Consider the following 72,089-nt stretch of genomic DNA (forward strand, 5'->3'; position numbering starts at 1 on the left):
CAGATCGGATTTAGAGTTAGTGCTAGAGTTAGGATTATGGTTAAGGCTAGGTTTAGGACAGGTTAGCATTTGGGTAAGTAAATAATAATATTTTTTTTGTTTTGTTTAGGGTTAGGGTTAGGACAAGGTTAAATTAATTTACAGCTAGGGAAGAAATAAGTAGTGAGCATATATCTTCCAGTAAACCTTTGCTCTTTACAGTAAAATGGTTTAGGATTAGGGTTAGAGTTAGGGTTAGATTTAGGGCTAGGGTTAGGGTTAGAGTAAATCAATCAATCAATCATTTTTATTTATATAGCACTTTTAACAACACAAGTTGCATCAAAGCACCAAAGTAAGTAACCCTAACTTAAAAAATAGGGTTTTGGTTATGGTTAGAGTAAGTAACCCTAACTTAAAAAAAAATAGGGTTTGGGTTAGGGTTTAGATTAGGTTAGGGTCAGGTTACTGTAAGAGTAAGAGTTAGGATTAGGGTTAGGGTTAGGTTAGGATTAGGGTTAGGGTTAGGTTTAGGGCTAGATCTAGGGTTAGGGTTAGAATTAGGGCAGGGTTAAGGCAATGCTTAGCGTTAGGGAAAGTAACTCTAAGTTAATAAAAGTTAATAAAAATGTTTGTGTTAAGGTTAAGGTTAAGGTTAAGGTTAGGGTAAGGGGCAGGGTTAGGGTTGGGACTACGGGTTGGTTTAACTTAACTTAATAAAAACATTAGGGTTAGGTTTTGGCAAGGCTAGGGTTAAGGTTAGTTCTAAGGTTAGGGATAAGGTTAGGCTTACAATTAGTGCAGGTTAGCATTTGGGTAAATAACCCTAACTTAATAAAAAAAATTGGGTTTTGGTTAGGTTTAGGACTAGGGTTAGGGCAAGGTTAGGGTTATTAATCCTAACTTAACAAAAACATAAGAGTTAGGGTTAGGGTGAAGGTTGGGGCTAGTGCTAAGGCAGGGTTTAGGTTTAGGGTTAGCGTTAAGGGTAGTGTTAGGGATACTAACCTAAAAGTGATAAAGGTTAGAAAAGGAATAGTTAGCATTAGGGCTTGGGTTAGGGCTAGGTTTAGGGTTAGGTACCCTAACTAAAAAAAAAAAAAAACATTTTACAATAATACATCTGATTGCAAGGTCAGTTCTTCCCCTTTGTCCTTTCACAGTCACTTCAATAAATACAAAAAAAAACCCAAAAAGGAACCCTCTTACTATTAGTTTTTGTGGGGAAGTTAGCCATTGCGTAAGTAACTCTAACTTAATAAAAATATTAGGGTTTGGTTTAGGGTTAGTGTTAGGTTAGGTTTAGGTTTAGGGTTAGATCTAGGGTTAGGGATAGTCACCCTAACTTAATGAAAACGTTATACAGTAATGAATTTGATTTCAGAGACAGTTCTATAGTGGGTGGATATCCGGTGCTTAGCCCAGAGACATTAATGCATGTATCAAAATATATGGGAAACACTTCAAATGATACACTGAGTTTTTTTTCTAAGAGACTATTATAATTAAGTATTGTTTGCACTTACAAACTGCATAAATCATATTATTAAATCAGAAATCAATTAATCCTGTAATTAAACACTGCTGTGTGAAGAGATGCCCAACATGGCTTTGTTTGGAACAGATTTAGTGAAATGTGGCAATTAGAAAAAAAATCTTTAGCAATTTTTATCACTTATTATTATTTTAATATTATAACACCAAACTAGCAGAGGGAGCTCTTGTTTGCCTGATCGTACTGTTATTCTGTTTATCGACCAATTGCCTGCCTCCCTGCCTTTGCCTTTTTTTGCATTCTCCCATGTACTTGTTAACGGATCAGACTGCCTTTGTGTTGCTGACTCTCTGCCTACCTGCTGATATCTGTCTTTTGTTGTACCTAATAAATGTAACATCCAGCCAGCAGAGGGAGCCCTCTCCCGATTACTGACTCGAGCCGCTCCCTCTATCACCACTTCCTGTTTGGTGCTATTTAACCGTAGAGCACCATGTGCTCTACGCGAAGTATTGCCAGCCTGTCTGCCTTACCAAGCGTTTACCCATTGTGCTATTGACTATCATTGTGAATGACCATTGCTTGCTTTATCGACTCACGGCTTCACGGATCTTCCTTATTTGTTACGGTAACCGATCTCTATTGAACTTTGTTATTGACCTTTGCCTTCCTTCGACTTTGCCCACGGATATCCCTTTGTGTATGTTTGCCTTCGGACTGATATTATTGTTGTGCCAACCCTTGCTTGTCTTTGACCATTCTCATCTTTGTTTGTGTTTCTAATAAACATCTGCAAATGGAATCGCAGTCGGCTTCCGCTCCTCCTTACAGAATACTTCGCCGGACCAGACTCCAGCGGATGTAACACACATGCAACGATTGATGGCATACCAGCAGGAGCTATTGAAAGGTTTCCAGTCCCAATTGAATCAACTGCAGTCGGTGAACGAACACCTCACCCAGTACATTCGAATCTACCACCTACTACGTCTTCTACGGTAAACCTTGCCTTACCAGAAAAGTTTGACGGTTCTGCTGAACGATGCAAAGGTTTCATTTGCCAGGTCAGGCTGTATTTGGAGTTTCAGCATGATAGATTCAACAATGAAGAAACCAAATGTGCATTTATCATGACGCTACTGACAGGAAGAGCGATTGACTGGGCGACTGCAGTTTGGGATACAGATCCCCACATCAAGACATCTGTTAATTATTTTTTACAGATGCTACGAGAGGTGTTTGAATATCCTGCAGGGGGCAAGGATATCTCAACACAGCTGATGGATCTGTCCCAGGGTAAACGCACCGCTGCTGATCATGATCATGCTCAAAGCGGCTGGAATGATATCGCACTCAAGGCGACTTTCAAGCGAGTCTCACGGCAGAATTACAGACAGAATTGGCGTGTAAAGGTGAGGACTTATCCTTTTCTGATCTCGCAACTTAACTATCCGTATTGACAATCTTAAGCGCCAGGCACCACAACGTAAAGCACCGTCTAAGATCACGAGCCAGGAAAAGGATCAAGTACGACACGAGTTAATGGGGAGACCGGAACCCATGCAAGTAGACTCCCAACGTGTCTCTACTGAAGAACGCGCCGGCGTCGTCTTCAACTATGCTTTTACTGTGGAGAAGGAAAACATTATCAGGCTGACTGTCCTCACAGACCCACCACCACCAACCGGGTAAATATGGATCATTTTTACATGCTCAGCAACAAGGCTCTCATGTTACCTATCATGCTTAGAATAAACAATGTAAATGTTATGTTGACAGCAATGGTTGACTCGGGCGTGGCCTTGAACATCATCAGTCGTGAGGTAGTCGAAAAGTATCACATTCCTTCTCAACCCTGTGAATCTGTTTTAAGGATTAAGACCATTAATGACGATGACATCGGAAGGGGCGTTTCTCATAGAACCAGGACTTTTACTCTCCAGGTTGGCATGTTCCACAAGGAAGCCATTACGTTCTATATTGTTGATTCATCCAAGTATGAAGTAATCCTCGGATTCCCCTGGCTCTCTGTACACGACCCAACTATATCCTGGGGTAGAGGTGAGTTAACGCAATGATCTCACACTTGTATTAACAGATGCTTCACTGTATCACCAAAGAACTGCCTCACCACCAGTATAGAGAGTCCAGATGATCAAAGGAGAGTCAAGATACCAGTATGCTACCTAACACCATGCCACCCAAAAGCAAGGTATACCCGTTGTCACTCACTGAAAGCCAGGCTATGGAGGAATATATTAATGAGGCTCTTAGCTTTGGGTTCATTAGACCTTCCACATCCCCTGCAACAGCTGGATTCTTCTTTGTTGGTAAGAAGGATGGAGGCCTGCGCCCATGCATCGATTATCGAGGCCTAAATAACGTCACAGTCAATTTCCGATATCCCCTACCTTTAGTTCTATCAGCTCTAGAACAACTACGTGAGGCAAAGGTGTATACTAAGTTAGACCTCCGTAGTGCCTATAACCTGATAAGGATCAAGGAGGGAGACGAGTGGAAGACTGCTTTTATGACGACTAGAGGGCACTATGAGTATCTCGTTATGCCGTATGGGCTAGCTAATGCTCCAGCTGTATTCCAGTCTTTTATCAACGAGATCTTCAAAGACATCCTGAACACATACGTGGTGGCTTATATTGATGACATCCTCATCTACTCAAAGAATGAAGCCGATCACATTGGACATGTCAAAGAGGTTCTTTCCAGGTTACTAAAACACCACTTGTTTGACAAGGAGGAGAAATGTGAGTTTCATGTGTCTCAAACTTCGTTTCTAGGTTACCAAATCAGTCACCAGGGAGTGAGGATGGACGAGGACAAGGTTAAGGCAGTTACAGAGTGGCCTCAACCCACTACTGTCAAGGATCTACAACGGTTTCTAGGGTTTGCAAATTTCTACAGACGCTTTATCCGAAACTATAGTACCGTTGCTGCACCACTAACCTCTCTCTTAAAGGGAGAGCCGTCCAAACTGAGATGGAATGAGGGAGCAATTAAGGCGTTTTCCAACCTCAAGGAACGTTTCACCACAGCCCCTAGTTCTCAAACATCCTGATCCTGAACTACCGTTTATCGTAGAAGTGGATGCATCGGACTGCGGAGTTGGAGCTGTTCTCTCACAGCGTCACGGTCAACCAGGGAAACTTTACCCTTGTGCTTTCTTTTCTAGAAAACTAACAGCAGCAGAGAGAAATTATGACGTGGGAAACAAAGAGCTGTTATCCATGAAAGCGGCCATTGAGGAGTGGAGACACTGGCTAGAAGGAGCAGTGCACCCGTTCCAAGTCATCACGGATCACAAAAACCTTGAATACATCAAGGGAGCTAAAAGGCTGAACCCCAGACAGGCAAGATGGGCACTGTTCTTTATGCGCTTTCAATTCACTGTCACCTATCGTCCAGGTTCCAAGAACAGTAAGGCTGTTCCGAAGATATGACGCACCACTGAAGGAGGGAGTCCCGGAAAATATTCTGCCACCCACGGTAATCCTGGCACCAGTGTCCTGGGATATCATGGAGGAGCTGCAGAGGGAATTGCAGCATGAACCAGCACCCCCTCAATGTCCCACCGGTAAACATTACGTACCATCTACAATGGGTGCATACTTCACTGAGTTCAGGTCATCCAGGCATCAACAGAACATTACAGTTGGCGCAGAACGCTTTTTGGTGGCCTTCAATATCCCGGGATGTGACAAACTATGTCAAGGCCTGCCAGGTATGTGCACAATGCAAGACCCCCAGAGAATTACCTGCCAGTTTACTAAAGCCTTTGCCCATTCCTCAACGACCATGGTCTAACCTATCTATTGATTTTTGTCACAGATTTACCATTGTCTAACGGTTTCACAGTCATCTTAGTCATTATCGATAGATATTCTAAGTCATGCCGATTAATTCCCATGAAGAACCTCCCCACCGCCATGGAAACTGCCCTCGCCCTGTTTGAGCACGTTTTCAGGATCTATGGATTACTTCTCAAGTATGGAGGGCTTTCTGTAAACACCTCGACATTAATGTGAGCCTTACCTCAGGTTACCACCCACAGGCTAATGGACAGGTCGAGACTTAATCAGGAGATCGGGAGGTACCTTCGAACCTATTGCCACAGAGAACAACACAGGTAGTCAGAGTTTTTACCATGGGCTGAGTATGCTCAGAATTCACTAGTCAAGCTAGCTACAGGTATGACCCCATTCCAGTGTGTCCTCGGGTATCAGCCGCCCATATTCCCGTGGTCAGGAGAACCATCCAATGTCCCAGCCCTTGATGATTGGATTCGTAGGAGTGAGAGGGTGTGGGATAGTGCTCATGTGCGACTTCAAAGAGCGATCAGGTATCAGGAGATTCAAGCTAACCGCCACAGATGCCCACATCCCCCATATCAACCTGGACAAAGGGTCTGGCTCTCGATGAGGGACATCAAGATGCGGCTGCCCAGTAAGAAGCTAAGCCCAAGGTATGTTGGACCATTCAAGATAACAAGTGAATGATGTCACATACCAACTTGAACTGCCTACTAATTATCGTATATCTCCATCCTTTCATGTATCCCTCCTCAAACCGGTCCACCCGGGAACTGACCCTGGCCATGAAGCCCCAGAACCACCGCCGCCACTTGAGATTGACGGGAACCCCGCATATCAAGTGAGCGGACTACTGGACTCGCGGAGATGGGGTCGGCTCCAGTACTTAGTGGACTGGGAGGGTTATGGACCAGAGGAGAGATCCTGGGTAGCCGCTCAGGACATTTTGGACCCATCCCTTATAGAGGAGTTCCACAGAGCCAGACCCGATCGTCCAGCACCTCGCCTAGGGGAAGACCACATAACCCACAACGAGATCCATCCCAGGACCAACCACGACCATGGGGACGCCACGAAATCAATCACGAGATTCTGCCCAGGACCAACCACAACCACGGGACGCCCACGAGGACGCCCACGAAAAAGCTCCAGGAGTCGCTCCTAGAGGGGGTTCTGTAACATCCAGCCAGCAGAGGAGCCCTCTCCCGATTACTGACTCGAGCCGCTCCTCTATCACCACTTCCTGTTTGGTGCTATTTAACCGTAGAGCACCATGTGCTCTACGCGAAGTATTGCCAGCCTGTCTGCCTTACCAAGCGTTTACCCATTGTGCTATTGACTATCATTGTGAATGACCATTGCTTGCTTTATCGACTCACGGCTTCACGGATCTTCCTTATTTGTTACGGTAACCGATCTCTATTGAACTTTGTTATTGACCTTTGCCTTCCTTCGACTTTGCCCACGGATATCCCTTTGTGTATGTTTGCCTTCCGGACTGATATTATTGTTGCCAACCCTTGCTTGTCTTTGACCATTCTCATCTTTGTTTGTGTTTCTAATAAACATCTGCAAATGGAATCGCAGTCGGCTTCCGCCTCCTCCTTACAGAATACTTCGCCGGACCAGACTCCAGCGGATGTAACACACATGCAACGATTGATGGCATACCAGCAGGAGCTATTGAAAGGTTTCCAGTCCCAATTGAATCAACTGCAGTCGGTGAACGAACACCTCACCCAGTACATTCGGAATCTACCACCTACTACGTCTTCTACGGTAAACCTTGCCTTACCAGAAAAGTTTGACGGTTCTGCTGAACGATGCAAAGGTTTCATTTGCCAGGTCAGGCTGTATTTGGAGTTTCAGCATGATAGATTCAACAATGAAGAAACCAAATGTGCATTTATCATGACGCTACTGACAGGAAGAGCGATTGACTGGGCGACTGCAGTTTGGGATACAGATCCCCACATCAAGACATCTGTTAATTATTTTTTACAGATGCTACGAGAGGTGTTTGAATATCCTGCAGGGGGCAAGGATATCTCAACACAGCTGATGGATCTGTCCCAGGGTAAACGCACCGCTGCTGATCATGATCATGCTCAAAGCGGCTGGAATGATATCGCACTCAAGGCAACTTTCAAGCCGAGTCTCACGGCAGAATTACAGACAGAATTGGCGTGTAAAGGTGAGGACTTATCCTTTTCTGATCTCGTCAACTTAACTATCCGTATTGACAATCTTAAGCGCCAGGCACCACAACGTAAAGCACCGTCTAAGATCACGAGCCAGGAAAAGGATCAAGTACGACACGAGTTAATGGGGAGACCGGAACCCATGCAAGTAGACTCCAACGTGTCTCTACTGAAGAACGCGCCGGCGTCGTCTTCAACTACTATGCTTTTACTGTGGAGAAGGAAAACATTATCAGGCTGACTGTCCTCACAGACCCACCACCACCAACCGGGTAAATATGGATCATTTTTACATGCTCAGCAACAAGGCTCTCATGTTACCTATCATGCTTAGAATAAACAATGTAAATGTTATGTTGACAGCAATGGTTGACTCGGGCGTGGCCTTGAACATCATCAGTCGTGAGGTAGTCGAAAAGTATCACATTCCTTCTCAACCCTGTGAATCTGTTTTAAGGATTAAGACCATTAATGACGATGACATCGGAAGGGCGTTTCTCATAGAACCAGGACTTTTACTCTCCAGGTTGGCATGTTCCACAAGGAAGCCATTACGTTCTCTATATTGTTGATTCATCCAAGTATGAAGTAATCCTCGGATTCCCCTGGCTCTCTGTACACGACCCAACTATATCCTGGGGTAGAGGTGAGTTAACGCAATGATCTCACACTTGTATTAACAGATGCTTCACTGTATCACCAAAGAACTGCCTCACCACCAGTATAGAGAGTCCAGATGATCAAAGGAGAGTCAAGATACCAGTATGCTACCTAACACCATGCCACCCAAAAGCAAGGTATACCCGTTGTCACTCACTGAAAGCCAGGCTATGGAGGAATATATTAATGAGGCTCTTAGCTTTGGGTTCATTAGACCTTCCACATCCCCTGCAACAGCTGGATTCTTCTTTGTTGGTAAGAAGGATGGAGGCCTGCGCCCATGCATCGATTATCGAGGCCTAAATAACGTCACAGTCAATTTCCGATATCCCCTACCTTTAGTTCTATCAGCTCTAGAACAACTACGTGAGGCAAAGGTGTATACTAAGTTAGACCTCCGTGGTGTGCCTATAACCTGATAAGGATCAAGGAGGAGACGAGTGGAAGACTGCTTTTATGACGACTAGAGGGCACTATGAGTATCTCGTTATGCCGTATGGGCTAGCTAATGCTCCAGCTGTATTCCAGTCTTTTATCAACGAGATCTTCAAAGACATCCTGAACACATACGTGGTGGCTTATATTGATGACATCCTCATCTACTCAAAGAATGAAGCCGATCACATTGGACATGTCAAAGAGGTTCTTTCCAGGTTACTAAAACACCACTTGTTTGACAAGGAGGAGAAATGTGAGTTTCATGTGTCTCAAACTTCGTTTCTAGGTTACCAAATCAGTCACCAGGGTGAGGATGGACGAGGACAAGGTTAAGGCAGTTACAGAGTGGCCTCAACCCACTACTGTCAAGGATCTACAACGGTTTCTAGGGTTTGCAAATTTCTACAGACGCTTTATCCGAAACTATAGTACCGTTGCTGCACCACTAACCTCTCTCTTAAAGGGAGAGCCGTCCAAACTGAGATGGAATGAGGGAGCAATTAAGGCGTTTTCCAACCTCAAGGAACGCTTTCACCACAGCCCCTAGTTCTCAAACATCCTGATCCTGAACTACCGCTTTATCGTAGAAGTGGTCGCATCGGACTGGAGTTGGAGCTGTTCTCTCACAGCGTCCACGGTCAACCAGGGAAACTTTACCCTTGTGCTTTCTTTTCTAGAAAACTAACAGCAGCAGAGAGAAATTATGACGTGGGAAACAAAGAGCTGTTATCCATGAAAGCGGCCATTGAGGAGTGGAGACACTGGCTAGAAGGAGCAGTGCACCCGTTCCAAGTCATCACGGATCACAAAAACCTTGAATACATCAAGGGAGCTAAAAGGCTGAACCCCAGACAGGCAAGATGGGCACTGTTCTTTATGCGCTTTCAATTCACTGTCACCTATCGTCCAGGTTCCAAGAACAGTAAGGCTGTTCCGAAGATATGACGCACCACTGAAGGAGGGAGTCCCGGAAAATATTCTGCCACCCACGGTAATCCTGGCACCAGTGTCCTGGGATATCATGGAGGAGCTGCAGAGGGAATTGCAGCATGAACCAGCACCCCCTCAATGTCCCACCGGTAAACATTACGTACCATCTACAATGGGTGCATACTTCACTGAGTTCAGGTCATCCAGGCATCAACAGAACATTACAGTTGGCGCAGAACGCTTTTTGGTGGCCTTCAATATCCCGGGATGTGACAAACTATGTCAAGGCCTGCCAGGTATGTGCACAATGCAAGACCCCCAGAGAATTACCTGCCAGTTTACTAAAAAGCCTTTGCCCATTCCTCAACGACCATGGTCTAACCTATCTATTGATTTTTGTCACAGATTTACCATTGTCTAACGGTTTCACAGTCATCTTAGTCATTATCGATAGATATTCTAAGTCATGCCGATTAATTCCCATGAAGAACCTCCCCACCGCCATGGAAACTGCCCTCGCCCTGTTTGAGCACGTTTTCCAGGATCTACGGATTACTTCTCAAGTATGGAGGGCTTTCTGTAAACACCTCGACATTAATGTGAGCCTTACCTCAGGTTACCACCCACAGGCTAATGGACAGGTCGAGACTTAATCAGGAGATCGGGAGGTACCTTCGAACCTATTGCCACAGAGAACAACACAGGTAGTCAGAGTTTTTACCATGGGCTGAGTATGCTCAGAATTCACTAGTCAAGCTAGCTACAGGTATGACCCCATTCCAGTGTGTCCTCGGGTATCAGCCGCCCATATTCCCGTGGTCAGGAGAACCATCCAATGTCCCAGCCCTTGATGATTGGATTCGTAGGAGTGAGAGGGTGTGGGATAGTGCTCATGTGCGACTTCAAAGAGCGATCAGGTATCAGGAGATTCAAGCTAACCGCCACAGATGCCCACATCCCCCATATCAACCTGGACAAAGGGTCTGGCTCTCGATGAGGGACATCAAGATGCGGCTGCCCAGTAAGAAGCTAAGCCCAAGGTATGTTGGACCATTCAAGATAACAAGTAAATGATGTCAGATACCAACTTGAACTGCCTACGAATTATCGTATATCTCCATCCTTTCATGTATCCCTCCTCAAACCGGTCCACCCGGGAACTGACCCTGGCCATGAAGCCCCAGAACCACCGCCGCCACTTGAGATTGACGGGAACCCCGCATATCAAGTGAGCGGACTACTGGACTCGCGGAGATGGGGGGGTCGGCTCCAGTACTTAGTGGACTGGGAGGGTTATGGACCAGAGGAGAGATCCTGGGTAGCCGCTCAGGACATTTTGGACCCATCCCTTATAGAGGAGTTCCACAGAGCCAGACCCGATCGTCCAGCACCTCGCCCTAGGGGAAGACCACATAACCCACAACGAGATCCATCCCAGGACCAACCACGACCATGGGGACGCCCACGAAATCAATCACGAGATTCTGCCCAGGACCAACCACAACCACGGGGACGCCCACGAGGACGTCCACGAAAAGCTCCAGGAGTCGCTCCTAGAGGGGGGGGGTTCTGTAACATCCAGCCAGCAGAGGGAGCCCTCTCCCGATTACTGACTCGAGCCGCTCCCTCTATCACCACTTCCTGTTTGGTGCTATTTAACCGTAGGGCACCATGTGCTCTACGCGAAGTATTGCCAGCCTGTCTGCCTTACCGAGCGTTTACCCATTGTGCCATTGACTATCATTGTGAATGACCATTGCTTGCTTTATCGACTCACGGCTTCATGGATCTTCCTTATTTGTTACGGTAACCGATCTCTATTGAACTTTGTTATTGACCTTTGCCTTCCTTCGACTTTGCCCACGGATATCCCTTTGTGTATGTTTGCCTTCCGGACTGATATTACTGTTGCCAACCCTTGCTTGTCTTTGACCATTCTCATCTGTGTGTGTGTTTCTAATAAACATCTGCAAATGGAATAATTACCTTGACTATTAAACCCCAAAAGCAAGAACTACCAGATGGATCTATATACCATGTCCTTGCCAGTCCTAGCCAAACCAAGTCAAGGAGCCTATGCAACTCAACATTTTAAGACTTTCTGAGGAAGAAAGGGAGAGTCGCTGACAGCATCGCTTGTGCTTTTACTGTGGTACAGTAGGTTACCACAGTCCATTCAACCCATTCAGTCTTCACATTACTGCCCCAGATCTAAGGACGAATCATCTATACCTAATGAATATGTTCAAAACGCCAGGATCTACCCATGTGGGTCTAACTGGACCCCAGAAAATGATTTTTGGTGAACCATACTGCACCCGCTAAGGTCCCAGTCTGTTAATCGCATTTTGTCGTAGGCTTGATTTGTAAAAAATTTACATTGTGAGGGGTAAACCACTCCCCAGACCCTGTAAGGGGTAGGTTTATGGCTAGATTCTGGTGCTATTATATCGATAATCCCTCCTTGGGCAGATTCAGGGCTTGAAGAGCGTTCTGGTAGCTTGGGCACTTGAGGGCACAACGGAAGCGTGGTTGGCCTTGACTGGCTGTGGATGATTGTGAAGTATTGGAGGGCTCAAGAATTAGGAAAAAGAAGGGAATTGCGCACATTAGAATAACATGCTACTGTTACATGACTGAGTACTTTGAAATAAAACAAACGAAAAACAAGCATGACACACTGGTACACATTGGATAAGGCACGGAAATATCTGCATATTTCTGGTATTTGCATCGAGAGGCAATGTCCCAGTAAACTAAATTCTGACAGATACTGCAGCAAGCGCAACATTAATTCAGCTGCTATTCTGTGTAAATAATATTTATTTAGTTTATAAAGATCATTTGCAGTTGAGAAGTTAAATCAGCTTATGCTAAACTTTTTTATAATGATGGCACTTGATTCTGACTGCTAGAATAGGTCTGAAAAAAACAAAGAAAAGTGCAGGTGTGTCAGGCGCCCCAAAAATGGTCTAGGTCTTTAGAAGGAAGATTCCACAGTATTACAGAAGTATTGCTGCTCACTAAATAAAATGTTAAGAAATATTAGGCTACTATAATATAACTTCTGATTTAAATCTACTATTATGTACTACTATCATGTATTATTTATTATTGATTTATTTAAAGTTTCATATGTAGGCAGGTTTTGAAGCCAACACAGTTTAAAAAGACAAAATGCATCTCCAAGTCTTACACACAGGCTTTGATGATATTGATTTTGTGTTTTTAAGACTGCTGTTGTTTTTGTTACAACATGATGCTCAGTTGCATGTCACCCAAAGAAAAGTAAGCCTTTTAGGAATCTTGTTTTTGCCAAAAAAAAAAAAATGTAAAACAAAAGAAAAAAATTAATTATGTAACAAGTCAATAAAAACACATAAATACTTACTGACAGAGTGAAAAAAATCCAGACTGTCATTCTATCATTCTAACTTTATTACAGGCCTGCTTAACATGGATTATTTCCCATCCTGTGAGGTCACAGGCACAATCTCTCAATCATTCATCCATATCAGTCGTGTCTATAAGAATACAAATGCTGTATTAGATCATTTGCATTTAGCATTCACTGTGGAGCTCAATCATTGGGATGCTTCTCTTTCTATACACACTCCGGCTTTTCCATCAGCTTTATGCAAATGTGGAAAACACTCCTTGTCAAACAATGGGAGATCCTAAGTACCCACTGTTTTCTAAGGATGGAGATGTAACTATTGGAGGAATTTTTCCTGTCCATAGAAAGGAAACATTACCTTCTTTTGAATTTACACGGAAACCTCAACTTCTGTTATGCTCAAGGTTTGTATATATTTATATATAATATATAAATTATTATTTTACAAATATAGCCTTCTAATTTATTGTTATTTTCACAGTGTGAATCTGAGAAATTTTCTTCTGGCTCAAGTTATGATATTCACTGTTGAGGAGATTAACAGAAATGAAATGTTACTTCCAAATGTTTCTGTTGGATATCAAATTTATGATACTTGTGGATCAAGACTGTCTACCATGAGTGCAACTATGGGACTAATGAATGGACTAGATTTTGCATCTGGTGACAGATGCAATGGACAACCTCCTTTACCTGCTATTATAGGAGAAACAGAGTCTTCTGCCACAATGATTCTGTCCAGAACTACAGGGCCTTTTAAAATTCCAGTGGTAAGGATATACAAAAATGTAATTATTTGACAGTTACCATACTGATAAATGATGACTGTGCTTTCCCCACCTCAGATAAGTCCTCAGCCACATGTGAATGTCTCAGCAACAGGAAAGATTACCCTCTTTCTTCTTCAGGACTATTGCTAGTGATTACCACCAAAGTAGCGCACTTGTAAATATAGTCAAGCACTTTGGCTGGTCTTGGGTTGGAGCTGTGAACAGTGACACAGACTATGGAAACAATGGAATGGCTGTTTTTCTGAAAATAGCACGGGAAGAGGGGATTTGTATTGAGTACTCTGTGAAATTCTACAGAACAGAGACAGAAAAACTGAAAAAAGTAGTGGACACAATTAAAACAGGCACAGCGAAAGTGATTGTTGCATTCGTTTCATTTGTTGAAATGGGTTTACTTATTGAACAGTTAAGTATACAGAAAATTTCAGGCTTTCAAATGATTGGTGTGGAGGGATGGATAACTACAACAAATTACATCACTCCAAATAGTTTTCTTTCCATGGAGGATCTCTGGGATTTGCAGTAAGAAAAATTAATATTGAAGGCTTTGCAGATTATCTTCAACAAGAATTCTGGGATACAGCTATTCCATGCTCACAGAGTGAGGGGAATTTCTCTAAATATGCATTAAGTTGCAGCAGATATGAGGAGCTACTTGCACTTAAAAACCAAAGAAAATTTGCCTGAACTGAGATATGAATACAATGTCTACAAAGCAGTTTATGCTGTAGCTCACGCACTACATGGTCTTCTAAAGTGCAAAGAACAAAATGGTTGTGAGAAAAGCCTGGCAATACAACCACAGCAGGTAAATTATCAAAGAGTTGAAGAGAGAGAGAGAGAGAGAGAGAGAGAGAGAGAGAGAGAGATTTATTTAATTTTTTACATATGTTAATTGCTTCAGTGATTATATCTTTTTTAAATTAATTTATTAATGTATTTATTTATTTGATTGTTAGATGGTTGAGGCTATAAAAAAAGTCAATTTCAGCACAAACATGGGGGACAATATGTGGTTTGACAGCACTGGTGGAGCAGTAGCCCAATATGAAGTTGTAAACTGGCAGCAGGACTCAGACGGATCATTCCAGTTTAAATCTGTGGGATACTATGATGCCTCTCTTCCTCCACACCAACGCTTACAGCTTGATATTAAAAAGATAATTTGGGCTGGTGGACAGCTTAAGGTAAATGTCCATAAGGTGGTTCTGATATAAGGTTACTTGATATTAAAGGTCATATCAAAATCTAAAGAGTTAATACTTGCACTGACCTTTAGAAAAGGCATGAAAGTACCAGATTAATTTAGGAAAACATATGTTCCCACCACACAAAATCATATCATGGAGTGTAGTGTATGTAGTGCTGTAAATCACATCCCCAAGAGTTATAATTTTGAAGTAACGTTCAGTTCATTAAAATAATTATATGTGATTGTGCATTGTTAATCTCTCATATAGAAGCATTTAATAATGCCTTATTGTATCTTATTGCAGAGTGTTTTAGATTTTTTTGGAAAACAGATTTTGCCTTCGTGATTATTAAAAATAACAACTGTCCATATTAATCTACATTTTGTGACTTCATGACAAAAAATGAGGGATAATAAAATAAATAATTAGAATAGTGTTAAATAATGTATAGTTAACTGTGCGTCATATTAATCATCTTGCTTGCAATTCTGCCTCTTATGTTTAAGTCAAGTGTGTGTGAAAATTTTACATGCAGAAGCCAAGGTCCGTGTGCAGTGAGAGCTGTCCTCCAGGCACTAGGAAGGCTGCACAGAAAGGAAGACCTGTCTGCTGTTATGACTGTATTCCATGTGCAGAAGGAGAAATCAGCAATGAGACAGGTAATCCTCGCTCCATAATAAAATTCAGATAAAAAACGATTATTGTTTATTAACAAAACTTCCCTTTTTTCACAATTTAACTAACTACTGCTTACAACTTCCTTTCCAGATTCAAATAACTGCAAGCAGTGTCCAGAGGAGTTCTGGTCTAACGCTGAAAAAAATAATTGTGTGTTAAAGACTGTAGAGTTTCTCTCATTCACAGAATTTATGGGTATAGTTCTAGTATTCTTCTCACTGTTTGGGGTAGGAATAACAGCACTGGTGGCCGTCCTGTTTTACAGAAAGAAGGACACTCCCATAGTAAAAGCCAACAACTCAGAGCTGAGCTTCCTGCTGCTCTTCTCACTGACTCTTTGTTTCCTCTGTTCACTTACTTTCATTGGTCGGCCCACTGAGTGGTCCTGTATGTTGCGTCACACAGCATTTGGAATTACTTTTGTCCTTTGTATCTCCTGTGTTCTGGGAAAAACAATAGTGGTCTTAATGGCCTTTAAAGCTACACTTCCAGGAAATAATATTATGAAATGGTTTGGGCCTAAACAACAAAGACTTAGTGTCCTTACATTTACACTTATACAGGTTCTTATATGTGTGCTTTGGCTAATAGTATCTCCCCCATTTCCTCATAAAAATATGAAATATTACAATGAAAAATCATTCTTGAGTGCAATCTGGGTTCTAGTATAGGATTTTGGGCTGTGCTGGGTTATATTGGCCTACTGGCTGCCTTGTGTTTCATTTTGTCTTTTTTAGCTCGTAAGCTGCCTGATAACTTTAATGAGGCTAAATTTATTACATTCAGTATGCTGATATTTTGTGCTGTATGGATAACGTTCATTCCAGCTTATGTCAGTTCTCCTGGAAAATTTACTGTAGCTGTGGAGATATTTGCCATTTTAGCCTCAAGCTTTGGTTTACTATTCTGCATATTTGTACCCAAATGTTATATCATCCTGCTTAAGCCTGAACGAAATACAAAGCAAAATATGATGGGGACATCTAAATCCTACTGAAAAATAAATTGTCTATATTAGCAATGCAAATATGTATTTGACGAGAAATTTCCTGTTTGATTCAGTCAGATTATCAAAAAAATTTAAGGTTAATGTGCATTTTGGGCATTTTAGAGATTTTTTGAGTTAATAGCTAATTGTACAAGTTTACTGTATCTTGCACACACATAACATAAATATATATGTATATATTACAGCAGGTAATTGTGTTAAGTAGATTACGATGAAAAATGATGCGTTAAAATTATTGACGCTGTTAATGCACTTCTCCCGCCCCAGACCCATCTGGGTCATTTGACATTTTATACATTTGATGGCAAATATAATACAAGGCAACAACTCACTGCATGATGGTGCCTATAGAGTGTAGGTAGAATGTCCCTAAAATTGAGTTTTTTCACATATTTACATAATATAATTTAGCCAATATCACAAGAGCACTAGGCTAAGTGCAAAATCAAGAGACAATGGCAACATGAGGGATATTTATATTAGAGATGATTAAGAGCCATTTTTCCCGGCCAGGATTTCAATATTTTCTAAAATATCTATGTTTTGGCTTTGTTTGCATGCAGATCTTTATTTGCGTTTGCATATATGAAATTGATTCCTTATGGTCAAGACAACATTTTTTAATTAAAATGTTCCAAGATCAACAAAATATGTTGACCTAGGGACACATCAAAATCAGCAAATCAGGACGTGTATGTCTGTGTAAGGGTCCCCCTTTTCCTGAAAAACAGAATCCAGAGGCTGTAATGATGGTGAGGAGGCAACATTCAAATCCATTTAGAGGGTTTATTAGACAAATACCAAAGACAGGAATCAGGTTAAAGCAAAGGGTTGGCAACGGAAAGCAGTCAGATCAAGTACCAAGTTCGTGGGTAGTCCTTAGGCAACGTAGATAAACAGGCCTGTGGGTCAGAACACAGTCAGGCAATCCAGAACAGCAAACAGATCAAAGGGGTAAATCCAAACAGTAGAGAGAACAAACAGGCAGAGATAATACACAGTGAGGCAGGCAGGACAAATCAGAGAACCGCTCAGTAACACAGGGTAAGCTGACAACACTTTGCATAGAGCTTACTGAGCATCCTGGTTATATGTTGGCCAAACAGGAAATGAGCGCAGAGGGAGTGTAGCCGTGTCAGTACTACAGTGATGGCTCCCTCTGCTGGCGTGGCGTTACAGCGGCCCTGGTCGAAGGTTAATGCGAGTTCAGTCTTTTCCTCACGCTTTTCACTTAAATCACTTACCAAAATCACTTATATTTATTAATCTTTTGCTTTTACAGTTTTTAATTCTGACCCTTTACATAGTTTTATCTGACTCCAATCTTTCGTGATTTTAGTTATATTATATTTAAATTTAACTGCTGATCCATCTAGTTGTAATTAAATTTGAATCATTAATTAACTGTAATACTTCCTAGTTTCCATTTATCGTTTGTTAAGAGTCTGGGTCGCTTAGAGATGTAAGGAGGTGAATCAAAACCTGTAAATGCAATAAGACTAATCTTAAGACCCTTAGTGTGGTGTGTGTTCTCATACACTACACTATGTACTTTTTAAAGACCAGGTATAATGACCTTTTAAGTTTGTTTTATTTTGTGTTATTTTTGTGCTGCTGATCAGTTGTGCAAATGTTTATGAATTATACAATTTGGAAGCTGTTCTTGCCTGGCAAAATAAATGTTAATCTTGGTTAACTTATAATTGTCACATCTTTGGACTTTGTGTTATTGTTTTTGTCATTTGCCATGTGTTCCGTTTAACCCACTTTAGTTAATTGTCTTTATTGTCTTCAGCTGTGTGTAGTTTAAGTAATTCCGTAGAGTATTTATGGTTTCAGTTCTGTTTGTCCGATCTCGTCTTTATGTGCGCCTGTCTGCCTGTCTGCCTGTCTGCCTGCCTGTCTGCCTGCATGTAATTATATTGTTTATTTCATCCCTGAGTAGATTAAAGCCTTTATTTACCCTTATGTTAGTTGTGTGCTCTCCTGCTTACCACACCCGTGACAATAATATTGTCTGAAATAACTTTTCTAGTAGGTTAGTGGTTTTCCGCATTGTTGGCGTGCTAGGCTGAGTCATATCAATGATCGATGGATGGAGCCGGGGTCACGTTTTTGAGATCTTGACTTCTGGCCACCAAACTGGCTTAGCATGCCATTACGTAGGGAACGCATAAAAAAAAATTACTCTTTTTGAGTCTGAGGAAATGGCTGCAAGCGATCTACGGGTAGCCTCTGACTAAGACCCGGGGTATTCCAGAAAGCTTGGTTAACTTACCATTTGATAAATCATAACCTCTGGGTTGATTTACCCCAAACAGGCATACCATGAGTATGTCGGTTCCAAAACACCTGAGAAGAGTTAGCTTAATCAACCTCCAACTGGTTACCCAGAGTTAGTGCGCGTGCACGGTGCATGTAGAAAGACATTTTCAATGGATCGCCGATTTCACGAGTCACCATGGAAACTCAAAGCCAAAAAAGAGAGCGCGTATTTCACAGAGGCGGAGTTGGAGGTTTTAATGCATGCTTATGAGGAGTTAAAGCCAATAATATTAAAAAGAAGTAATACAGCTGCATCAGCGAAAGCAAAAGAGTTGGCTTGGCAAAAAATAACCGACAGAGTGAATGCGTGAGTATATTAAATTACAAATGTGGTATTGCGTCCCGTTTTATTATAATGACGTATGATTTATACATCCTTTTGAATGTTATATCACTATGAAAGCATTTACTTTTGCTGCCATTTATGTGTTTAGTTTAAAATAATAATGTATGTTTCTTATTAAATAAGGTGTAATCCTTCTGGAGCCGCAAGAAGTTTAAGCCAAGTCAAAATGAAACACAAAAACATTCTGCAAAAAGGTAATATTTGATTACACAATTACTGAACTATTATTATAACAGGATTTAGTATATTCATTCTGTCATGTAGCTAATAGAAAGAAGACTGAAGCCCGTCTAACTGGTGGGGGCCCACCACCACCTCCCCTCACCCCATCTGAGGAGCTGGCTCTGTCCCTTAATAAAGGGCGACCAGTGGTCGCTGGCATTCCAGGGGGCAGTTCATCGCACACACCATGCACCACAAGTGATGGTGAAAAAATGGTGCAATGTGAGTTTACCTCTATGATTTGTTTTATTTTTTTGTCCTAATAAATGACTCTCAATGGCTTTAATAGCTTTTTGAACAAGATAAATGTTTTATGTAGGCTTATTTTATTTAACTGCATATGATGTATAGGCTACTGTGATTTTAGACTGACATGTTGCTCTTCATGTACTATTTTCTTTGATAATATTGAGAATTTTATGGGTTTATTCTTATAGACACTGATGGTTGGATTGTATTATTGGACTCTCCAGAAAGAACACAGTCTGTCACAGTTGTAAGTGATTTGTTGTCAGGTACCTTTAGTTGCTTTTAGGTTTTGTTTTTTTTTGTCAGATAATGTATACTTGAATATTTTTCCTGTAGGATGAAGATGACGATGAAGAGACCACATCTGCTGTGACAGAAGTGGAAAATGCTGGTAGATCCACGGAGGTATGATGCATACCATTATAATGTATTGCCCCTTTTTGCATTAGAGTAACAAACTGTCATTGTCCTTTCACAGAACATACCTAGGGGTTTGCCCACAGATGAGGGTCCTTCAACCTCAGCACACAATCTAAGCAGGGTAACAATTTGTGTCCAGCTGTCCATATTTTAATTATATTGTCTGACCAAACAATCTCATTTCTTACATTTTTTTTCCACCTTCCTAGTTGCCAGCAAAGGAGCTGTATAAGGTCCATCTTCAAAAACAAATAAGGAAAAGTGACATGGAGATGGACCTTATACAGCTTGAAATGGAAGAGAAAAGGCTCTCGTTAAAAAGCAGCACTTGAAATTGAATTACTGGAGCATCGCCTTAAGATGAGAACTTGTCTGAATATTCTGTCACAACAATCTGTTGCATGATAAAAGTGTTGGGTGTATGTATATCTGTGTATGTATAAAGCAACATAAAAAAAAAAAAAAAAAACCTTTGTATTGAATTTTACTTTATTTTTTTTTCCAGAAAATAAAGAAATGAAGTGCCTGGCAGACCAGTGCAAAAAAACTAATAAAAGTAATTTTGACAGATCCTGTCTCTCAAAAGTCTCCCGTCTCTGTTGGCCTGTAGAGTCTGTAGGTGTTCCTCTGGGCCATCTTCCTCAATACAAGGAGGGTGGCTCTCTCTCTTATAGTGGCAATATTGTGAAGCACAACACAAGCCACTATAATGTCACATGCCCTCTCTGGACTAACCCGGAGCCCACGCAGACACTGAAACCGAGATTTGAGGATCCCTATAGTCATCTCCACCTTGGCCCGTGTTCGGCTGTGAGCCAGGTTAAAGCGTGTCTGTGGTCCAGGCTCAGGTTCAGGGTAGGGTGTCATTAAATAGGGCAGACAAGGGTATCCTCTGTCCCCCAACAAGTAACCGTTGTACTGTCCTGTAATGATTGAAGTGTACAACACAAATATAGTAAAAAGGAAAAAAAAAATTGTATAAAGTAAAACATACCCTGCTGAAATGCCTGGCATAATGATGACTCGTGGAAAATTCTGGCATCATGCACAGATCCTGGCCATTTTGCCTCGACATTGGTAATTATTTGGGTAGCCTCACATATTACCTATGTAGTGGAAAAAGTAATGACTTTAATGATTTTAAGAAGGGAAAAAGTTAAGTTGTTACCTGCACATTGATACTATGAACAGATTTCCTATTAACATAGTCTCCCTCATTTATTGATGGAGCTTTAATAGGAATGTGAGTGCCATCAATGCACCCAATTACATTTGGAAACCCTGAAACAGAAAGTTATGGAAGTATGAAGTGTGTGTGCATAATGAATACATGTATAGATATCAATAATATGATTAAATATGCATCATAGATTTTACTACAAAGGACAAACCTGCCACTCTGTGGAATTCGTCTTTAATAATAAACAGAGGTTTATGGCCAGGGAACTGTACAAACGTGGGTAAGAACTGTTTAAGTGCCAGACATACTGAACGAACGGCTCTACACACAGTTGCCTTTCCCACATGCTCCGAATCGCCCACACTGTACAAAAAATGGCCAGACGCAAAAAACCGAAGTGCTATGCACAAAATGTTTTCTGTGCTAAGCGCAGAACCGCGGTTTGTCACATTTGCGACATGCGGTTTTAAAAGACGTGTTAAATAAACTAAGGAATCTTTTGAAAAACGATAACGCTCTTTTAAATATTCATTGGGGTATGCAAACACGTCAATACGTGGTCGTATAACCCTCTCCCGACGAAAAAAACCTCGTATAAGTTGGGCTTCTACGTCCACAGGATCTTCCTCAAAGGGCACGCCATGCTCACCAACCTTCTGAAACTAAGTTACTCTGAAACATAACCTGCTCCCGAGCAGGTTATCTTCAGAGAGTCAGTTGTTATGGTTACATACATACCCAGAAAGTTACCTCCGTTTTGGAACTGAAAGTTGAGGTTATCCACGAACTTACCCTTAAACATACCCAGGTATGTCACATAACCTGCTTTCTGAATACCCCTGGACTAGCCCAGATGTGTCGTGAGTCTGTTCTGGCCAAACAAGGTCTTTAAGTGACCCAGCCTCCTAATGAACGATAAGTCGAAACTAGGAAATATTATAGTTAGTTAATGATCCAAATTTAATCACAACTAGAGGGATCAGCAGTTACATTTTAATAAATATAACTAAAATCACGAAAGATTGGAGTCAGATAAAATTATGTATAAGGTCAGTACTATAATTGGAAACCCAAAAGATTAATAAATATTAGTGATTTTTAACGAGACACAAAAAAAAGACAGAACACGCACTGACCTTCGACCAGGGCCTCTTGATTCCTTTCTGCAGGAAAAGAGGGACCCTTACAGAGACAAGAACAGATTCATGACACATCTGGGCTTAGTCAGTGGCTACCCCGTAGATCGCTTACCTTAATGCATCCATTTCCTCAATAGACTCAAAAAGGGTAATTTTTTATGAGATCCCTAAGTAATAGCATGCGAATCAAGATCTCAAAAACGTGCCCCCGGCTCCGTCCATTGGTCATTGATCTGAATCACCCTTGCACTCCAACAATGCGGAAAACCACAGAATTCACTAACCTACTAGAATAATTTCAAACAATAAGTTAACCAAGATTAACATTTATTTTGCCAGGCAGGAATATGTTCCAAACTGGTTTAATTCATAAACATTTGCAGTTGATTACAACTGATCAGCAGTACAAAAATAACACAAAACAAAAGGTCATACCTGGTCTTTAAAAAGTACAAAGTATGGCGTATGGGGACACACACCACACTACAGGCCGATCTGGCTACAGAATTGCGCCTTGTTGTGTTTTCTCACTTTCCTTATATACTCAGACCAGACAAAGAGATCCCAAATTTAGTTGTATAAACCTTTTGGTGTTTAGGTTCCCATGCTGCAGTGTCACACCTGGCTGGAACACTTTCAGAGATCCAAAAGGAGGACACACCCCCTTCTCAACAGAACACAGTTCTACCAAGTTCTTAATCTTTTTCATATATAAGTGATTACTGTGAAATTGAGACCAATTTAACAATCGCAGACCTTTCAAATGAGACAAAACATGAAAGAAAAGAATAATAGGTTCACAAGACACATGATATATAATGCCTTATTTCTAATGAACTTTAAGTCTTTTGGGCAGAAGGAGGGGAGGGTGTCATAAAAGCAACTGGGGGGTGGTGTTGTTTACTCTCTTTTTGAAGTCCTTTTGTTCCTTTGAATATCCCTTCTCACATTATTCTTATTGCATTTACAGGTTTTGATTCACCTCCTTACACCGGAATTGCCCAATCAGATTTGTGCTTACTTTCTTACAGCAAGGGTTGGAGCAAAAGTTGTTTCCCTCCACCCTTAAAGTCTACATGGCTGCGAACACTGCAAATCATGACTCCAAAGATGGGAGGTCTGTGGGTAAACATGACCTGATCATCAGGTTCCTGAGGGGGGGCCAGGAGGTTGAATCCTTCACGGCCCCCTACGGTGCCCTCTTGGGACCTGTCTGTCTGCTGACAGCACTGCAGCCAGCTCCATTTGAACCTTTGCCAGCAGTTGAGCTAAAGTTCTTGTCTATGAAGACACTGCTCCTGCTCGCATTGGCCTCCATTAAGAGGGTAGGGGACCTGCAGGCTTTTTCGGGCGACAAATCGTGCCTACAGTTTGGGCCCGCGGATTCCCAGGTAACACTGAGGCCACGGCCCGGCTACGTGCCCAAGGTTCCCACTACCCCATTCAGAGACCAGGTGGTGAACCTTCAAGCGCTGCCCCTGGAGGAGGCAGACCCAGCCCTGTCATTGCTTTGTCCCGTCCGAGCACTAAAATGCTACATTGACCGGACACAAAGCTTCAGGACCTCAGAACAGCTCTTTGTTTGTCACGGAGGCCAGCAGAAGGGGAATGCTGTCTCCAAGAAGAGGATGGCCCACTGGATAGTGGATGCCATTACCCTGGCCTACCAAGCACAGGGGATGCCCTGCCCCCTCAGGTTACGAGCAAACTCAACAAGAGGTGTTGCATCATCCTGGGCATTGGCTCATGGCACCTTGCTGACAGATATTTGTAGAGCTGCGGGCTGGGTGACCCCTAACACATTCGCTAGATTCTATAGCCTACGTGAGGAACCGGTATCCTCCTGTGTTCTCACCTCAAACGGGTAGAAACACTGAGAGGCCCAGTTTCGGGTCGGCTTGTTAACCGCTCCAGAGAGTCCATACAGTAGACCCTGTTCTACTGGCACCAGGCCCTCTCGAAGGAATACATGAGAACCGTTGAGGACTGGGAGCCATGTAAAGTACCCAAAGAGGACTTTATGTGTGTATTTCTACTGCATAGCCTCAGAGCCCTGTGTTTCCCTGGCAGTCCTTCTGCCCACCTAAGAGGGTTCCATCACCTCCAATATTCCATATGCAAACTGAAATATTGTCCACATGCGTATTCGTTCTGAGACCTCCTACAGGAAGGCTGGACTTCCGCACGTCCCTGTTCACTAGAACGTGGGGCGTTCCCCAGTGTTCCAGTTTTACGAATGGGTAGTGTTGACAAGAACAGCTGGCTTCTTGTGGTCGAGCCCTGGCCTACGCCGATAGACTGAGGGGGCTTTTGGGCTCCCGCAGAACACTGGAAGAGGCAGCATCCATGGCGTATTGGAAGGATCCCAATTTGTCGGTCATCTGACATGACTCGGAGTGACCGACTGAAATGGAACGTCTCAAGAAGGGAATGGAGACATCACGTCCCGTCGCCACGGAGCTGTACCTCCTCTGAAGGGGCCAGGTCACTAGCTCGGCTCCTCAGCGAAAACCTGAATATGCTTGCGCTGTAATCAGCGACAGCTGAATGCAATTAGCGCATGCCAATCTTCAATTGGCTCGTTTAGATACACTGGAAGTAGACTGGTCTCTCGAAGCGAGATCCCAATTCGTCGGTCATCCGACGTGACGTCTCCATTCCCTGAAGAAGGGAACATACATAACTGAGACGTTTTGTAGTTTCTCCAAAATGGGAGTATAGATATATGGTTTGATGTGACTGGCTGAGAGAAGAGACTGATTACTTGAAAATGCTTAAGGCTTGACATGATAGAGTGAATTATTATTATTATTATTATTATTATTATTATTATTATTATTATTATTAAATAATTAATATATTTTTGTTATTAAAGTAAATTCTGAAAATAAATGATTGACATACCACTGAATTTCCATTTTCTGACCACATAAAAAAACATAAAAAATAAATAATGTATAATAAAATACCTTATGTGATCACAGAGAGACAAAATAATAGGCTTGTATAAGATGAGCAAAATCTCCACAGAACTCATCACCAATGATCACAGTGAGATGCATCACAGTGAGATGCAGTGAGACGCATGATGGTTAGAAAAGAGTTGCGTCCACCTTGATCTAATGTAATGCTGACGTGTGCCAAAAAACTGTTACGGTGGAGAGGTGGCTGCGTATACATAATTTCAAACACTATGCCAGTGCAATTTCTGTGTCAGATATGTAATTGTTGTAGTATTTCTGAAAACAAAAATCAAATATCTGTTAAAATAGAAATTGATGATAAATACACATTTTCTATTAAATTAAATCTACCACTTTACGTGTACTAAAACATTTTTTACTAAAATCATTTCATCAACACTGCACGAGAGCCTACTCTAGTCTACATTTCAGGCAAGGCTAGGCGCATCCCAAACCAGCCTAATATAAAGCACTGATAAAATGATATGCAGATTAATGTATGACATTATCTAGCAATATTCAGTGACTTTTCAAGCTACTTTTAGCTACTTTCCTTTCAAAGAAGTTGGTAACAGTAGGGTTGAGCCTGTTCAGTACCTGGATGGGAGACCTGGAAAAACTAGGTTGCTGCTAAAAAAGCCAGTGAGGCCAGCAGGTGGTACTCACCCTGTACTGTGTGAGTCCTAATACCCCACTGTGTATTGATGGGGACAATATACTGACAAAAAGCAACATCATTCAGATGAGGCATTGAACTGAGGTCCTGACTCTCTCTTTTGGCTGTGATTTATTGAAACTGAAAGCCCAATACAACTGTGCTTCCTTGAAGTTTTTTTTCTTGTTTGTTTGTTTTTATTTTTAACAAACTTTCTGCTTAATGAACTTATAGTTTGACAACACCTCAAAGGATTCTGGTTAAAGTGTAAATTAGCTGAATTGTGTTTGATTTGTGAACTATAAAACAATTGTATTTCTCAGCTACATCCTTGAATGACATTATTTTATCTATTTTTAAACTTTAAGTTAAATTATGTGTGTGTGTGTGTGTGTGTGTGTGTGTGTGTAACTCGCGGTTTCAGTTATCCTAAATTTAAAAATTTAATTCTAAATTATATTTGGTAGGGTAAAATCTACCTGGCACCTGTAATTATAACGTTGCAAGGAAGTTAAAAATCCTATTGTTAATATATGCCACTGTTACAATACTTTTCAAAACAAACAAGAATACAAATAGATGTAGAAGAAACAAAATGTATATAATATATTAATATATATATATATATATATATATATATATATATATATATATATATATATATATATATATATATATATAAGTATATAAATATATTTTAAGTTGTATTTTTCAGGCTTTTCTGGAAATTATCTAATCTCCACTGTTAAAATACTCACAAAATACTGTCTGACAATGTGATAATATCTTGCTAATTAATCTGACTTTATTCCACCCCTATTTTGCTTAACTCATGTCCTGCCCTATGATGTCACTGGCCACGTTCTCAATCATTCTTTCATACTATTTATGTTTATAAAAGCGTGAATACTGTATCATGCATTTGCATTTGGCAGTCACATTTGAGCTCAATCTTTGGGATGTTCCTCTACCTTTATACATTCTTGTTTTTCTATCAGCTTCATACCAAGGCAGGAAACACTCTTTGCCGAATAATGGGAGATCCACAGTATCCGCTGCTTTCTAAGGATGGAGACATAACAATTGGAGGCCTCTTTCCAGTCCACAGCATAGAATCATTACCTTCATTTGAGTTTACAAAGAAACCTCAGCTTATATCATGCTCCAGGTTTGTTACATTTGCAAGAGCAAACTGAAAATATGTTTCATTTTATAAAAGATTAAGGAGAACAATATATTCTTACTTTCTTAATTATCTTTTCCAATGTATCACTTTTTAAATGCAGTTTTTATTTAACAATTTATTGATCCATTTTGCAGTGTGTATCTGAGAGATTTTCGACTGGCACAAATCATGATATTTGCCATTGAGGAGATTAACAGAAGTGAAAGCTTGCTCCCAAATGTCTCTGTTGGCTATAGAATCTATGATACCTGTGGATCAAGACTGTCTACTATGAGTGCAACTATGGGACTGATGAATGGTCAGGAGTTTGGTGCAGGATACAGATGCAGTGGCCAGTCTCCTTTACATGCTATAATAGGCGAATCAGAGTCTTCTCAACAGTGATTCTGTCCAGAACTACGGACCTTTTAAAATTCCAGTGGTAAAAAGCAATAACACTGAATGTTTAACACAATTACCAAGTGCAGTATCACTGTGTATTGTGCTTTCTTTTTCAGATAAGTCACTCAGCCTCATGTGACTGTCTCAGTAATAGGAAAGATTACCCTTCAGTCTTCAGGACAATGGCTAGTGATTACCACCAGAGCAGAGCACTGGCATCCATAGTCAAGGACTTAGGATGGTCTTGGGTTGGAGCTGTAAACAGTGACAATGAATATGGAAACTATGGAATGGCAATATTTTTGAAAATAGCCCAGGAGAAGGATTTGTGTAGAGTACTCTGTCAAATTCTACCGAACAGAGCCAGAAAAACTCCAGAAAGTGGTAGACACAATAAAAAAAAGCACAGCAAAAGTTATTATTGCATTTACTTCACTTCCTGAGATGGGCTTACTTACTGAACAGTTAAGTATTCAGAACATTACAGGCTTCCAAATGATTGGAGTGAAGTCATGGATAACTGTAAACAGTCTGATTACTCCAAACATTTTTCGGGTGCTTGGAGGGTCACTTGGGTTTGCAGTGAGAAAAATCAACATTGAAGGTTTTGCAGATTATGTTTTAAAGGAATTCTGGAACACAGCTTTTCCATGTTCACAAAATGAGGGGAATTATTCTCAATATTCATTAGACTGCAGTAGATATAAGGAACTACTTTCATTAAAAAATTACAACAAAGATGTGCCTGAACAAAGATATGCAAGCTACGTCTACAAAGCAGTTTATGCTGTGGCTCATTCACTGCACGGTCTACTCAGTGCACAGAGAAAAGAAGGTTGTGAGGAAGGCCGGACAATACAACCACAGCAGGTAAAGATAAAATAAAGGTGAATATTAAGGACACAACTGAGGGAACCATCATTTAAAATGCCTCAGTTATAGTGTAAATGTCTTTTTTCACTAGATTGTTGACACTCTAAAAAAGGTAAATTTCACCATAAAAACAGGAGATTATGTGTGGTTTGACAACACTGGAGTGCAGTAGCCCAATATGACATTATTAACTGGCAAAAGGACTCAGATGGTGCAATACACTTTAAATCAGTGGGATACTATGATGCCTCGCTGCCCCCTCATCAACGCTTAGTGCTTAATACTAAAAACATAATCTGGAGTGGAGGACAGCTGGAGGTAAATAGCAGTAATAGGTTTGTCCTTCCATAGTTTGTTTAAATTAAGAGAATCAATAAATCAATGCATCATTAATAATAACAACAATTCTGTATTGATCACAAATAAACCTCTAATAATATGTTTAATAATAAATGATACATTCACTTTTCATTTGTTAATGCATTAACTAAAGTAAAGTGACAGTAAAATGCTCAGTAGACCAAAATAATTGTGCCTGACTATTATATAATAGCTCTTTTTTGCTCAGAAACCAAGGTCTGTGTGCAGTGAAAGCTGTCCTCCAGGAACTAGGAAGGCTGCAAAAAGAGGAAGACCTATCTGCTGTTTTGACTGTATTCCATGTGCAGAAGGAGAAATCAGTAATGAGACAGGTAATCTCATAGCACAGCTCATTTTTGTAATTTGCTTTTCCTTTGTTTTCAGATGTCTCAACTTTATTTTCCAGATTCAAATAACTGCAAGCAGTGTCCAGAAGAATTTTGGTCTAATGCTGAGAAAAATAAATGTGTGTTAAAGGCTGTAGAGTTTCTGTCTTTCTCAGAAGTTATGGGTATAGTTTTAGTTTTTTTCTCACTGTTCGGAGCAGGATTAACTGTGCTGGTGGCCATCCTCTTTTACCGAAAGAAGAACACCCCCATAATAAAAGCCAACAACTCAGAGCTTAGTTTTCTGCTGCTCTTCTCATTAACTTTGTGTTTCCTCTGTTCACTCACCTTCATTGGTCGACCCACTGAATGGTCCTGTATGTTACGTCACTCAGTGTTTGGGATTACTTTTGTTCTCTGTATCTCCTGTGTTCTGGGAAAAACAATAGTAGTGTTGATGGCCTTTAAGGCTACACTTCCAGGAAGTGATGTCATGAAATGGTTTGGACCTGCACAACAACGACTCTGTGTTCTTTCCTTTACTCTTGTACAGGTTCTTGTATGTGTGCTTTGGCTAACAATATCTCCTCCATTTGCTCACAAAAATATGACATATTATAAGGAAAAGATCATTCTTGAGTGCAGTCTGGGTTCTACCATAGGTTTCTGGGCTGTGCTCAGTTATATTGGACTATTAGCTATATTTTGCTTCATTCTGGCTTTTCTGGCTCGCACACTGCCTGATAACTTCAATGAAGCAAAATTCATCACATTCAGTATGCTCATATTTTGTGCTGTATGGCTCACCTTTATCCCAGCTTATGTCAGTTCTCCTGGAAAATATACTGTAGCTGTGGAGATATTTGCCATTTTAGCCTCAAGCTTTGGCTTACTATTCTGTATTTTTACACCTAAATGTTATATCATCCTGTTCAAGCCTGAACAAAATACAAAGCAAAATATGATGGGAAAAACAATGTCTAAGTCCGGGTAATAAATAAATGTGTTTATTAACTTAATGTGATTATTGTTGTTTGTTTTATTTTTGTAAAATGTAAAAACATTTGAATAATTGTAATAAATGTTAAGATGCTGACAAATCTAGCATACATGTTCACTACATTTGAAATGGAAAATTGATAGTTTACTGTAATATATTTCTATATATATTTTTCACCTTCAGATATAAAAAAACTGTCAGTTTAAGAAGGTTGTGAGGAAGGCCTGACAATACAACCATAACAGGTAAATATAAAATAAAGGTGAATATGAAGGACGCAACAGAGGGAACCATCATTTGAAATGCCTTAGTTATAGTTTAAATGTCTTTTTTCACTAGATTGTTGATGCTCTAAAAAAGGATCACCATAAAATTTCACCATAAAAACAGGAGATTATGTGTGGTTTGACAACACTGGAGGTGCAGCAGCCCATTACAACATTATTAACTGGCAAAAAGACTCAGATGGTGCAATTCACTTTAAATCAGTGGGATACTATGATGCCTCGCTGCCCCCTCATCAACGTAGTGATTATATAATTGATGCAAATTACATACAGTGTAAATATGGATCTTACACACACACTGTAAAAAAATAGTTTCAAAGTTTCCTGCTGCTTAAAAATGTTTAGATGAGTCAACTTATCTTATTTAAGTGACAATAAATAAATAAATTTGGGCTTAAAAATGTGGCAATGGTTATTAAATGCTTTATGTTATATGCTTTATATGCTTTTTTTTGCAAGCCAGGAATAACATTGTGATATCACATATCAAATCAACCTTTCCACCCTTCTCTTGTGGTCTAACAGAAAACCAACGCCACATGAATCATAAAACCTACATTTCAACAATGAAGACTGTGGGAAAAAAAAAAAAAAGATAATAATACAAAAGGCATTTGTTGATTGTTGTTTTGTGAGATTTACTTGGAGATCTTTTTTAGCTGCTATAGTCCAGTTGTTTAATTTATGTTTAAATTATGACATTATGACATTTATGATAAGTTCTACCCGTGTCAAGGATAATTCAAGCATTTTAATGTCCCAAAATTGTATCAACCACGACATATACAGGCAATTTGGTGGAAGCCAGTTGTTACAGATTTGTCAGGCTCTTCCACCAGCCAACCACCATCCAGCACCCCTGTCAGCCAACCACAACGTTCCCAATCTTTGTGGTTGGCTAAGTACTATTCAGACACACCTGCACATCATCATCACCTCATCATTTCATACCTTAGATGCAGCCAGTGGATGTAATGAGAAGTCTTTGATGATGACTTATCAGCAAGGTTTAGAGTCTCTACTCTGTCTCCAATTAGCTGCCTATGATGACTTTGGATTGGAATTTATCCATCTGTCAGTACCCTGTTCTTCCCACATGCAAGCTTGCTACTCTACAGACAAGACCCTAACTATTTAATCAATCAATCGATCATTTTTATTTGCATAGCGCTTTTAACAACACAGGTTGCATCAAAGCACTGTACAGTATAAGGTAGAAGAATACAATGACAGGGATGTATAATGACGAGAGTGAACAATTTGTTATTAAATGCAGAGACAGTCTCTGTAATCAATTCAACGATAATCACTAGAAGTTAAGTGTCCCCAACAAAGCAAGCCAGAGGCGACATTACACTCCTCCAGTTCCAGTGCGTGCTCCAGGTTCTCCATGTCAATACAGAAAGTCAAGCCACCAAAATTCCCAAACAAAGCTTCCAAGAGATTTGTTAATACCTGCTATTGTTCATCACCATTCTGCCATAACTAATCTGTCAAACCACCTTATTTTACTCACCTCTGTGTCACGGTGTGTTTCGTTACCAGTGTTGTGCTAAAAGATGTTTTTGTTTTTTTTTTGCAGATGTTAAGCAAGCTAGCCAAATTGATTTTTTGTAGCGTCTCAAAAGGCATTTAATACTGTGAATCATGAAATTCTCCTACACAAATTAAAGTTCTATCAGCAGGCAATAAATTGGTTTAGATCACATTTGGGTCTTTTGTTGTTTTTTTAGTCAATGATTTACCAAATTGATGCAAGCAAAGTAAATGTCAGTTAATGCCGACGGCACAGGCAATTTATGTACTGGTACAGACTCCAAACTTAGCTACATACGTATGTATTAACAAATGGTGTGTCACAGTGACTACAGAACAATTGTTTGACCCTGAATTGTAGAAAAACTGTCTCAAATATGGCTTTATAGTGGTTTTAAAATTAAGATTAATCAAAATATAATTATGATTTAATTTAAAATGTAATCAAATAAATAAAAAATCAGTTCCATATGGACCCCAGTGCTCTACCAGTTGTCAAGGATTCAATGAGTGAGGGCCTGGTGCCAGACACTTCACCACATCTGCCTGATGAGGGGATAAAGGAGCCCAACAGGGCCTGATGTATGGACAGTCTGGAGCAGTTAACAAGCCAACCCCGGCCTCTCAGTGGCTCTATCCGTTTAAGAAGAGAACACAGGAGGATACCAGATTTACACAAAGGCTAATGTGTTAGGGGTCACCCAGCCTTCAGCTATGTGTCTTTGTGGGACAGAGCAAAGCTAGGGTTGGGTCTAACTCCCCTGGGGTCAGCGCTTGGAGGTCCACCACCTGATCTCTAAAAGGAGTAGTGGGAAACTTTGGCGCATAGCTGGGCTGCCTCTTCAGTGTTACCTGGGTATCTGCCATCCCAAACTCTAGACATGATTTTGTAAGGGTCCCCCTTTTCCTGCAGAACGGAATCCAGAGGCCCTGGTCGAAGGTCAATGCGTGTTCGGTCTTTTCTTTGCGTCTCGTTAAAAATCACTAATATTTATTAATCTTTTGGAGGACTCTCACTGTCATTTGTGCCTATGGGCTGAATGGCAGTGTAGAGTACCTGGCCTTCTTGGAGTCCTTGGGAGGGGTGCTGGAAAGTTCTGTTGGGGGACTTCAACGCTCACGTTGGTGATGCTAGTGACACCTGGAGGGGCGTGATTGGGAGGAACGGCCCCCCCGATCTAAACCTGAGTGGTGTTCTGTTGTTGGAATTCTGTGCTAGTCACAGTCTGTCCATAACGAACACCATGTTCAAGCATAAGTGTGTCCACCAGTACACGTGGCATCAGGACACCCTAGGGCGGAGGTCAATGATCAACTTTGTGGTTGTATCATCTAATCTCCGGCCGCATGTCTTGGAAACACGGGTGAAGAGAGGGGCGGAGCTGTCAACTGATCACCACCTGGTGGTGAGTTGGATCCGTTAGCGGGGGAGGAGGCCAGACAGACTTGGCAGGCCCAAACGTACCATGAGGGTCTGTTGGGAACGTTTGGCAGGTCTGGTTGGCTTGTGGGACTCCTGAGGCAGCTGACAGATAACGGTGGGCCAAGCGGACCACTGCCCGGGTGGTTGTGCAGGCAAAAACTCGGGTCTGGGAGGAGTTCGGGGAGGCCATGGAAAATGACTATCGGACGGCCTCAAATAGGTTCTGGCAAACCGCCCGATGCCTCAGAAAAGGGAAGCAATGCCCTGCCAACACCATATACAGTGCTGGTGGGAACCTGCTAACCTCGACTGGGGATATTGTCGGGCGGTGGAAGGAATACTTTGAGGACCTCCTCAATCCCGCCAACACGTCTTCCACTGAGGGAGCAGAGGCCGGGGAAACAGGGGGGGACTCGACCATCACCCTGGCTGAGGTCACTGAGGTTGTTGAGAAGCTCCTCGGTGGCAAGGCACCAGGGGTGGACGAGATCCGCCCGGAGTACCTCAGGTCTCTGGATGTTGTAGGGCTGTCTTGGCTGACACGCCTCTGCAGCATCGCATGGACGCGGGGGAAAGTACCTCTGGACTTGCAGACCGGGGGGTGGTTCCTCTTTTTAAGAAGGGGGACCGGAGGGTGTGCTCCAACTATAGGGGGATCACACTTCTCAGCCTCCCTGGGAAAGTCTATGCCAGGGTACTGGAGAGGAGAATCTGTCCGATAGTTGAACCTCAGCTTCAAGAGGAACAATGTGGGTTTCGTCCTGGACATGGAACACTGGACCAGCTCTATACCCTCTTCAGGATGCTGGAGGGTTCCTGGGAGTTTGCCCAACCAGTCTACGTTTTGTGGATTTGGAGAAGGCATTCGACTGGGTTCCTCGTGGTGTCCTGTGGGGGGTGCTCTGGGAATATGGGGTAAGGGGCCCTTTGCTAAGGGCTGTCCGATCCCTGTATGATCAGAGCATTGCCGGCATTAAGTCAGACTTGTTTCCAGTGTATGTTGGACTCCGACAGGGCTGCCCTTTGTCACCGGTCCTGTTTATTATTTTTATGGACAGGATTTCTAGGCGCAGTCGGGGGCCGGAGGGGGTCTAGTTTGGTGACCTCAGGATAGCTTCTCTGCTTTTTGCTGATGATGTTGTTCTGTTGGCTGCATCTGGCCAAGACCTACAGTGTGTGCTGGGGCGGTTTGTAGCTGAGTGTGAAGTGGCAGGGATGAAAATCAGCACCTCCAAGTCTGAGGCCATGGTCCTCAGTCGGACAAGGGTGGCTTGCCCCCTTCAGGTTGGTGGGGAGCTCCTGCCTCAGGTGGAGGAGTTTAAGTATCTTGGGGTCTTGTTCACGAGTGAGGGAAGGATGGAACGAGAGATTGACAGACGGATTGGTGCAGCTTCTGCAGTAATGCGGTCGCTGTACTGGTCTGTCATGGTGAAGAAGGAGCTGAGCCGCAAGGCAAAGCTCTCAATTTACCAGTCGATCTTCGTTCCTACTCTCACCTATGGTCATGAGCCTTGGGTCATGACCGAAAGGATGAGATCCCGGATACAAGTGGCCAAAATGAGTTTCCTCCGTAGGGTGGCTGGGCGCTCCCTTAAAGATAGGGTGAGGAGTTCAGTCACTCGGGAGGATCTCGGAGTAGACCCACTGCTCCTCCACATTGAGAGAGGCCAGCAGAGGTGGCTCGGGCATCTGTTCCGGATGCCTCCCGGACACCTCCCCCGGAAGTGCTGGAGGAAGTGTCTGGGGAGAGAGAAGTCTGGGCGTCCCTGCTTAGACTGTTGCCCCCGCGACCCGGCCCCAGATAAGCGGAAGAAAAAGAAAAAGAATTAACTATAATATTTCCTAGTTTCGACTTATCGTTCGTTAGGAGTCTGGGTCGCTTAGAGACCTTGTTTGGCCAGACTCACGACACATCTGGGCTAGTCCAGGTCTTAGTCAGAGGCTACCCCGTAGATCACTTACCTTAATGCAGCCATCTCCTCAACAGACTCAAAAACAGTAATTTTTTATGCGTTCCCTAAGTAATAGCATGCTAAGCCATTGTGTTTTGTCACTTTCCTTATATACTCAGACCAGACAAAGAGAGATCAAATGTAGTTGTATAAACCTTTTGGTGTTTAGGTTGCCATGCTCCAGTGTCACACCTGGCTGGGACACTTTCAGAGACCCAAAAGGAGGACACACCTCCTTCTCAACAGAACACAGTTCTACCAAGTTCTTAATCTTCTCCATAATATAAGTGATTACTGTGAAATTGAGACCAATTTACCAATCGCACTGAGACCTTTCAAATGAGACGAAACATGTGTGAAGAGTGAAGAACAATAGGTTCATAAGACACATGACATATAATGCCTTATTCCTAATTAACTTTAAACCGAGTATTTTGGGCAGAAGGAGTGGAAGCAGGAAGAGCAGAGGTGATGAGGGTGTCATAAAAGCAACAGGGGGGTGGTGTTGTTTACTCTATTTTTGAAGTCCTTTTGTTCATTTGGAAATCCCTTCTCAGAATAATCTTACTGCATTTACAGGTTTTGATTCACCTCCTTACAATTTGTCGACCTCCTTACAAAAATATCTGTAGGTACCCTCTTGGTGGAGGCCAGAGTGGGCAGGAGCAGAGATTTCATTGACAAAAACTTCAGCTTGACAGCTGGCAAAGGCTCAAATGGGCCCTGTTGTACTGTACTGCTCTCAGCACTAGAGACTTTGAGGGTGGAGGGAGACAGCCTTTGACCCAACTCTTGCTGTAGAAAAGACAGCATAACTCTGATTGGAAATGTTCTGGGTTCTTCTTTTTGAGAAGAACACCACTTGACAAACAGGTTCCATTTCAAAGCATAAGCATGTCTTATACATGACGGTCTCGCTGAAGCGATGGCATCAACTACCCCTTGGGGTAGGTCACCTAGAACCACCGCATCCTGTCCAGACCTCTGGAAAACCCATGTCTGGTACCTTGACAGGATGAGGGTGCCAAAGGGCACCATGTCTCAGTGTCTTCCTCCTAAACTGTTTGTGAGCTGTGCTTGAGTGTCTGAATGGCTTCCTGCTCAGGGCCTGGTCCTCGATTCTCAGGGATCAAAACTGCTTAACACACTAACTCAATCAACATAAAACATAGAACCATTTTGTCTGAGAGCACTAACGGACCAGATGTGCAGTGCAAATTTAACCCAGTCCAGTAATAATCGGTTATAAGATAAACACAAGCGTTTGATTTACATTCCAAATCTCACACTGAGAGGCTCCCCACATCTTCACAGCATGACCTCTATGACTGTACGTCAGCATGACCGTAAGGCAATCAGTATTCTCATTCCATCAATAGGTAACTGTTCCTGATACCTCCTGAAACAAAAGGCCATGTCTATTCACTGTGAGTGAATCACAAAGAGATTAGCCAGGATGATCGCCAACCCATTAGAAACACCAGGATTTTTCCAGACAAGACCTTGCTTTCGGTTCACCAGTTGGTCATGCAAAGAAACCTCAATCTCCTACTGAATGGTGCAAATTTCAAGATGTTAACGATAAGCTAAATCTCTGCTTTGATTAATTCTCTCAGGTTGCGATCTTAGGAATTAATAACAAATACTATGCTTGGACTTCAAACTTGGTAATCCTCACATCACCTGAATATTAGTTAAATGAACTCCAATTCCCATGTGCCCCATACCTAGGACTGATAACCTACCCACGTGTCTCTCTGTAAATGGTGCTTTAATTTGCACATTTTACCGACACTTACTGAAAGTTTATAAAAAATAAAACAAAGAAACAGGAAAGATGAACTTCAGGGCAGGAAAAGAATTTGCAAAAGTTTGGTGGACTGGAAAATGAACATTTAAACAAAAGACAACATGCAATTAGTGAGAATTGCAAGATACAAACTTGCAATTGCTACAAAAATAAGATTTGCGAGTTTATATCTCTATGACTGTATTTCTCACAACTGCAAGTTTATCAATCACATTTCTGTTTTTTTTCTGAGAAAACTATTTATTGTATTTCTCTCAAGTTTTTTCATGGGTGCAGTTTATATATAGGTATGCATAAAACAACATTAACATTCAATACTAGACAAAGGAACAACTGAATAGACTAGAACTAAAGTAGGTGCGCTACTGTGAGGGGCAGACAGGTGAGGAGGATCAGCTACTTTGGACAAAGGTTAACTAACATAATGAAACACATGGATAAACATGAATGAAAACACAAAAAAAGTCCAAGACAACTAATAAGAATGGAACATAGGAGAGTGGTAGTGGGTTTGAAACGGGAAGAATGCAGTGGCAAACAGCAGGCAGGAAGGTAGGCAGAAGACCATGCAGATAGGATGGAGGGAGGATCTAGGGAGAAGAATAAAGGAGCAGAAAGAGCCAGGTGGGCGACAGGGCCAAGATGTAGCTGGAGAGAAGGAGGAGCCGGAGGGATGAAAAAATGAGGCACAGACTGAGGAGTGGAGCCCCTGGGTGGGGTATGGTGGTATAGCGGGTTATGACTGAAAATGCGGAGTGGAGCTGCTAGTCTATGGACCGAGGCAGAGTCCAGGATTTAGAGTGTCGAGGTGGAGGCAAGGGATCCCCCAGAGCTACGACATCTATTGAGATTAGCAGACTTGCTATCACGCTGCACTGATGGCTGCCAAGAAACAGGGAAGGCGATGGAGAGGACTGATCAAGGAGTTGAAATGGTGTGGGCCACTTCTATCACTGTAAGCACCAACGTCAGGGGAACACCCCCTCCAGTCATTGTAGTGCTGATATGTTATTCAGGGCAGACAGTTATTTCCAGGTGGGCAGACTGTCATTTCCAGGTAGGCGGACAGTTCAAGATAGACAGACAGTTTAAATACAACCTCTGTGGTTGTTTCAGGACAGGTAGACAGTTCAGGACAGACAAAAGGTTTAAAGGATGGCAAAGAAAGGGCTTATCAACATACAAATCTAAATTGAAGTGTATTAAGTGCACCCTGCACAATTATAAAACAAACTCACTACTATTATTAAGCTCAAACAGCGACATGAGCATGTAGCAAGTAGCATGAGCTAAAACCTCCAGTTCTGATGGACACTCGGTGACGTTTTATGAGCCTGATCAATGCTATAGTTTATCTCTGTAGCACATACAGGACATACAGAGTTACCTAGTTCTCAGGTGCACTGTCTAGGTCAAATAGCCTACTTAAGTTATGCATTTGGTTTGAGATAATAGGAATGCATATCCAGTTTAGTAATTTTTTACAACATTTAAAGGTCAAATATTTAACATTTCTGGAGTTTTTTTTACACCACTGTAAATTTTGAAAATACCCTTATGAAATATTAAAATTTTCCTCAGAAATTCTGTGTTGTGTATCTGGTTATCAAATGAAGGCATAAAACATTAATTTACTTTATCTTTCAATTATTGAAAATTAAACTTTTTTGGGGGGAACAAACAAAATGGCATTTACTATTAGGAATTAAACAATAGTAATATATTTCTGCTGCATAATAGTTTGCATTGTTGACATTACTTCAGCATTTTCCAATCTCAAAAACAGAGACCCCAGAGAGAAAAAAAACAGAGAAAAACACTGCAGACACTGTTTTAGTGTTAAGCAAAACTAAGCAAATCTAAGCAAAACAGAGACTTTGAAAATGATGGGATGGTTCACTCTGCAATATTAATTTATGCAAAATTGGCTAATTAAGTAATTTATTTGTTTATTTATTTATTTTTTTGTACTGCCCTTCAAAGGCTACATGCATATATGTTTCCTGGAAAATAAAATAAGTTCAAATATCCTGGTGTTCGAATTGTAAAAGTTCTCCATCTGGAGCATTTAAATATTTTGTAGTATTTGTGTGAAAAGATGGATCTCAAAATAAAACAGCCATTGTTGGAAATAATTTACAGATTGAGATTACACCTGTAGTGTATGCATAAATTCACTGCATTAATCACCTCCATTAAATGGCACAAGTAGGTTATCTGTTAGCACACGTATGTGTCAGAGCACTTTTACATTATAGTACCTTATGTCAACTTCAGAAAATTACCTTAAATCTGTCAAACAAATCAGTCCTGCCCTATGATGTCACTGGCTGTTCATCCATACTAATTATGCATATAAAAATTCAAGTGCTGTATCAAGTCATTTGGCAGCCACAGCTGAGCTCAACATCTGAGATGCTTCTCTTTTTTTACATACTTTTGCTTTTGCAGCAACTTCAAACCAAAGCAGGTAACTCCATTTGCCGATTGATGGGAGACCCTAAGTACCCACTATTTTCCAAGGATGGAGACATAACAATTGGCGCACTTTTTCCAGTCCACAGCAAAGAAACCTTATCTTCATTTATGTTTAAGCAAAAACCTCAGCTATTATCATGCTCAAGGTTTGTTAAAATTTAAATATTTTTGCAGATAATGTACTTACTGTTTTTTTACTGTTTACGATATGTGGGGCAGAGGAAAGTAAAGTAAATGCAAATTATATTCTTCACTTTTCCAATTGATGTATCTGTTTGTTAATTTAATTGCTATTTAGCCAATTGATTTAAAATGTAATTTCATAGTGTGAATCTGAGAGATTTTCGACTGGCTCAAATGACGATCTTTGCCATTGAGGAGATTAACAGAAGTAAACATTTGCTCCCAAATGTTTCTATTGGTTATCAAATCTATGATACCTGTGGTTCAAGACTGTCTACCATAAGTGCTATTATGGCATTATTGAATGGTCAAGTGTATGCTGCAGGAAATAGATGCAATGGACAGTTTCCAATACATGCTATCATAGGAGAAACAGAATCTTTAGCCACAGTGATTCTGTCCAGAACTACGGGACCTTTTAAAATTCCAGTGGTAAGGAATAACTGTACAGCTTATTCAATACAATGAAGTGTTTTGATGACTGTTTCATGTATTTATTTTTTTACCTTTTGTTTTGTTTTCTCTTAGATAAGTCACTCAGCTTCGTGCGACTGTCTCAGTGATAGGAAAGATTACCCCTATTTCTTTAGGACCATGGCTAGTGATTACCACCAAAGCAGAGCACTTGCATACATTGTCAAACATTTAGGCTGGTCTTGGATTGGAGCTGTGAACAGTGACAATGATTATGGAAACTATGGAATGGCTATATTTCTAAAATTAGCCCAAGAAGAGGGAATTTGTGTGGAGTACTCTGTGAAATTCTCCCGAACAGAGACAGAAAAACTCAAGAAAGTGGTAGACACAATTAAAAAAGGCACAGCAAAAGTGATTGTTGCATTTGCTTCACTTCTTGAGATGGGCTTACTTGTTGATGAATTAATTATTCAGAACATTACAGGCCTCCAAATGATTGGTGTGAAATCATGGATAACTGTTAAGGGTTTGATTACTCCAAACAGTTTCCATGTCCTGGGAGGTTCACTGGGGTTTGCAGTGAGAAAAAGTGATATTGAAGGTTTTTCAGATTATGTCACAAAAGCATTCTGGGAAACCACTTTAACATGCTTACAGACTGGGGGAAATTCTTCTCAGTATGCACTAAGTTGCAGCATATATGAGGATCTGCTTGCATTAAAAAACCACAAAGAAGATGTGCCTGAGCAAAGATTTCTAAGCTATGTTTACAAAGCAATTTATGCTGTGGCTCATTCACTACACAATCTACTTAAGTGTAAAGAACAAGAAAGTTGTGAAAAAGGCCTGACAATACAACCACAGCAGGTAAAAGATAAAAGACAGATTGTTTGAAAGGGAGACAAAGAGGGAACATACATCTCAATGATTAACGCTCTCTTTTTCTCTCGTACACACACACATACATTTGATTTAACTAGGTGGTTGAGGCCCTGAAAAAGGTTCATTTCATCTTAAATACAGGGGATAGTGTATGGTTTGACAACACTGGTGGAGCAGTAGCCCAATATGAAGTTGTCAATTGGCAGCAGAATTCAGATGGATCCATCGAATTTAAATCAGTAGGATACTATGACGCCTCACTTCCCCCTGACCAGCGCTTTCTTCTCAACACTGAAAACATAATCTGGGCTGGAGGACAGCTGGAGGTAACTAGTCACTATTCAAAATAGTTTAGTTTTGTGTGCTGTATAACTATAATTTGGTCTAAAATATGCTTTTAGTTATGAGTTAAACCTTTGCTATTCAATTCATCAACATGAGCTAGGAGATCACATAACTTTATTATCTTAAACGAGAAAAAAAAACAAGAAGTAATGATACATGGCTAACAACTTTTTAACAATATTTATGCATTTATCTTATGGCAGTTAGTATAGTTAGACATTCTAGTAATTAAGTCTGTTAACTTTTTTTTTTTTTTACAGTAACTGAAAAAAAATCACATTTTACCTGCTTATATAAGGTCCCTCACTGTCCTGGACTATGACTGTTTTTTAAAAACTTTAACACATTTTAAACACATTATTGACATTATTTTTAATCTTTATACACATACTTCAAACTTGGCAGGCCACTATTTTTACAGCTACATTATTATCCCAGCCGCAATTAATCATTATATATACACACCTACAAATGATTAAGCATATAAATCATTGATTTGTTGTTTTAAACACATGCACACAAAGATTATTTCACACAGGACTTAACTTAGTGCGATGCATAACAAATCTTTAGATGCACCCATAACAACAAAATACAATACTTTAACCTTTTCTAAAAAGATGTATGCGCAAACAGTTTTGACTATCATTTCTTTCAAGTCTGCTCGTTTAATATAATTTTACCACAGTTGTCAGCATTTTTTTTTCTGGTAGTGGTATTATGTATGTGAAAAAAAAATCTAATTAAAGCTCTCCACTACATATATTCTGGCACCCATCATCACAGCAAGATGATATTGTAAGCTGCTGGTGTCACAGAATGTCTGTTGTTTTGAACTGGCTGCCTCCGGTTTTTTGCTTTGTTTTGTCTCCAGCTTGTGTGAAGTGATTGTAACATCTGCCCTAAAAGTGGACAAAACAAGTAGCTTGTTGATGTTTCAGTCATGGGGAGAACTGCTTATTATCAATATAATGATGCATTTAAAAGTTAATGACCAAATAGATGTTTATAGAAGTTCACATTGCTGTTGGAGATTAAATATCACAAAACAATTGTGGCAGGGTGAAAAACACACGGCAAGATAGAGCTCAAAATAAATACCCCAGAGGGTGGATTTATTAGAAATGATAACAAATACAAGTGAGAATGATAGTCCCAAGACGTGACAGGTGCTGCAGTGCTCTCCAGATTCTCGTAGTCGTTGTGGTGCAGTGAGTCCGTGCTTTGGGGTGGTGGCTGATCGGTCACATGCTGTTGTCTCATAAACGCAAGAAATAGGATATTACTGTTAGCTTGTACGGAGTTCATACTCACCCCTCTGGTGTGCCTTGTGGCCTTTTCAAGTCAGAGGGGAATCGCAGCTGCAACCGATCAGCCTGTGATGAGTGAACCTATGTGCGCATACACACACACACACACATGCACATATATATATATATATATATATATATATATATATATATATATATATATATATATATATATATATATATATATATACACACACACACACATACATACAGTATATATAAAATTATACAGATCCACACTTCAAAAACCTGAAAAACCTATGCAGGGTGAGTAAATATTAAGTGCATGGTTCACCCAGAAGTAAATATTTGCTGTTAATTCACCCTCAGGCCATCTTACATGTAAGCAACTTTTTTCTTCTGTAGAAAAGTAATGATTTTAACTAAAATTGGTCCTTGGTGATAAGCTGGTGATATGCAAGTTAACCAAGTGCTTGAATGAAGGTGTGAAATTAACAAATTTAACTCAACATGAAAGAACTAGCTAATGGAAATTAAACAGATTTCCCTGTTTGCCTGAGGCTTGGATTATATGGATTCTAAATGTTAATAATAACTTTCTAATATTATTTCACTTTATAAAACCTAAAACATTTTGTTGGAGTATTATTTTTGTATTCCATGCATGTATGTATGTAGCCATTTTTTATTTAAAAAAAGACCTCACTTTTCGTTAAAAAATTACTGTACTGAAGAACAAAAAACGTCACCCAGCATCTTGGATGGCCTCAGGATGAGAAAATTAATGGCAAATGTAATTAATTTTTTGTAAACTATCACTTTAAGGAGACAGTCTACTAAAAAGTTCATTAAATTCAGTTGACATGACATTGCAGAGTTACTTATAGTTGTCTTATAGAATGTCTAAAATGAACTATCAAAATAAAGTGTTACAACTAGTGCTAATCCTAGCTTTACACAATGTATGCAAGCTTGAAAGAACAATTTAAATAGTTGGCATCATTTTGGAGTTTTTATGAATGCATTAATATAAGATATCAGACAGAGTTTTACTCAGGCCCCCAGAAGTCCAGTAGGGAAACTGCTTGCCACTTTAACTTAACTTTAACTTGCCACTTAACACTTTAACTGTTTCATATTGGGAGCCCCTATCACCCCTGATAATTTTTACTAGAAAAGCCAACTAGAACTGTAGAATTGGATCTTGTGCAGCATTACCCAGACATTTAGTCAGTACTCATCAGTACTCATTTAGAATTGTTCTTTGGAACAAAGTGATTTGTCTGGGACTTTCACATTTCTTTTCATTTTCTTTCTTATATACACCAATAAGTGTATGAGAGTTCCCCTGTGTGCTTACACAAACAGCTAGAAACATTTTCAGAAGACAACTCTCTAACAAGGGAGTTCCTTTTATTTTTTATGTACTTTTTTTTGCTTGTATATTTTAATATGGTCGATAAGACACTCATGATTGCTGCTGAAGTTTGGACCATGACCAGCTTTGGTGGATGGTTTTTATGCACTTCTTGTAAGAGCCTGGCAATGGAAACATTGTAGTCGCAACCTTCATCCTTTTCCACATATAAAGTTACCTCAGTTACTCCCTGTCCTGGTTCGTGTGCTACTAGGCAGCAAGGCCTTTGCTCAGCTCACTCATGCAGAGGTTCCTCCCTAACAAGTATTGAGGCATTTAGTGTTGCAGATGTATCCAACATATGTATATCAGAGTCCTGGATACGATGTTGACCTCAAGTTACTGGCTCTGTGAAGTTATCATCCAGGGTAAGCATGTGTCAGTTTGGATGGACAACATAGCAATTATGACATTTATTAATGCAGTTAATCTGTGCTGCTGTTGCAACTTGGCTGAATCTTTTTTTTTTTTTTTTTTTGAGTCAGTAAAGACAGAAGTCAATGCAGGCCAATCGTATCAACTCATTCATAACCAACTCAAAAGCAGATGTGTGCTTTAAAAAATTGAAATTCTATCATCATTTACATACCTTTAAGTAGTTCCAAACCTGTATGAATTTCTTTGTTCTAGAGAACACAAAGCAAGATGCTTTGAACTTCCATGAATGTCAATGGTGACCCAAAACTTGGTTACAATTTTTTCAAAATATCTAACTTTGACGACTGTTGTTGTCTGAAAAAAGAAAGTTATATACATCTAGAATTGTTTAGAGATTAATTGCAACTATTCCTTTTTCTACGCCAGAACTTATGAAATGTCTGCCTATACTATTTTTGGTGCAATGTTTATTGCAATCTCACCAAAAAATATGATTTGACTGTTAAATTTACATAATTTTAATTCATAGTCAATATTAAATTAATCTTCATTCTTCAGATTCAATATAAATATTTGAATATATAAACACATGTAGTGCTTTCCAAGGTCCGTGCGTGCAGTGAGAGCTGTCCTCTGGTACAAGGAAGGCTGCACAGAAAGGGAAGACCTATCTGCTGTTATGACTGTATCTCCATGTGCAGAAGGAGAAATCAGTAACAGACATAGGTGTAACTTTCAACCCATTTCACAGTTTCAAATAAAAATTTCTTTATTTTTGTCTGATAAAATTGCTCCTTTGTCTCTCAACTCAGTCATTATGACATCCTTTCTAGATTCAAATAACTGCAAGCAGTGTCCAGGGAATACTGGTCTAATGTTGAGAAAATGAATGCGCATAAAGGCTGTGAGTTTCTAGTCCTTTACAGAAGTTATGGGTATAGTGTTAGTCATATTCTCACTGCTTGGGGTTGATTAACTGTGCTGGTGGCCAAAGCAGCCCTGTTTTGGTACAGAAAGAAGGATACCCCCATAGTAAAGCCAACAACTCAGAGCTGAGTTTCCTGCCTGCTCTCTCATTGACTTTGTGTTTCCTCTGTTCACTTACTTTCATTGGTCGCCCACAGAGTGGTCCTGCATGTTGGGTCACACACAGCATTTGGGATCACTTTTTGTTCTCTGTATCTCCTGTGTTTTGGGAAAAACACTAGTGGTGTTAATGGCCTTCAGGCTACACTTTCCAGGAAGTAATGTCATGAAAATGGTTTGGGCCTGTACAACAAATCGACTCAAAGTGTTCTTTCCTTTACACTTATACAGGTTCTCTTATCTGTGTGATATGGCTAACAATATCACTCCATTTCCCACAAAAATATAGAAATATTACAAGGAAAAGATAATTCTGAGTGCAGTTTGGTTCTACACAGGTTTTGGCTGTGTTGGTTATATTGGTTTACTGGCTGTTTTGTGCTTCATTCTGGCTTTCTGGCTCTATGACACTGCCTGATAACTTTAATGAAGCCAAAATTAATCACATTCAGTATGCTCATATATTTTGTGCTGTATGGATCATATTCATACTAGCTATGTCACCTCCAGGAAAATTTACTGTAGCTGTGAGATATTTGCCATTTTAGCTTCAGTTTTGGTTTGTTACTTTTGCATATTTGCACTTAAATTTTATATAATTTCTGCTTAAGCCTGAATAAAATATACAAAGCAACGTGTTATTGAAGAATACAATGAAGTTCTGTGATTCATAAAATTAAAAAAATGCCACACAAATTATTAAAGACAGAACAACTTTATTCTAGAACACAGACTTTTAATAGACTACATTTAAGTCATTGATACAGCAATGCAATCTGTGAGTTTGCCTTACTCATGTACATACCATGTGTTTGCATTGACATTGAAATGTATAACAGTAACATGCTGAAAGTGTCTAGAACAACTTTATAGATGTACAAATGCACAAACCTCATTTATAAATAATTAACTGTGAATGCCTTGATTCTTGAGTTCACTTAATGGCATTGCGTTTATCGTTACTAAAAAGAATGTAATTTTGTTTTGTAATTTTTCTGCTGTCAATTTGTTTCTAAATATTTCTAATGCTAAAAGTATATTGCTGTAACTGTTTAATCCATTACTTATGCAGTAAACCACAGAGAGAGTTAAGGATTGACGAGTTCAAACAAAGGGCAGACAACAATATGGGCAGTATGATGACCACTGAGACTGTCGAGATGGCAAGACTTGAGCACAGTGGCGGCAGATTCAGAGGAAGGGATTAGGCAGGAAAACAGGCACAATGTAGTCATGAGGTGAATTTCAGAAGTCCGGTACTGCTGAGGACTATTTCACCAAACGTTTTTACTTCAGAAGGATCAACTCAAAGCCAAATAAAACACAAGACAGGTTTTTATGGGATTTTAAGGCTTGCAAAAAGATTGCTTGTCGATTGCAAGCGGAGAGAAGCAGGCTTTCTCCTAACATCCCTTTGCCTCCAGATTTGATCTCAGTCCGCTTGAGGCCGGGGCCGGGCAGGCCTCGCCTCTGCCTCTTCCCTGCTTTGCCTCCTCTCTGCTTTGCCTCCTCCGGCTTCAGTTTGCAAGTCACTATTATAGAGGAAAGGACAAGACATGCAAATGAAAACACCACATATTTTCTTAGCGCCAGAATCTTCTACTCCTTCAGATTCTTCCGGCCCTATCAGTATTTCTAATGGAGGCCATGCTATGACCAAGAATCAAACTGAAACTAAAGGCCACAGGTGCAGAATCTGTCAACATTTAACTCCAACATTCCGCTCATCAGGCTGACAAAGCCTGGCACCGATGGGAAGCTGTAACTGAAGGATCAAAGTTGCAAAATGTCACTACATAACCCTACTAAAAACAGTAAAGCTATCATGTAAGGACTCACAGAAATCCAGACTTGAGAGCGTTTTCAGGTAGCAAGAGGACAGGATATTTGGTACATGTACTAGATGATCAAAGAGAAACTTCATTCATCACTGAATTAGCTATATGTAAAAGAAAATGTCTCCAGGTTATGAATATAATTATGGTCTTTGGAGGGACCGAGACACTGAGGCCTAAAATTTATGGGGAACACCTCCTGCATGACCAAGGCTCTGAATCATTGCAGAACTGCAAAAACAGATGAAGGTAGAGGTGGATCAACCCAAGAGCGCAGCAGATGTCCAAATACAAGGGCACCTGCCAAATTGACTTTGATACATATTCTCCTCAGAGTGAGCCTTGATCTTGATCCATGAGGGGAGACCAGAGGACTAATAGCAAGTCGAGATTGTCTCAACAATCCATCAACTGATGGTCTGCCTAATGCAGGCTGACTTGTCTTTGGAGGAACAACATACACAAGAGCACTGGTCTGATCTTCTCCACAAGGCTGCCTTTGTGGGGCGGGTCTCCATGTAAAGCAGGCCAGAGGGTACGGGTTGATGCAGCTGATATCAGGACTCAGCATCTTCTGAAACTGCTTGACAGTGAGTGACTGCCTCTTCTCTCACTTTTCTTGGACTGAGAATCAACTCAACTTTGTTATGAGATATCGGTTCTTGCATCGTGTCGGACTCATACCATGCCTAGATACTGGTCCTCTGAGCCGGAGAAAGCACACTTTTTGTGTTCAGGCTTAACCTCAAACATCTCGATATGATCTAGAACGAACGGGATGTCAGATCCTTCGCTCCGACTGTTTCTCAGGGGAATAATACACTATTCCATCACCAGAGCTTCTCAAGCCTAGTGGGTGTAACTGTAAGGAGGTGAATCAAAATCAAATGCCATAAGACTACTGAGAAGGGATATCCAAAGGAACAAAAGGACTTCTCAAAAGAGAGTAACACCACTCCCCTTGTTGCTTTTATGACACCCTCCTCACCTCTACTCTCTTCCTGCTTCCCCTTCTTCTGCTCCTAAAAGACTTGGTTTAAAGTCTATTATCAATAAGGCATTATATGTCATTTGTCTTATGAACTCATTGTTCTTCACTTTCTGTTTGGTCCACTTGAAAGGTCCTTGAAAAGTATTGGTGAATTGGTCTTAATTTCACAGTAATTACTTATATTATGAGAAGATTAAGAACGGTTCTTAAGCTGAGGAGGAGGTGCGGTCTCTCTTTGGTCTCTACAGAAAGTGTTCCAACTGGTGTGATACACTGGAGCATCGGAAACTCTAAACACCAAAAGGTTTATACAACCACATTTGGGGGATCTCTTTGTCCTGTCTGAGTATATGAAAGTGATAAAACACAACAATATGCAATTCTTGTAGCCAGATTTGCCCTGCAGTGGGGTGTGGTGTCTCAAGACACCGCACTCATGTACTTTTTTAAAGACCAGGTAGAATGCCTTTTAAGTTTGTTTTATTTTGTTTTGTGTTATTTTTTAAATGTTGATCAGTTGTGCAAAATGTCTAATTATACCAATTGGAAACTATTCTTGCCTGGGCAAAATAAACATTTAAATCTTACACTTGTAATATTGTCTGAAATAACTTTTCTAGCAGGTTAGTGACTTTTGAGGTTTCATCGCATTGTTGGTGTGGGGTTAGGTGAGTCAGATCAACGATCAATGGATGGAGCCGTGCACGCTTGAGATCTTGACTTCGCCACCAAACTGGCTTAGCATACATTAGGGAACGCATAAAAAAAAAAATTTTGTCTTTTTGGAGTCTAGTGAAAATGCATGCCATCTATGGGGTAGCCTTCGACTAAGACCTGGACTAGCCCCAGTTGTGTCGTGAGTCCGTTCTGGCAAACAAGGTCACTACAACTCCAGACTCCTAATGAACGATAATAAACTAGAAATATTATAGTTAATGATCCAAATTTAAAAAAATAATAAAAATAAAACAAAATCAGCAACTAGAGGGATTGAAGCAGTTACATTTAAATAAATAACTAAAATCACTAGAAGATTGAGTCAGAGAAAATTATGTATAAGGTCAGCATTAAAATCTGAAATACAAAGAAGCAAAAAAAGTGTGTGGTACCTGTTCTGTGGAGGAGAATCAAGAGGATCAGTATATGGTTTCAATAGGAAACGGAAAGGTGGAGGACATACGGTAGTGGTTAGCAAGTGTAGCTATATCAGTGACTTCATTAATGCGCCGCCTGAGCAGGAAAGGACCTATGTGTACCTTCGACCAGCTTCTGCAGGGCAATGGAAACGAATGTGCCTGGTGGACAGCCAGACCTGGTCACCCGCTGATAGATGAGCTGTTAGCTCCATGAGTGTCATTGAGCTGCTCCAAACTGCCCGCCGGAGAAGGACATGAGTTGAGGGTCCTACACCTCTCGCTCACAGAACCAGTAATATACTGCTGGGACATCCGCTGTTCAACGTCCAGGAAAACAGAGGTTGGTAGCCCAGGGACATTGGAAAGAAGAATCTGGTTAAAAGTGCTTGACAGAGGGAATTTCGCTTATTCCCGCCCAGGGTAGGAACTGGCTCCCAGTTGTCCCTGATGATGACAGTCTGGGAGAGTGCAGTGTACCGAGTCCAGAAGGCGAGTAGACACAAAGAAAAAGCTGGACGCTGGCTGGGTGAGGTGGATTTGTCGACAAAACCCCTGTTGTAAGGCTTCACTCACATTACTTCCCCAGGCCTTCTCCAGGACCGACAGGACAAATCAACCTTTGGTAACTTGGCACCACGCAGGTCGATGGCGAGGCCCATGGACGGTGCGTGTGGCAAGGAGAGTGGCTGGCTTTACTGAAACATCCGGAGTGGGAGGGTATTCCTGCGGAATAGAGCAACAGGTTGGGTATCAGACTTTCATGGAGGTAGAATTACAGCGTTAATTGATCAGTTTGTTCACTGCTGTCAAAACAGTTCTCCTGGGAGCACACGCCATTTTAATACCCCATCGCTCCTCAGTTCATCATTGGCTGCGTCGGCAAGCACGGACGCCCCAACACTCCGCCCATATTAGCCTCCAGCACGAAAGTACGACAGGATTCAAAGTGTGCTGAATGACCGATTTGTAGGAGAGAGGCGGTGCATGGTGGCTGACTAGACTCCTTGCCCAGGGGGCTTTCCTGGATGGTGGTTATTTTGCAGATCGGGAATACAAAGTCGCACAGATCAGAAGAAATGAGAGTCCATGCTCCAGAATCCACTGCACCTTAACTGGGAAAAAGTTTGTCAGCAGATGAGATTAGAATTGGAGGTGGGAATGTTGGAATCTGATGGGGATTAGTGGTAACACTGTTTGAGGGCGCGCTGGGATAAACGCCGACAGGTGTGGAGGAGATGAGCAGGAGAGTCACAACAGACAGTCCATCTGATTTGGCGCCCTTCCTACAGTCAGGTGGTGTCAGTTATCATGGGCCTGTGTGGAAGAGAGATGTCTGTGTGATAGGTTGTGTTTCAAAAGGCATCAGTGCTGGTTTTGCAGGAATGTTTTGGTGCTGACATTATCATCACATTACATCTGTTGGCAAATGGAGGGATTTAATCATGAAAACTGTGCAAGGCCTGCCTACCATTCCATCCGCCTCCCAAAAGCTAGCACGCTAAAGCAGAGAATATATTCGTGCATGGGTAAATCTGCCTGCCTGAGCTGGAGAAGCTTACCGGGAAAGCTGTCACGCTGGTGGTAGACAGGCCGAACATCTCCTTAAAGTGCTCCACGAAGACATCCAGGAGCTTACCCTTGGGCTTTCATGAGTTCCAAAGCTTGGCGCCCCACTGCAACTCCTCTGCCCGTGGAGTTAAAGAGATGAAGGCAACTCTGCTCCCGCCAGTGGGGAAGATCTGTGGTTTCAGCTTCTAAATACAGAGAACATTGGAGAAGAAAGCCACCACACATGGCTGCATCTCCAGTGAAGGGTGCTGGCTGTGCTATGGGGCAGGTAGGAGCAACTTCTGTGGGGGAAGGGCATCATGCAGGGCCTGAAATAATCAGCTGGTAGAAAGCCTGCCGGCGAAGCAACCTCTTGCGAATCCATCTTTAATCTCCTTTTTCCACTTTCCTTTAGGGGCTGATCTTCTTTCAGGCTCTAATCAACGAGACAGACTTCTGAATACAACTGGAACCCAGTCAAGCCAATAACAAAAGCATACAGCAGCATTCAGCAGAATAAAGGAAACTGGTAAATCTACTATAGCACAAAGATCATATACAACTTTCCTTGGCAGAGGATCGTAGTCACAAAGAGCCCGGGCGCTCAGGCAGACAGATTCCATGCGGCAGACAAACAGGTAAGAGTAACTGACTGTAGAGTTTGGTGGATAGTAATCTTGAGAGATCAGCCACTAAACCAACTCAGGTGCACAGCACAGAAGTGAGTGGACTGAGTGGCTGCAGGCTGCAAATCAGTACTCTGGAGATCGGATCGTGGAATTATGTGGCGGGATTTCTGCTGATGAGGGGAGTGACGGTGTGACAGGAGGTAAGAATGTTGCTTACTCTCTTTGAAGTCCTTTTTTTTCCTTTGGATATCCCTCTCAGATTAGTCTTATTGCATTACGGGTTTTTGATCCAGCTCTACAACAATACAAGTAATAATGAAACACAAGTTTGAGCTTATTCTATTCTGAAACATGACTATTCTACAAACACACACACACATGCATTTAAACGCACATATTTCCTACCACTCATATAGTAACAGATAACAAACACTCATTTGCACCATGACATAAGGCAAATGATAGCCAAGATGTGTGGTCACTGGGGTCATGTTGTGGAGATTTGGGAATCCTTTCACTACCAATCACATTTTGTACATGAAATGCTTGTGTTTATTCGATTAATTTATGCTGGTTCAAGAAAGATTCTCGCATTAATATGGTCTGCCATTGGACTCAGTCAACAAAAAGGCTGTGTCTAGTGTTAATTAGGTTTGTTTTCAAGGAGTTTCTGATCTCTGAGAGACAAAGACACCAGTCCTAGGAAGAAAGCCCAGGCATCGCCAGGATGGTCATTGATCAGTTTTAATACTTGCCAAAACTTGAGATTCTGCTGATTTAAAAAAATTGAGTTGTACCTCATTACATGTGCCAACTTCTTTCTAATATAACCATTTTTTACTGTAGTTTCTGTTATCAGAATGAATATGCAAATTATAATCAAAGAATATTATCTAATGAAATAAAATAATAATAAAAGATAAAAACAAGGGCTGTGGGATTTTGGCCAAAAGAGCAGATGCAGAGAGAGGTAGTGTGTGCATAGGCAAACCAAAATCTATCGCAAGTGCAAGTACCAGTAAATCACAGACACTCATAACAGTTTTTTTCTAGGAAGTTGCTAGATTTGTTGGCCAGTTGCTTTCTTGGAAAAAAATATTGCCAACAGAGTATGAAATGTTGCTAAGCTTGCAACCTCTGTACTCTGTTGGGAGCCTGGTGAAGGGCAGTGAAATAAGAGATGGAGATGATCTTGGATAGTAAGGGCAGAGGACAGCTGACACTTCAGTGTATATATATATATATATATATATATATGTATATATATATATATATATATATATACACTGCCAGAACATCTAACAAATATGGTTCTTTTATTCTTGACTGAGCCTTTAAAGGAAACCTCAGCATTAAGGTTTAATTCAGGGTCATCTAAGACAAAGTAAAGAAATAATATAAATAACAATTTGCAGAGACAACCACCTAATTAACGTCAGTGGTCTCTGTGAAACAAAATTACAACTTTCCTGAATATATTTCACAGGATCGGGCCTCTGTTACCAAAAAAAAATATTCACAGGCTCCTTCAATTTTACCCTAGTGCAACAAGGTTACAAAACATATAAATGGCGATGATAAACAACGGCAGTGGCCTATGTGCCCTCCTGTTTAAACAAACAAAGAACAAAAAGAACATAAACATACATACCTCATTTGCACATCTATAGCTTTGTATAAGCATATTAATCAGAAAATACACAAAATGATCCAGACTTTGGGAAAATTAAAATAAGCAACACTCATTCTGACTGATTCCCTGAAGCACACAGCAAAAGCTCACATGGTCATTTACACTGATCTCACATTTCCGCTGTTTCCTCTAACACAGTATAAAGTATAAGAATTACTGCATGCTCAGTAAACATATATAATAACATACTTACATTATTTAGCACTTTTAATTCTTGGGACATTTTAGGTAACTCACGCCGATCTCCATTAACGCGGTCCAACTTCTCCCCACTGGCTATCGCTCACGGGCAATAAGTCAAGTCAAGTCAAGTCAAGTGGCTTTTATTGTCATTTCAACTACATATAGCTGTGCAGTACATAGTGAAAGGAGACAACATTTCTCCAGGACCTGGTGTTACATAGAGTCACACACTTACAACACAATAATACAAAAGAATCTCATATATTGAGCTAAGACAGTGTCTTAGCCACATACAAAGTGCAAAGTGTAAAGTGAAATAGTGCAAACAGCAAGGGAGTAGAGGCAAACCCAGTGCAAAACTAGTGCAAACAGTGCAAAGACAAAATTAGTGCAAAGCAAAGACATAATTAGTGCAAGAACACAAAATACAAACAACAATAAATATGAGGTTCACAAACAATAAATATGACGTGGCAAGAATGCTTTATGGACAGGAAGGCCATTCAGGTGTGGTTATTGAGGAGTCTGATGGCTTTTCAGCTGTCCTCACTATCCTTTGGAGGGTCTTTATGATCCGATACGTGTGCAATTCCCAAAACCAGGCAGTGATGCAACTGCACAGAACGCTTCTCAATGGTCCCCTATAGAACATAGTCTGGATGGGTGGAGGTAGATGAGCTTTCCTCAGCCTCTCAAGAAGTAGAAGCGCCGCTGGGCTTTCTTGGTGATGGAGCTGGTGCTGAGTGACCAGGTGAAGTTATCCGCCAGATGCTGAACACCAAGGAATTTGGTGTTTTGACGGCCCCCACCTCGACCCATCGATGGACAGCGGAGAATGGTCACTCTTGCTCGCTTGAAGTCAACAATCATCTCCTTTGTCTTGTCGACGCTCAGAGATAGATTGTTGGCTTCTACACCGCTGCGAGCTGCTGCACCTCATCTCTGTATGTTGATCACGCCGTTCTGCTGATGAGACCCACCACGGTCGTGTCATCAGCGAATTCTGATGATGTGATTGGAGCTGAGTCAGCAAGGTGAACAGCAGTGGATCGAGCACACAGCCCTGAGGAGCCCCAGTGTTCAGTGTGGTGGTGCTGAGATGCTGTTCCCGATCCGGACTGACTGAGGTCTGCCTGTCAGAAAGTCCAGGATCCAGTTGCAGAGAGAGGTGTTGCTTAGGCTCAGCAGGCTTAGCTTCCTCTATCAAAGGCTGAGGGATGATGGTGTTGATTGCTGAGCTGAAAGTCAAATGAACAGCATTTTGGACGTAGTTTCCTTTGAGTCCAGATGTGAGGGCAAGATGGAGGGTTGTGGATGTGAAGAAGAAGAATGCTAGAAGAAGAAATAACACAAAAATTCAAAGATACAGAAATGAGGTTAAGAGAGTTTGCATCTGATGAGAAATAGGGAAACACTCCATAAAAGACGATTACATTTGCATAACAACAGCTTCCAATTCTCTTAATTAAGGGTACAGGGGCTCAATATATTCCATGGGCAACACAAGATGTAGAGTGTCTGATCACCCGGGTTACCTGACATGCACGTAGGAGCTGGAAAATGGATTAGGTGTTTGAGGAAGAGACAGCAGGCAAACTTTTGGCCGTGGGGATGTCAAAGCACTCCTAGCAAAAAACTATAGGAGGAATAAAGATGGAAGAAATCTTACAGGGGCAGCGGGCCTCGAGGGAGCAGTGGACACTCTGGCACATGGACGGCATTGAGTTTGATGCACACCGTCCCGACCTGTGGCAGGTCCTACGAGGCTGAGTACCCCACTAGGGTCAACCTGAAAGCATTGAGGGGAGACCAGTTGGGGAAACTGAAAATCCCATCACCATGTACAGAGACACAATTGAAAAGATGGAGACAAGAAACTGAAGGGAATCCGTGAAGGTGACCTCTTATGTCTACATTGTTCAGAAACTCTGTAATAGAGGCCATGCCACTAACTGTAAAAAGCAAGCTGGAGGATGTAGTCGGTTTGACTCTCCAAATCACACAAAGAGTTTTGTGGATCATGTGACTCATGCGCGGATTGAACTACAGCATAGGAAAAAATGAGTTGAGGCTCAAAGAGCAAAAAAAGACCTTCAACGAAAAACTGACTTGCAACTCTGAGGAACAATAACAGCCAGAAAACAAGAAAAAGACTCAAGCAGTGGTGAAAACTGAGGAGTCCAACCAAATGAGTTTAATGGCTCCCATTAACGTTTCACACCCAGCTGTGCCCACATTGACCCCTCCAAATACAACCCTGACACCTACACCTACTGTTAATGTCTATGCCCAGCCAGGACCCTGAGTGGAAAAAAAGAAAAAACAACTGCAACCTCCAAAAGGAGGAAACAGAGCTGTTAATCTTCCTCCAGGACTGTGCTGGTGAGATGTGGACAGCCAGGACATATAAGAAGAGATTGTCCCCACCCATGGACAGCAGACCCCTGAGTTTAGAAGGTGGGCGGGACCAGACACACTATCAAAATTTTGCAGGCCCATGGAGAAATCCAAATTATTAGGGGTGCCCCAGAGAATCTTATAGGGGAGAGTCTACTACCAGTTTTAACAACCAATGCAAATCAAGAACCCATATTGCAAATAGAAGTAGAAGGCAAAACAATTCCAATGATGATAGACACAGGAGCAGTCTATACATGTGTAAAATCAAATTATGCCTCACACCTCCCCATGTCTGGAAAATTTGTAAAGACAGTAGGATTCTCGGACAAGTACAATTAATCCCTATGACGTGCTCCAATTTGCCTACAAACAAAAGACAAAAAAGTGTAACCATGCCTATTCTGATATCAGATCAAACTCCGATTAACCTATTAGGAAGAGATGCATTGTGTAAATTAGGCTTGCAAATTTGGTGCTCTACTGACGGAGGTATGTAGATATGCAGGGAGCTCAAATGATGATTTCGATGCTGAAGCAAATGTATATTGGATAGGGCAGATAGAAGAGGATGTAAAACAGATCATTGACGAATGGGGTAAATTCATTGAAGCACAGACCCCCGAAGTTATTAATACTCAAGACAGGATTTCATTGCATAATGAAATATGACCCAACAAGAAACAAAAATTCTGTGAAGAAGAATGGCAGGAAGAAACAAAAGAACAAAAAATTTAAATTATCTCACAATACATAATAATAGGTGAAAAGGAGCAGCCTTAAAAATAATGAGAAACTTGAATTCATAAACAAATGGTTTGATATGAATGATTCAGTACCGTATATACCTTTTTATGTAGGAAAAAATGGAAACTCAAGCATTTAGGACAGATGATGAAACAAGCCACACAAAGTAAATGGGAACCGACAATAAATCCAATTAATCTTTCATTCCATTGACCAAAACTACATAAAAATTCTATGTGGTACTTCATTATTAGGCATTCCACAGGAGGTGATTATCAAACAAAAGCCATCCGGAGCAAGTAATGGCAACACCAGACTCAGAAAGAACTACGGCTGAACTTTGCAGGGGGTAATAAACCAGGTGCCGGCTGAGCTATGGTCCCAGCATGAGACAGACGTAGGGTTAGTAAGGTCAGCCAGTCCAGTACAAGTGAGGCTAAAACCAAATGCACGCCTTCCTCGGAATATACAATACCCATTGAGTCAAGAGGCTGAATTAGGCATAAAAACCACAATTGAGGGACTTGTTACAGCAAAAGTGTTAGTAGAAACAAACAGTTACTGCAACACACCCATCTATCCTATACTCAAAGCAAACAAAGTCAAATGGCGTCTTGTACATGATCTGAGAGCAATCAATGCTATAACAGAAGATTGGCCAACAGATGTTCCCAACCCTCACACATTGCTAACAAACATCCCCCCTCGAGCCAAGTACTTTACAGTAATTGACCTTTGCTCTGCCTTTTTCAGTATTCCTGTAGCAGAGGAAAGTAGGTATCTGTTTGCATTTACGTATGCAGGTAAACAATACACCTATGCCAGACTCCCAATGGGATATAAATTGTCACCACACATATTTAACCAGGTTCTCAAGACCGACCTAGAAGACCTTATGCTAGAGAGCACCTGTTTACAGTACATGGATGATGTGATCATCTGCTCAACATCTCTAGATCAATGTCATAGAGATTCCATCAAAGTACTGACGAAATTAGCTTAAGGAGGTTACAAAGTATCCAAAACCAAACTGCAATATTGCTTGCCAGAAGTAGAATATCTAGGACGTTTGATTTCCTTCGGTACAAAAAGCATTGCACCCATACATCTAGAAGGCATAAGTAAAGTACCCCAGCCACAAACAGTAGGTCAAATGATGACATTTCTAGGAATGACTGGTTTCAGTAGTGACTGGATAGAAGATTATGCAATAAAAACTGGACCATTAAGAGATCTCATGAAACAAGCAGGGTTACAAAACTCAAAGGCCTCTTTAACATGGCACACAGATGCCCTAATGGCCTTTGAATCAATTAAAAAGAGTTACAAAGGCACCAGCTTTAAGTACACCGGACTACAATAAACCATTTCACCTTTATGTTGCAAACAGGGTTGATGGATACGCATCCGCCACATTAATGCAGGACACATGTAGCGGTAGGAAAAACAGCCTATAGCTTATTACAGCACCAAACTAGATAATGTAGCTCAAGGATATCCCCATGCTACCAACAAGGTCTTGCAGCAGTTAATCTAATGTATGAAAAGCATCTAAAATAACTATGGGATACCCAGTTTTGATTTATACACATCACAAAACAGCTGAATTAATTGAACAAGGGAAATTTGTTTTAACACCAGCCCATACATTAGCATATACAACACTACTTACATATCCAGACATTACTATTAAACAATTTAATACCATTAATCCTGCAGAATCGATACCCTTGGAGTATGAAGGTACACCGCATGATTGTGTAGCAAACTCAAGTTAGCATTCACCAGATTACGTCCGACCTTGAATCTAATCCGATCCCTGAAGCTGAAGTTACTTACTTTGTAGATGGGTCCAGTTTTAGAGATCACTTAGGCATTCATTCGGGTTATGCTATAATACAGAAAGATGGAGAAGAATTCGTATCAGTGTTATCTCAACATTGCACACAACCTTGCTCCTCACAACTAGCGGAATTAAAAGCTCTTACGGTCAGATGTACACTAGCAAAGGGACAGACAGCCAATATTTTCACAGATTCCGCATATGCACATGGTGTGTGTCACCTCTTTGGTGCGGTATGGAAACAGAGAGGGTTTAAAAGAAGTGATGGAACCCCCATTCAGCATGCCGAGCAGATAGAACAACTGATTTCTGCTATGATGTTACCAAAGCATCTGGCGGTTGTGAAATGCCAAGCACACAAAAAGGGAAATGACCTTGTGGTTAAAGGAAACAACCTAGCTGACTCAGAAGCTAAGAAGGCCTCTGGCTGCAAGGTAGCTATGTTAGCCCCAGAAGTTATTATAGAACCACAGCCAAGCTTAAATGACATAGTCCAAATTCAGCAGCAAGCAGGTCCATATGAACAGTCAATGTGGCATCAAAGAGGAGCAACAAAAGATTCACAAAATATTTGGCGATCACACGAAGGACAAATTATTGCACCCACATCACTTCTAAATATTCTTATCCTAGAGGCACATGGTTTTGACCATTGTGCAAAGGGGGAAGTCATAAGGAAAATTAAACGACAAGGATATTGGTCTCCATACTTGTAATGCGATGGTAGGAGAGGTTTTGTCTACATGTGAAGTCTCAGGCAAATACAATGTCAGAAAGGGTATAACGACCCCAGTAGGACATATACCGGTGCCAGAAGGTCCTTTCAAACATTTAGTTATGGATTATGTAGACATGATAAAACGGGTACAGGGAAAGAGATACATGCTTGTGGTTGTCGATAGGTTTAGCCGGTGGGTAAGAAGCAGTACCATCAGCAGATGAGGGAGCAGGAACGGTAATCAAATTTTTGACAAGAGAAGTGTTTCCAAGATTTGGAATTCCTTCAGAAATAAGTTCGGACAATGGATCAGCTTTATCCAAAAAACTATAAAACAAGTCCTACAGAATTTGAGAATAAAACAAAGACTAGGCTGTGTTTACCATCCTCAATCCCAGGGACAAGTTGAAAAAGTAAATGGTCTTCTCAATTCCAAAATTAACAAAATATGTGCAAGCACTAAATTAAATTGGGTTGATGCTTTGCCTCTGCACTGATGAGTTACCCCATGCAAACTAACCAAACACACATCTAACACCTCACCAAATGCTTACTGGACGCATGATGCCTGCACCATGTAACAGAGGTCCATACAAAGGACCCCACTAGAACAACTACCAATGGAGTTAAAATCATACATGAAAGAGCTAACGGCTATCCATAAAGCTATTTGTGCGCAGGAAAAAAGAAAGGAGCTGTCGGAGCAGACGGAAACCAGCTGTCCCATCACCCCAGGAGATCAGGTCTATCTGAGAGTATTCAGAAGGAAATGGAACGAGCCAAGAAGGGAAGGGCCGTATAACGTCACAGCAGCAACACCAACTGCTGTTCAAGTAGAAGGAAGCAGCACTTGGTACCATCTGGAATCACTGCACAAGAGTTCCCAAAGAAAGACCAGCCACGATACAGAATAATAAAGAACATGCAACAGAGAGAGCTCAGCAAGACAATGGCGATAATATTGTTGACCACATGCCTGATCAGCACATGTCTGTCACAAGTTCAAGCCACAGACAACATCACAACTCCAGCCCCACAAGTCAAGCACAGAACAACTGCTGCCGCACAACCTCACTTTCCTACCATCAACTTTTCAGGCCTCCACCAAATCCAGCAGCGACTCAGTTGAAGCAGGACTACATGGAAAGCAACGCAGGAACAGCGAGGACAATGACAATATGTACAAGGATGACACCATCTAGATGTTTTGTGGGAACTGGCACAAAGCAATCAGTGGTATGAATGGGCCACCTTCACAACAGCAGAATTAAATAAGAAAGACTGCCTAGTATGTACCAAAACACCTGGAAGCCAAGTAATAGCCGCTCCAAATCCATACAATTACTTAACATTGTGACGAAAAACTATTATGCATGTTTTATATTTTGTTTTATGACGTTTTTGTTTTATGATGCTTCTGATCAGCATTTAGGAGGTACCCTTCTTACCTACACATTCATATTTGTTTATGTTTATGTTTGATCTATTTTATTGACCTAGATGTGTTCCATAATTAGGATAACCATAGACATAGTAAAACCAAGTATACAACCCCTGTACATTGACTATAAAGTAAAATCAAGGTGTTATGGTCTTTTACTTCCTTCTAGCCAAAAAGACCGAGGGAAGAGGTTTGGCCCTAACGCCTTCTTGAGTGAAATGGCATGATTTAGACTTGTTGTAATGTAACATAGGGACTATTTTTTGGTTACTAGATAGCGTTAATAAAACAGACTGAATCATGAAACGTCACTCAAGAGTAAAATGAGACGTAAACGTCTCAAAGGGGGAAATATTAAGAAGTTTTTGTTAATCAAAATATAAAGTAAAGCCTATATAATTTAGTTACCATTATAACTGCAGTCAGACATAAGCTAAGAACCCCACTATTTAGAACCCATCTGTTTTTGGCATTTTACATCTGTTGTCTTACACCTGTGATCCTCATTTTGCAAGGGTATTACAGGAGGCCACCATATATTACTGTGATGTGGTAGTGTGACGACGACCATATAAAAACCCCTGAATAGTGGTGAGGGGGAGTGCTGTCTATAGAGTGGTTCGCTCCTCTCGTAGCAAAGTCCACATGCTGATAGAATTTAGGGAGCACTGTTTTGAGATTTGCGTGATTGAAATCTCCGGCGATGATAAACAGTCCATCGGGTGAGCTGTTCTGCAGCACGCTAATAGCTTTGTACAGCTCGCTAGCCAGAGCCTCCTTTGCATTAGCGCTGGGTGGAATGTAAACTCCAATGGTGTAGATGGTGGTGAATTCCCGGGGTTGATAAAAGGGTCTGCATTTGACAACAATGAACTCCACTAGCGATGAGCAATAGTTCGATATAAGCACAGAGTCCTTGCACCATTCCGTGTTGATATAAACGCACACGCCACCACCACGAGTCTTTCCACACAGTGCGGCATTACTGTCGCACGAAATGTGGTTAGCCCGGCTTGCTGAATGGCGTTGTCCGAACTCTGTCGCTGAGCCACGTTTCCGTAAAGACAAAGACGCAGCAATCCCTATACTCACGCCGTGTTGCTCGGTGAAGTCGATTGTAGTCCATCTTATTGTCGAGTGAACAGACGTTGGACAGAAAGATGGAGGGGAGTGCCGGCCGGCTAGGGTTAGCGGTTAGCCTAGCACGGACACACGCCCGCTTACCACGCCTCTGTTTTCAACACCGCTTGCGGCGTTCTTCTTCCGGCCTTCGCATCAGGAGACACTGAGGACTGAGGGCCTGGTCCGCACAGCAAGCCGAGGTCCCGAGTCCACGTGCAACGCCGTCGCCGCTCAGTTTAGTTGTTGCGTGGTTTCTGAGCAGTTTCAGTGTCTGGTGGTCGATGTGCGGACACAACTGTCGCTGGTATCCATGCCCTACGAAATTTTGGCTGAAGCATACAAAATAATGTCTTGAACAAACAAAAACACCATTTTGGTTCCGGAGTGGTCGCTATGCGTACTACCGCCGCACCACCATCTTGGATCAGTACGGCAACTCTTGTGTAATCATCGAATTAAACCATGTACTCACACATTCACAAATGGATATAAACTGAGATTTATCTCTTTCAACAGTTTTATCGACTATTTCTTTGTGCAACTCTTGTTCTCAACTTGTTCTCCTTCGGTCCGATGTGCACTTCTCTATCGCATGTGCGAACGTTTTTTTTTCTTAAAGGGGACAGCATTATAACCACGCTGACAGGAAACCAAAGGTCCATTTCAGGATATAAAATAAAATATCAAGTGAATCCTACCCTGGTTACATTTTTTATATATATATATATATATATATATATATAATGGAACTGGTAATGGGTCCACCTTGATTCCAAAATGTTTCTGCCCATTGAAGTGCTGCCCTGAGAGCAAGGAGATAATGCAATTCTTGATTGATCCGTTGGATAGAGTGCGGGTTGCATCTCAAAGACGAGTGAGCTTTGTAGTAGAAATCCATTGCCCTCCTCTGCCAAATCAGAATAGGCTGCTGGACAGGCCATGGCACTCGAAGTGATGGTAGGCAAAGAAGTGCTAGCATTGAAGGGTGCTGTGGTGGGTGTCAGAGAACTCGCCGCAGGTGAGTGTGGAGTTCCTGGAATGGGTTATCGGTGCTCATTCTGTGTGAGAGTTGTTAGTCTGAGCTTTGTAGATAGGTTTCTTAAAGCATCTTGCAGATGTTGCCACAGTTATTCTGGATTTAGTTTGTCTCAGATTGCTATTTTTCTTCATGTCATTCCAATCAGACTAGATGATGATGAGATCAGATCTCTGTGTGGAGCACTGGCTGTTGTCAGACTCCAGACTCCAAAACTTTTACTGGATTATTACAAGTAATGGTAAAATTAATGTTTGGAAATATAAGTTGATATTTCCTACTGACACTAATGCAAAACACAGAATAACTAAACAGTCACTAACTGACTGACTTGAAAAATACTACTGTATAATAATGTAATAATGCATATTAAGAAAACATTTTGGTAACAATTCGGAAAAAAAATGTAGTTTAGTCTATATAAAGAGAAATTGTATATGTATAATTTGCTCCAAAAAAACTAATAGTTTTGCTTTTTAAATTATGACCATCAAATTAGTTTGACTCTATTCCACTCCTACTTTACCTCATCTATGAGGTGATTGGTTATGCTCTTAATCACTCATCCATGTGAATTTTGTCTATAAAACAGTAAATAACCTATCATAGGTCATTTGCATTTGGCAGTTGCAGTGGAGTTCAATCTTTGGGATGCTTCTCTTTTTTTACACAATCCTGCTTTTACATCAGCTTCATACAAAGGCAGGAAACACACTATGCCGAATGATGGGAGACCCTAAGTACCCGCTGATTTCTAAGAATGGAGACCTAACCATTGGAGCACTTTTTCCAGTCCATAGCACAGAGACAGTACCTTCATTCGAATTTAGAAAAAAACCTCAGCCTCTTTCATGCTCCAGGTTTGTTACATTTATGTATTGAAACTTTAAAGGGTAAAATGTATTTAAAATAATAAATTGCATTATGAAAATAAATTCACATTTATAACAGCAATATTTAATATTTATAGCTTGAAAGACCACAATGACTAAATAAATAAATGTAATATGGTTGTTATTTAGCCTGCTAATTTAATGTTTAATTTCAGTGTGAATCTAAGAGATTTTCGCCTTGCCCAAATTATGATTTTTGCCATTGAAGAGATTAACAGAAGTGAACATTTGCTCCCAAATGTTTCTATTGGTTATCGAATTTTTGACACCTGTGGTTCAAGACTATCTACCATGAGTGCAATAATGGGACTGATGAATGTTCAGGAGTTTGAAGAAGAAGACAGTTGTACTGGGCAGTCTCCATTGCATGCTATAATAGGTGATTCAGAGTCTACTGCCACAGTGATTCTCTCCAGAACTACAGGACCTTTTAAGATACCGGTGGTAAAGCACAATAACAAAAATGTTTGACACAATCAGTATTTCATTGTTTCCTGTTCTTTCTTTCTTTCTTTCTTTCATTCATTAATTTGTTATTTATTTATTTTTCAGATAAGTCATTCAGCTTCATGTGAATGCCTCGGCAATAGAAAAGATTACCCTTCATTCTTTAGGACTACAGCTAGTGATTACCACCAGAGCAGAGCACTTGCATACTTGGTCAAGGATTTAGGATGGTCTTGGGTTGGAGCTGTGAACAGTGACAATGAATATGGAAACTATGGAATGGCAATATTTCAGAAAATAGCCCGGGAGGAGGGGATCTGCGTGGAGTACACAGTCAAATTCTATCGAACAGAAACTGAAAAATTACAGAAAGTGGTAGAAAGAATTAAAAAAAGCACTGCAAAAGTGGTTATTGCATTTGTTTCATTTCTTGAGATGGGTTTACTCATTGATCAGCTAAGTATTCAAAATATTACAGGCATTCAAATGATTGGAGTAAAGTCATGGATAACATCAGAAAATTACATCACTCTAAACAGCTTTCATGTTCTAGGAGGGTCGCTGGGGTTTGCAATGAGAAAAATCAATATTGAAGGGTTTTCAGATTATGTTACAAAATCATTCTGGAAAACTGCCATCCCGTGCCTACACTTTGAGGGGAATTCTTCTCAATATGCAATAAGTTGCAGAAAATATGATGATCTACTTACAATGAAAAATTACAATGAAGATGTGACTGAACACAGATATTCAGCCAATGTCTATGAAGCAGTTTATGCTGTGGCTCATTCACTACACAGTCTTCTCAACTGCAAAGCACAAGAAGGTTGTGAAAAAGGCCTGACAATACAGCCACAGCAGGTAAAATATAAAACACAGATGAATAGAAAGTGAGAAAAGAAAGTTGGTAACAATATTTACGATGAACAATGCATTAACATGTCTCAATTATAATACATAACGAATACAAAACTGTATTTATTACTTTTATTAAATTTTTTCATTAGGTGGTCGAGGCTCTGAAAAAAGTAAATTTCACCGTTAAGTTTGGTGATCGTGTGTGGTTTGACAGCAGTGGTGCAACAGTGGCCCAATATGAAGTTGTAAACTGGCAGCAGAACTCAGATGGATCATTCCAGTTTAGGCCGGTGGGATACTATGATGCCTCTTTGCCACCTGATCAACGTTTTGTGCTCAAAACTGAAAACATAATCTGGGCTGGAGGAAAATTGCAAGTAAATAACCTATTGGTAAAACAATGCTTAATTAAATTGAAGGAACACAATATATCATCTATGCATGCCCCTGTAGAAGCCAAGGTCTGTGTGCAGTGAGAGCTGTCCTCCAGGCACTAGGAAGGCTACACAGAAAGGAAGACCTGTCTGCTGTTATGACTGTATTCCATGTGCAGAAGGAGAAATCAGTAATGAGACAGGTAATCCTCAACTTGGTTTGTGTTTACATTGCACTTTCCCTCTAGCATTGCACTTAGCAAATTAAATAAATAAAATAAATGTGTTTGTGTGTGTGATATATATATATATATATATATATATATATATATATATATATATATATATATATATATATATATATATATATATATAAAATCTTGAAACATAATGATTACAACTTTCTTTCCAGATTCAATTAACTGCAAGCAGTGTCCAGGGGAATTCTGGTCTAATGCTGAGAAAAATAAATGTGTGCTAAAGGCTGTAGAGTTTCTGTCATTCACAGAAGTTATGGGTATAGTGCTAATATTTTTCTCATTATTTGGAGTAGGATTAACTGTGCTAGTGGCCTTTCTGTTTTACAGTAAGAAAGACACCCCATAGTAAAAGCCAACAACTCAGAGCTGAGCTTCCTGCTGCTCTTCTCACTGACTCTGTGTTTTCTCTGTTCTCTTACTTTCATTGGTCGGCCCACTGAGTGGTCCTGTATGTTGCGTCACACAGCATTTGGGATCACTTTTGTTCTCTGTATCTCCTGTGTTTTGGGGAAAACAATAGTGGTCTTAATGGCCTTCAAGGCTACACTTCCAGGAAGTAATGTCATGAAATGGTTTGGTCCTGCACAACAACGGCTCAGTGTTTTTGCCTTTACACTAATACAAATTCTTATATGTGTGCTTTGGTTGACAATATCTCCTCCATTTCCTAACGAAAATATGAAATATTATAAGGAAAAGATCATACTTGAGTGCAGTCTAGGTTCAACTATAGGTTTCTGGGCTGTGCTGGGTTATATTGGCCTTTTGGCTGTCTTGTGCTTTTTTCTGGCTTTTCTGGCTCGCACACTGCCTGATAACTTCAATGAAGCCAAATTTATAACATTCAGCATGATAATATTTTGTGCTGTATGGATTACGTTTATTCCAGCTTATGTCAGTTCTCCTGGCAAATTTACCGTAGCTGTAGAGATTTTTGCTATTTTAGCCTCAAGCATTGGTTTACTATTTTGCATATTTGCGCCTAAATGTTATATTATCCTGTGTAAGCCTGAACAAAATACAAAGCAACATGTTATGGGAAAAACACCATCTAAAACCTATTGAGAATTAAACTAATATTATGCTTTAATTTTTCTTCTTGTTGCTGCTGCTGTAGTGTGTGTGTGTGTGTGTGTGTATGTGTAATATAGAATTATATACAAAGTTATCTGAAAATGTAAGATATCCTTGAATTCCATGGTTTTCCATATCAGGACATAATAAAAAAAATGGAATAAAACATCAGATGGACCATTTCATTTTCAAAAATAAAATCACAATGGAAAAGCCATCTGTGACCAAGTTAAGACACCCTTAGTGATAACATATGACTTAAAAGTGTAAATAGCAACCAGGCATTGTTAGTCTAACCCCTTTTGATTATCAAGTGTGTGCACCTCTATAGAAGTTTTAGCAGTTTGCCGAACTGGACCATTCACATGTGTTTTAACATAAATGCAAGAAGGTAAGAAACCAGCTGTCACGGTCTGAGGAGAGAGGAGGCAGGCAGGCAGGCGAATACTGGCAACGTCTTTAATCAAACTTAAGAATGGCGTGACGCCGAGCATACATCAGCTCAAAACAAGAAAAACCAAAACAAATACTCAAATGCGGGTAGTCCGTAGCAGCAGGGGTAAACACAGGCAGAACGAGTTCGGGAGAGCGGACAGAAGTACGAGAACGTAACTTCAATCCCAGCCGAGGAAAGACTGGGTTTCCGGAGTATATAAGGAGGTGAGTTAATTGATAACAGGTGTGGTGAACAGGTGGCTAGAATTCCGAGATGATGAGCGGGTGATTGGCGTGGGAGACGGTGATCTGGTGGGTGTGTTTGTGACACTACCCCCCCCTCTACGGGTGCCTCCTGGCGCCCGCGAACGGCGACGGGGACGGCCACGGGGACGTGGAGCTGGGTCTTCCGGATGGGCCTGGTGGAAGTCTTGGAGGAGTGTCGGGTCCAAGATGTCATCGCGGTTTACCCACGACCGCTCCTCCGGACCGAAGCCCTCCCAGTCCACTAGGTACTGGAGGCGGTTGCCCTGTCGCCCGAGCCAAGGATTTCTGGACCCGTAGACGCTCTCGGTGGGTTCGATCTCGGGAGGTGGGGGGGGTAGTTCCGCATCTGTGGAGGGAGGAAGAACAGGATTAGTGAATTTTTTCAGGAGTGAAACGTGGAAGGAGGGTGAGATGCGATATTGACGTGGTAGTTGGAGCCGGTAGGTGACAGGGGTGATCTGCCGGACCACGGGAAAAGGACCGATGTACCGGGACTCAGCTTTTTTTACAGGGCAGGCGAAGGCGGATGTCTCGGTGGAGAGCCAAACCAACTCTCCCGGCTGGTAGATGGGGTTAGGTGACCGACGGACATCGGCCTGGTGTTGATGGCGTCGCACTGCCTGTTGAAGTTGGACATGGGCTGAGTCCCACACCCTCTCGCTCTCCCGGAACCAGTAGTCCACCGCCGGAACCGAAGAGGGCTCACCCGACCAGGGGAACAGAGGAGGTTGGTAGCCCAGCACGCATTGGAATGGGGTGAGCCCGGTGGTGGTCTGGCGGAGTGAGTTCTGGGCATACTCGGCCCAGGGTAGGTACTGGTTCCAGCTATTCTGGTTCTGGTGGCAGTAAGCGCGTAGGTATCGGGCAAGCTCCTGGACCTTACGTTCCGTCTGGCCATTAGCCTGGGGATGGTACCCGGAGGTGAGGCTGACTGTCACCCCCAGTAGACGGAAGAACTCTCGCCATACCCGTGATGTGAATTGCGGGCCTCGGTCCGACACCATGTCTTCAGGTAGTCCGAAGTTTCGGAAGACGTTGTCGAAGAGAGCCAGAGCGGTGTCCAGGGCGGTGGGAATACCAGGTAAAGGGACAAATTTACACATTTTAGAGAACCGATCTACTATTATCAATACAGCTGTGTGGCCGTCAGAGGGGGGTAGATCGGTGGCGGTCAATTCGGCGTGGGACCAAGGCCGCTCGGGTATGGGGAGAGGTTGGAGTTTGCCTGCCGGGAGCCGACGAGGTGTGGAGGTTACAGCACAAACTGGGCAGGAGCGGACATACCTAGCAACGTCCTGCGTCATCCGCGGCCACCAGAACCTCTGGGAGAGAATGGAGAGGGTTCGGTACCTGCCAGGATGCCCGGTTCCCGGAGAGGTGTGTACGGAGTCCAGGAGGGCGAGGCGCAGGCGAGATGGTACGTATTGGCGGCCCTCCGGACCTCCCGGCGGAGCGGGGTTCCTCGCGGCTGGCGGCACGGATCTGGTCCTCCAGTTCCCACACTATAGGAGCGACAAAGATATGAGGAGGAAGAATAGGTTCGGGTGAGTCGGGTACCTGATCAGGTTGATGAATACGGGAGAGTGCGTCGGCTTTGCCGTTCTTGGAGCCAGGTCTGTAGGAGATGGTGAAATTAAAGCGTGTGAAGAATAAGGACCAACGGGCTTGTCGGGGGTTCCGGCGTTGAGCGTTTCTGAGGTATTGGAGGTTTTGTGATCTGTGATAACTTCAAAGGGAACTGGGATCCTTCCAGCCAGTGCCGCCACTCCTCCAGTGCGAGCTTGATGGCGAGGAGTTCCCGCTGCCTACGTCAGTAGTTCTGCTCCGCCGGGACAGTTTGCGGGAGAAATACGCACATGGACGGAGTACGGGAGGTTCGCCATGCCACTGGGAGAGGACGCCACCGACTCCCAGGGTAGCGCATCCACCTCGACCACGGCGCTTGTTGGGGTCTGGATGATGGAGGATGGGAGCAGTGCAGAAAGCGGCCTTCAGGGTTTGGAACGCGTGTTGTGCCTCAGGGGTCCAGGTGAAAGGTCTGTTAGAGGAACGGGTGAGAGAGGTTAAGGGAGCAGACAGGTTACTATAGGCGGGAATGAATCGACGATAGAAGTTAGCAAATCCGAGAAAACGTTGTACTTCCTTTATTGAGTTGGGTTTCGCCACTCCTGCACTGCCCGGCTTCTGGTTATCCATCTGGAGGCCCGCAGGGGTGACGATATAGCCCAGGAAGTGAACGGAGGATTGGTGGAAGCTGCATTTCTCCAGTTTGAGGTAGAGGTGGTGGTCTCGCAGGCGGGTTAGGACTTGACGTACGTGTAGACGATGAGTGGGAAGATCCGGGGAGTAGATGAGAATGTCGTCAATATAGATGATGATGAATCGGTTTAGCATGTCTCGGAAGATCTCATTCATGAAATCCTGGAACACGGAGGGACTGTTGGCAAGGCCATACGGCATGACAAGATATTCGTAGTGTCCGGTGGGAGTGAGGAATGCTGTTTTCCATTCGTCACCCCTGCGGATACGAATAAGATTGTAGGCGCTTCGGAGGTCGAGTTTTGTGAAGACGGTGGCTCCACGAAGGTTCTCCAAAGCGGCAGGAATGAGAGGAAGTGGATATGCAAATTTGACGGTTTGGGAGTTGAGGGCTCGGTAGTCGATGCAAGGTCGGAGACCACCGTCTTTCTTGGCCACGAAGAAGAAGCTGGATGCAGCTGGCGAGGTAGAGGGGCGAATGAAACCTTGTTGTAGGGCCTCCTCCACGCACTCTCCATCGCAGCCCCTCTCCGGGACCGATAAGGGGTAGACATGACCTTTGGGAAGTTTGGCACCTGGCAGTAGGTCAATGGCGCAATCCCATGGCCGGTGTGGAGGAAGGTGAGTAGCCGCCGACTTGCTGAACACATCCTTGAAATCCTGGTACGGTTCGGGAAGTGGCGTGTCGTGCTCGGGCTCCGGACTTTCCACTGAAGTGGATCCTATAGGTATGGAAGGATAATTATAAACAGGCAGGGGTAGATTCTTCAAGCAGTTTTGGAAACAGAAAACACTCCATTTCTGGATTTCACCGGTTCTCCAGAGGATGTCAGGCTGGTGTTGCTCCAACCAGGGTCTCCCGAGCACGACATCCACCACGGCGTCTTCTAGGACGAGGAGTTGGAGTTCCTCCAGATGAAGCTGACCGATCTGCAGGGTGAGAGGTGGTGTGGTGCGGTGGACGCGGCCCGCCCAGCGGGTTCCCTGGATGGTGCTGATGCTGTAGGTAGTGTCATTTGGGTGAGAGGAATCTGGTGTTTGTGGAGGGTCCTCGAGGAGATGAAGTTTCCGGCACCGGAGTCCACGAGGATATATACTGGGAAGAGGTGGTTGGCATGGATCAAAGTACCAGATATATGGGGTAGATTGGTAACTTGAGGAGTGAAACGACATACTCACCGCTGGGCGCGGGGCCGGACAGGACAGGTGGTGAGGCGGTGATTCGGATGTCCACAGTAGAGACATAGGTTGGCAGCAAGTCGGGCGGGTGCGCTCGGGCGGGAGTGAGATGGTAGGTGTCCGTAATCATGGGCTCGCCGGTTAGAATTGGAGACGGTGAGGTAGGTGGCGCTGGTGGCTGACGGAATCCACACAGGCATTAGATTTTGGGAAATATGGATAGATTTGTTAATAAACGCTTCCAGTCCAACGGTATCCTCAAAAATCGCCATCTGTTGGCGGCTACGGTTGTAATCCCCGCGAACACGGAGAGCAGCGCTGCTCATTCCAGCCACTAGCCACCGCCAGAGTGCGAAGCGAATGGCGTACTCGTGAATCCCCGCGCCTGTTTGTCGGAGGTTAAACAGTTCATCATGGACAGATAGTTGGGAGGTGATGGGTCCAAATACCTCCTTCAAATGAGCCAGGAAGTTTGTAGCCGAATTCACGACAGGGTTCCGGCTGAATGGAGGGCTTCCGCCCACTGCAGCGCTCGCCCTTGTAACAGCGAGATGATAAAGGTTACTTTGGCAGCGCCAGAGGGGAATTGGTGAGCCTGTGACTCCAGATATAGGGAACACTGGAGCACGAATCTGTTGCACGCTTCCCTCTCACCGGAGTACGGTGACGGTCGAGCGAGGGACATGCCGGGCGCTGGAGTGGGTCGACAAAGCCGCGTGGATAGCTGTGGCGATCTCGCAGTGGATTCGGCGAGCTGGCGGGTTCCGTGTTGGCGTCTTCTTCCATCTCGCCTTATATCAGGGCTGGGATTCTGTCACGGTCTGAGGAGAGAGGAGGCAGGCAGGCAGGCGAATACTGGCAACGTCTTTAATCAAACTTAAGAATGGCGTGACGCCGAGCATACATCAGCTCAAAACAAGAAAACCAAAACAAATACTCAAATGCGGGTAGTCCGTAGCAGCAGGGGTAAACACAGGCAGAACGAGTTCGAGAGAGCGGACAGAAGTACGAGAACGAAACTTCAATCCCAGCCGAG

General features: G+C 41.8%; 2 protein-coding genes and 2 pseudogenes across 2 annotated transcripts; 3 read left to right on the forward strand and 1 right to left on the reverse strand.

Annotated features, from left to right (window-relative positions):
* Positions 1–13,122: 13,122 nt before the first annotated feature.
* LOC122363104 lies at positions 13,123–16,586 on the forward strand (annotated as a pseudogene).
* A 4,153-nt stretch (positions 16,587–20,739) lies between these two features.
* LOC122322943 (putative nuclease HARBI1) lies at positions 20,740–24,827 on the reverse strand. The gene is made up of 7 exons (XM_043216553.1): positions 24,769–24,827; positions 23,509–23,730; positions 22,477–22,522; positions 21,552–21,996; positions 21,329–21,441; positions 21,155–21,266; positions 20,740–21,083 (listed from the first exon to the last, which is right to left on the reverse strand). The coding sequence occupies exons 1-7, from the start codon at positions 24,825–24,827 to the stop codon at positions 20,740–20,742; spliced, it is 1,341 nt and encodes a 446-aa protein (XP_043072488.1).
* A 2,217-nt stretch (positions 24,828–27,044) lies between these two features.
* LOC122322944 lies at positions 27,045–30,217 on the forward strand (annotated as a pseudogene).
* A 33,423-nt stretch (positions 30,218–63,640) lies between these two features.
* Positions 63,641–66,904, forward strand: LOC122363106 (extracellular calcium-sensing receptor-like). The gene is given in 7 exon segments (XM_043265035.1): positions 63,641–63,867; positions 64,056–64,344; positions 64,453–65,208; positions 65,355–65,582; positions 65,659–65,782; positions 65,992–66,180; positions 66,183–66,904. Coding segments are annotated over 7 exon segments (2,517 nt in total). The 5' UTR covers positions 63,641–63,658.
* Positions 66,905–72,089: the final 5,185 nt, after the last annotated feature.

Source organism: Puntigrus tetrazona, chromosome 18 (assembly GCF_018831695.1).
Source record: "Puntigrus tetrazona isolate hp1 chromosome 18, ASM1883169v1, whole genome shotgun sequence".
In the NCBI taxonomy this organism is placed as follows: domain Eukaryota; kingdom Metazoa; phylum Chordata; class Actinopteri; order Cypriniformes; family Cyprinidae; genus Puntigrus; species Puntigrus tetrazona.

What these genes read in the sequence shown, in the direction of transcription:
- LOC122322943 (XM_043216553.1), bottom strand. Translation starts at nt 24,827, where the DNA reads ATGGATGCTGCCTCTTCCAGTGTTCTGCGGGAGCCCAAAAGCCCCCTC. An exon ending in CTTTTGCTCCAACCCTTGCT is followed by an intron (nt 22,523 to 23,508) that starts GTAAGAAAGTAA and finishes TGTCTCTGTAAG; the next exon opens with GGTCCCTCTTTTCCTGCAGA. An exon ending in TTCATAGTATCAATGTGCAG is followed by an intron (nt 21,267 to 21,328) that starts GTAACAACTTAA and finishes TCCACTACATAG; the next exon opens with GTAATATGTGAGGCTACCCA.